Genomic DNA, 71,712 nt, shown 5'->3' with positions numbered 1-71,712 from the left:
AAACCGAATCCTTCCATTAGTTAATTAAAATCGTAGCCTTTAAGGCTAACGGAGTGTGGAAATTTTGTTGTTTCTCTCCATTGCCATTATTGCCGATGAAATGTCTAAACCCACTAATTTTATTGCCACATTTGCTACTTCTGCACTGCCTTCTACCTCCCAGAGGCAAACTGTTTTAAAAGTACTCTAAAAGCATCTTAATGGGACAAACTGCTACACTAACTATTGTGATATACTATGATGAACATGCTTATTACACTTTTTCCTACCACGATCTCATAATGCCATCTATAATCAGCACAGTTATTTCAGTTGTGCCAGAGTTAAGTGTGAAAAGCTTTGTGGGTAATTGCTTCCCACTCCTCCTCATTTTCTGTTGCCTTTTTGCTGACTTATTTGTACTGGGGAGAGGAACAGTGTCCATTTAACTTGATATAATCTGCATGTTGAGGTTATATTAGGAGAAAGTGGGTAAGTCAAACTGCAATGGCTTCCACTGAACCATAAAGTCCAAGTTGAAACCATAAACTGTACCTAAAAAACTCAAATAACTTTTGGGTTTTGGGAAATAATTTAAATCAACACAAGTGAGGAAATTATACAGATAGAAGTTCCTGCAACAATAGGCTGTATATAAGAAGTGGACATAGTCACTGTGGAGTCACCCAGTGGTTATTGAGCTCTTTGTCGTCAAGCTTTGAGTTTGGCATCTTGGTTTATAGACATGGCCATCTTGTTTTTATGAAACCAGGCGTGAAATGAGAGGGTGGAGCTACGTTCAACCTTTTTAGGCGACCAAAAATGTTGAAATTAACTTTCAGAAACTGAAAACACGCTGTGAAAGGGTTGAAGGTCTAAGACGAAAAAGCATACCATGCTTTATGGTTTATTTCACTCTGAATGTGACAATAATTAACCCATGAACATCATGCTGCATCGAAGAAGACTTTGAAACTAGCAATGGAGACCATAAACTAATGTTTACAAATGTTGTTGTCTCATAGACTTCCATACAATCTGACTTATTTTTGTCAACCCTGCTGGCCATTAGAGAGAATGTAAACTCATGACACTTCCTCACTGGTTTCACCCGAAGGTTTCCGCCTGCATCACAGCTCCAACATGCACCACAGATCTAGATACCTGTAGCGACTCACTGCTCCACCGACGCCACTCCAGCCTCCCCTTAATACACACTGGCCTCCCTCAAACAGTTCGCCTCTCACACCAGGCGCCACCAGTGACTGTTTGCTTTGCTCCGACTGGCCCTCCAGTGAAACCACAGCCTTCTCCTCCTCCTGAGTGTGAGTGTGAGTGTGTGTGTGTGTGTGTGTACGAGGCCTTGTCAAAATGCCTCTGTGGTCTAATTTTGTGTTTCAGTAATGGCTCCGCAGGGGGAAACAATTCTCCCTTCAAATGTCCCACAAACACTATGAAATGCCACAGCATTATTGTGTGAATGCATGCATGTGCATACAAGGGAAAAATGCCCACCGGTAAAAGACCTGGGAGTTTAAGGGAATTTTAGGGTTTATCTTTGGCTGCAGCAAGAGGAAATCAAAAAAAAAAAAAAAAAAAAAAAAAAAAGGCACTTTCTCCTGAGTCGCCTTTTCCACTTACGGCTTCACTCCTGTTTTCTTTTTTTTTCTCAGTTCATGTTACAATTTTCCAGGACCAGCTCCTGGTGTCTTGAGTGAATGTGCGTGTGTGTGTATGTATGTGTGTGCGTAGAAGGGCAGGGGTTGCAGTAAGCACTCTCCATCTGTGGGCCAGATTAAAGGCGGAGGAAGAAAAAAATCAAAAATCAAGGATGCATGTGTTTGGAGACCAAGGGAAAGAGCAAGAAGAGCGCGTGCATTTTTTTTCTTCAGTGTGTGTGTGAGTGTGTGTGTGTGTGTATGGGAGTGTTACCGTGAACGCAGGACTGGCCCACTCCGCCTGTCTCTCATGTGTAAAGCATGTGGCTCGTCTGCCAACATGGCAATCATGAGGCAGAAGCTCTGCTCTGATTGCTGGGTGCTCCCGGCCTCGATCTGATGCAGCACCGACGTTTGAAGTGTTTGTGTGTGGGTGTGAATTAGTGCCATTTAACTCGACCAAGTGTTTGTTAGTATGTGACTATGTTAATGCTCACCTGGCCGAGGATTACATTTCAGCTTTGTCATCAAACATTTGCAGCTTTTTTTTTGTTTACACAAACCACAGCAACAGCCCTCATGCCCTTAAGCATCCCACAGCTGTTATTACAACAGCAACGGCTTCTATTCTCAACAACTCTGCTTTCTGTAGAGAAATTTGAAGTAAACACACATGGCTGGAAATATATCTCTTGGGACTGCAGATTGGGTGTTAGAGTGATTCGCATTACCATGATGAGTCAGCCCGAAGTAGACCGTGGGCTGATTGTTGTTAATATAACAACTAAAAGCATTCAAACCAGAATCCTTGTTTCGTTAAATTGCAAATGTGCTCTGTTGTGTGCCCATTGTGTGATACTGACAACAGTCCTCCAGCAGAACAGGTGTGTTGACAGCAGACACGCTTTGACTCATAATAAGGTGTGGTCATCTCCCCTGCACCACAGGAAGGAAGGGCAGGACTGCTGGATGAATCAGTTTGTGGGTATTGTTATGGTCAGTGGATGCTCATTGCATGACTGGATGATTATGGGAAAACTATGAGCCTTTGTGTGTGTGTGTGTGTGTGTGTGTGTGTGTGTGTGTGTGTGTGTGTGTGTGTGTGTGTGTGTGTGTGTGTGTGTGTGTGTGTGTGTGTGTGTGTGTGTGTTTAAGGTCTAAATAGTATTTCTAGAGTAGCTACATCTGAGCTCTGCATGTGGCTGATCACTGCGCTCTAACACAACAAAAGGTACAGAGAACAACAAAAACACAATGATTGCTCTGTTTCTCCCCATAGTCCAAATCTTGACTCTCACATGATTACCTGTCATACATTTTTTTTAAATTATAATGCACAATTCTTCCTTGAAACAGTTTTAGTTCTTCTGTGATTTTTTCTTTCAGCTGGCACATCAGCGTCAAGGATCACGTTTTGGTGTTGGCCTGTAATAATCCAAGTGCTTGGACCTTTTTTTGAACAACAACTTACATTCACCTGAGAGAAATCCCCCCAGGAAGAGGAACAGATTATTAATTTTCCCATCAACAGAACCAGTGTAACACGCTGCTCTTTGTTTCCCAGACACACTATGTGTTATTGTTTTATCTAACTCCATTTGAATAGTTTAAGTGGACACCTATCCTGAGTTTCAGGCCGTTCTCATACACTGTTTGTAGCTATACCTATGAAAATCATATTTCATCATATGATAAACATTCCTATTTAAACCATGTAATGAATTTGTATATAATCTATGTAATCGTGAGCCAAGACAGGTGACGTAGTACAAAGAGGGGCAAAGTCCTCATGAGGTGTCCTTATTTGACACATAACCTCCCATAGCCACTTCAACCCAAACCACAATCATTTCCTGAACCTAATCAAGTACTTATTTATCATTCATTTACTTTTTTATAAAGTTTTAATCTTGTTTTTTACTACGTCTCTTGTTTGCACTATCCTCTCTGCTGCTGTAATCCTGCAAATGTATCTTATTTTAAGTCATTTCTTTTGACCTAAACACTTGAAGTACACTGGTCGCTCATGGCACTCAACATCTTTCTATCTATTTCAGTTACCTAGCAACAATATTCTCATGACTTAAACCACTTGAATGCATACCATTATATGTTTTCTTGACTTCCCTTGTTGAAAAAACAACTTCACTAGTTTCACTCGGAGGCAGCATAACCTGCGGCTGAATGGACCAAGGTCAGGCGTGTTCTCTGGGGCATTGTGGGAAATGGAGAACTGAAGAAAAAATACAAGATAAGTTGTGGGAACATTGGCTTCACCGAGCATCACTAATTGCTAGAAAAGACAGCCTCTGAGGCTGACTTTTAGGGAACATTTCAGCGAGCTGTCAGCATCACTCTCTACACTAAAAGCCACCAACAGCTCGAGGGCAAAGGAGAAGGCCACCTGAAACCAAATACCTCAATATTTACACATACATTATTTGCCAGAATTCATTGAACAGGTGCATAGATCAATCACGCATCCCTCATCTACGTATGCATTAATATGGGTCATGTTTGTGGACAGAAAAACTTTCAAAATACGCCTGTTTTCAAAATACATTTGATCAAGTTACGTTGGGACATTTGACCTTATAAAGTGAGCCATACCAGTCTTTTACAGTTAAACCGATGAGCAGAAACTGCTGCAGAACCACAAAGCACAATGCGTTTTGAGCACGAGTCAGTTTATCGCTTTCTCTCGACCGTGAAAAAATGTAATTGTGCTTTTGCTCCCATGTCACCTTTCTCTTTCAACATGTGTAACATTGCTTTAACGCCCAAAAAGACTGTTGGAGTTAAATCCTCCTGTAGTACAAAGACTCTGTCACTTTACATTGTGCTGTTTGACGTTTTAACCTTGAACGGTCTGCGTAAAATCAGCAGATGATACAGATATGCCATCACCTACTCTCTGGCTCCAATATTAAGGTTCCTCTCTCCTTGCAGACAGACAGACAGACAATGAGCCAGATGGACAGACAGATGGCCAGAGTTCAACGGAGCATCATCAACATACAAAGCTCCTCGTCGTCAAATAAAGACACAAACACTAACAGGGGCACCAGCATGCCCTAATAAATGATACCTCCATCAGTTGTAACCTAAAGTAGATCTGCCAATAGCACATATGTCATTTAAAGTCTCAATCTGAGTCATTAAAAGGACAATCTAAAAAAGCAAAAAGTATTTATGATTGTTCCTGCATGCTGCTTGGCATTATGAAAACCTCCTGGAGACACATTTGATTCAGGATCTTTAAACTCAAACTCGTCTCCAGAAGGCAGTTTCAATTTTCTGGCTTAAATTCTCTACAGGATCTCAGTTTTTAAAATAAATCACTTGGAATGCTGGGAAATTGGAGACACAAAACTTTAAAAATATAAATAAATCTTTGCCGTGCTTTCCTCAACTCTGACAGCATGAAACAACTTTCAGTGGACTGCTAATTAAACATATGTATTCTCCCTCCTGGCGATGAGATCCGGGGAGGCTGTGCTCGCTCTCTCTCTGTAGCCTGATGTGTTGATGAGCGGACTGGCTGCACGTGTCGGAGCTTGCCTGTTCCTGGTGGTGACTGAGCCGGCTTTCACCCGCACGCTCAACAAGGCATCAACGAGTCACCAGCATCACATCAGAGCAGACTTTTGAGAAGTTGAAAATTGTGTTAATTCTTGATTTTGGGGGTGCATTAAAGAAGTGGAAGTGTAGGCAAACTGCTGATCAGTGTAAGGATGGCTGCATTGTGAGAGATAGTACAGAGTTGAGCTCCAGGTGACAAAATGAGTGTATGTTGAGGGTCCAGCACCTGATAACATAGCTTAAGAACCAGCAGAAATAACTCCCTGACTCTCTGGATAAACTCATACACTACCATGTAAAAGTCTGGTTACCACAACATGTCATTCAACAGATGTTATAGCTGCAGTAAAGGTTTTTTTTAAAGGCTTACCTGGAGACAGGTCTCCGTCACTCTGCTCTCCGGAGTCTGAATCCATTTTCCCCTGCAGGACACTCGGAGGCTGCAGAAAGCTCTCTGATTCCTCTTTCTTCTTGTTCCCTTTCCTCTCAAGGGATTCTCCTAAATGACTTTACCCAGAGAGAAAAAAAAAAAGTATTTTAAAAAAATAAAATGCAATTTCTTGGTTTTTTTTCTGCTTTCTTCTCCTGGGGAGCTAAACTTCCCCTCCCAGCCTGGATCACTGCAGCTGTGAGAGGAATGCTTTTTGGCTGATTTGCTGATCTGTCCTCCTTTTTCCTCTTTGCTCTCCTCTCTCTTCTTCTGACTCACTCAGTTTCCCCCTCTTTCCTTCTCCTTCTCATCTACTTTCCCCGTGTCCGATGCTCCCTCCCCTCTCTCTCTCTCGGTCCATCCCCCTCTCTGTTTCTCCCTCCCTTGTCCCTGCAACTTAGTCCCTCCTCCTACTCCTCTTCCTCCTCCTCCTCCTCTCATTCGGTGCTGTCACACTCAGCCTCTTCACGCTTCCTCCACTCAAACTCTTTCTCTACCTCTTTCTGTATGCTGTAAGTGCCGTCTCTTCCTCTCTCTCTCTCTCTTTCTCCCCCCCTCCCTCTCTCTCTCTCTCTCTCTGTCTCTGGGTAAGAGTGCTGCCTGTGTTTGAGCAGAGCAATGGGAGAGACTCATTCATGGCAACTTGAAATTCATCTCCAGCAGGAAAAATCCCATGACCCCTTGTTACTGGCTGTTATAAAATCAGTCACTTACTATCTTTGGCGGTAACGTGAAGTCAGGCCAGGTTACTGCTTTACTTTCTACAGTGGATGGAGTTGACATGTTTGGGCTCATTTAAATGTGATAGGAAAGCATTTTTTGAATTTTTTTTGGTGATGATGCAAATTTAGAAGAAAATTCCAACCTGATTCAAATTTCCATCATTCGTCACTCCCATCTGTGTGTATATTTAGTGTATATTTAGATTGCTTTTCTTTCCCACGCAAATATATTTGCTTCCATTTGTTGCAGAGACTTGCGACTTGTTTTTAGTAGATGTTCAAGGATGCTCCATTATTTCATATTCAGTCCACAAACAGCATCGTTTTGTTTTTACTAAGCTTATGAACACCAACTCAGGGTCAGTGAGTCCTTGACTACAGAGAGTTTTCAGGAAACTTGCTGCCTTAAAAGGCATAACCCTTCAACAAATGAATAACCTGAACAACTATATGGGACTGTTAATTATCAGATTTAAGTCTTAGGAATGGAAGATAATGGTTTGAGGCCCAATCTAGAAACTTTGGTGAACTAAAATAAAACTTTTATATAACTTATAACGCCAACTTCTCTTCTTTCCATAGTCAATTATTCACAATAAGCTAAGAACTGAAATGAGAGGAAATATCTGACGGACATCCAGAGGGTGTCCAGAGATACGCCTCCAAAATAAAACAGCACAGGCGGTGTCTCTAGGTATTTTCAGCACATCTGCATTTGATTTTCAGCAATCGATGTCAAGATCTGGCATCTCAAACAACAACAGATTCTTTGTTGACTCACCATTTTACACATCGAACAACCACGCAGAGAGAAATTTATCGTAGGAGACGATATAACAGTTTCTCCACCCACTAAAAAGCAGCTTGTGTTCTGAGTGAATGTTTCACTGGAGAACTCACTAATCACAAAAATACTCTCTCACTCTCTCACAGCTGAAAACAAGAAACAAAACGAGGTATTCTGGGAAATACTGAGCGTGGGTTTTTCTTTTAATCAACTTGGAATCACCTTTTCCCTCCAGTCTGTTAGACAACATTAAGCTGTAGCGTGGGGGCAGGTGGGCGTGCGGTCGGTGGTCCGACAACAGTTCCAGGCGATACCATCCCAGGTGTGGAGCTGACTGTTGCTCAGCATGAACACCGGGCACCAGATGGCATTAGCCGGCCTGCCCACTGCCCAAGGCTCACTTATCTTTGACACAGTGCATATTCACATGTGTACTCTCCTCTGCAATATTGCAGTGACCAAATAGATTTGCACGCATTCACAGCAAGCTCAGCTACTTTCATCCAAGCAGTAAAGCTGTTTATTTCGCCTACCGTGCATGAAAGTGAATCAGAAGTTAGGAGAAGTCAAATATGATTTTAAAACAGATCATTATTCTTGAGTGCAGTTAAATGCATGTGACCCCTTGAATTTTTGAGCCTCAGTAATTACATAATCATCAGTGTCTCAATAAATGTGACCTTTATGATGTGGAGGCCATTTAGTTTGTGCGTCCTTTTGCTTGTATAACTACAAGCTACTGTCAAATCGACTGTGTACCGCTGTGTGATAGGACAAACCAACCGCACTACACTAATAGGAGACAATGACCTATGCTGAAAGTGGAAGTCACATCCAGTGGCAAAAATGTAAAAATACTCATGATATGATTTTTTTCATTTGCAAAAGCTGTCCTTCTCAATTTGTAATCACGATTGGGGAAGCTGGAAAGTTTAGATATGTGCAATTTTAGCTTATTACAGAAATCTTTGTCGTAAACATTGGAATCTTTCCCATCTCTACCATTCATCCAATTTGACGCGAACGCAACAAAAAACACTTTGATTATGGGAGCAAACATGACCTCAGGATGAACCTCAACCAGTTAAAGAACTTACTCAGTATGATTTGGACGGGAAACAGAAAATCAAAATAGTATTTTTAAATCACTTTTTGTCTTTCAGAAGACATAATGTAAGTGTTTTCTCTCTTGTCTCTCAGTTTGAACCATTAAAGTGCTACATCAGCGTCCAGACAGACAATTGACCTGGACATGAAAAGAAAAACACATAAGTAATATCAGCAAAATACTTCAAAATCAAAAGTAGTTTGATTTTGTGCAGAAAGTATTGATAATAACAATAATAATCTTTATTTTATTTTTACTACTGCGTCTCTATTTTTGGTGTCTTATAACTTTGTGTGGGCTGAGCACATAAAAACAACTCAACCATAAAGTTGAGTAAAAGTATAAAGAAGTATTAAGTGTAGAAGTAGAACCAAATGCAAATACAGTATCTTTAAATTGTCCTTAAGTAAAGTCATGACCCGTCTTCAGCGAGCTGGCAGAATGCTTTTTTAACGAACATTTGAAAACGTTTTTAATTCCAGTCAAGCACAAACTGTTGCTCTCAGACAAATTAATGGGCAGAAAAAAAAGAAGAGGAACAACAGCATAGATGTAAAGACTTACAGCTGTGCAAAACGTAGCGGCCTCAAAACCGAAACTTTTAGGCTGGCTTATGTTGAAAGCGGGCATAAAAAGGAGGACTGAAAGAAGAAGAAGAAGAGCTTCCTGTAATGATGAGTGCCGACGCTCTCCTCTGATGTTCAATGAGAAACAAATGAGCTGACTTTGCAAAGCGGGCAGCAGGATAAGACCGTGAAGAGAGAGTTTCCCTGTGATCCAGTGCCTTTACTGGCAGAGAGCCTGCCAGTCTGGGCCTCTTCAGATGGACCGGCCTGATGAGATAGATTCACTCCTGTTTCCATTACCATGATTTGATTATTAAAATCTCTTAAAAAAATGCAAATCATACGAGAACACAGGGGCATTACAACTAGCAAATGTCTCGCAGCATCATGCAAAACAGTGTCATCGCTGACTGCAAGAGGTATCGACAATGTACGGACAATGTTGGGATATGAGTGCATTGCCAGTTTACCCTTTCTGGTTGATGTTTCCATGGCAACCAAGGATCTTTTTTTAATGAAGCAGTAATCCAGCAGGGGACTGAAACAGAGAGACAATATGGCCACTGGCATTTGAGAATTTTAGCACAACATAATGTGTGTGCGCGTGTGTTAGTGTGTGTGTGTGTGTGTGTGTGTGTGTGTGTGTGTGTGTGTGTGTGTGTGTGTGTGTGTGTGTGTGTGTGTGGCGGTTGACAGCACGTAATCAATCAGATTGTCAATCAGAGCTCGAAGCAGGACGTTCTAAACTTTTTGCTGCGAGGCTCTTACGTCTCAGTTATTTTAAAAGCTGTCTGGCATCCTGGCTCAATAAATCTGTCATGGAGGAATAGAAATGAATGGAACGGAGAAGGAAAATGCACATCATGTGACGAACAAAAAGCCACAAATGAAGAACCGGGGAGTTCCTTAAGAGGAAGAACAGACTGAATATTTCAAAGAAGTTCATCAGATTCTGCGAGGCGATCTGTTATGATACCTTAAAACCGTACAGTGACGCCCCTTGCTGGTCCAATTCAAATGCAGTTCTGTGTTGTAGATTTGCAATCTTAATATTTCATGTGCGTCTTTGAGGTACCCTACCTTAAAGTTGTAAGTTTTTCAAACTTTCAAATACACTGGCATGATGAAACTGCACTCACTGTGACAGACACACAGGCGATCTTTCTGCCAGAAGCAGGCAAGTCTGACACAGTCTGAAACCACAAGTATTATTCAATTCCCTTTTTCAAATATTTCCTTAACAGACACACACATACATACACACACATACATACACACACACCACAGTCCCCAGTGGTAGACTTGAAGTGAAAGTTTCCACAGATCTATTTAGCAGATGCCCGACATCCCGCAACTTGGAGCCCAAGGAATCATATTAACACAGAATGTAGCCTAATCTGTATCCTGGAGCTCTGCACGTTTTGTCCACTACACAAAACTGCCTGACAATTTAATACATTTATTGTATTATAAATTTTGTTTTTTTAGTGTAATGTCTCAACCAGTATTAAATGTTTTGCCATGTCATTTGCCAAAGACATTGCTCCCCTTAAGATGAAATGTAATAACTTTGGTCATCATCTTTCCATCCAGCGGTTACATCATGTCAACGTTTTAATTTAATTTCCAGGACTTTCTATGACAAAATAACTGTAAAACAACTGTTATATATAAGTGCCAATTAGCATGTTAACATGCTAAACATTGTACCTAGATAGATAGATAGATAGATAGATAGATAGATAGATAGATAGACAGACAGACAGACAGACAGACAGACAGACAGACAGACAGACAGACAGACAGACAGACAGACAGACAGACAGATAGATAGATAGATAGATAGATAGATAGATAGATAGATAGATAGATAGATAGATAGATAGATAGACAGACAGACAGACAGACAGACAGACAGACAGACAGACAGACAGACAGACAGACAGACAGATAGATAGATAGATAGATAGATAGATAGATAGATAGATAGATAGATAGATAGATAGATAGATAGATAGATAGATAGATAGATAGATGAATTGATAGATAGATAGATAGATAGATAGATAGATAGATAGATAGATAGATAGATAGATAGATAGATAGATAGATAGATAGATAGATAGATAGATAGATAGATAGATAGATAGATAGATAGATAGATAGATAGATAGATAGATAGATAGATAGATAGATATTGATGGTGATTGAAATCGACAGTATCAGGCCGATACATGAGGAAGTGATAATTAAAGCATCTTTTCACCCTGAAGCTGCTGAACACTGTAGTGAGTGTTAACAAAGATGACAGATGTTGTTAGAAGTGGCACCTTAAAACTTAAACTGATACATGGGGCTTCATCGAATTTCCAACTCGAATCACCACTTGTTTGACCCTCAGTACATTGAGAGAGCTATCAAGGTTAACAGAGATGATGACGATCATTGTGAAGATGATTGTTGTTTCAGAAGAGCTACAGTAGTGTACATGAGATGATTTGCATCCTGATGGAAGGAGACCAAGGTTCGCTTTATTCCAGGACACCTGCAAGGAACAGCCTGTGACACACACACACACACACACACACACACACACACACACACACACACACACACACACACACACACACACACACACACACACACACACACACACACACACACACACACACACACAGTGCTATTTACATGCAAACACATACACACAGATGACATTTTAAAAAAATGACCACGCTTCTCAATACAGTCTGCACACACCCACACCCACACACACTCTTCCAGTTCAAGCAAACAGTAGGTCAACTTTGTTGAGCGGATGAAATATTCTGTTACTCTGCTGCAGATGTTGGTTAGCATACCAAGCACTTGTGTGTGTGTTTTTTTCTTGACATATTCTCCTCATCTCACTGTAAACCCTGATCTACATGTATACTTTCTCTACATTACATTACAGTCATTTAGCAGACACTTTTATCCAAAGCGACTTACAATCAGTAGTATATTACATATCATTCACCCATTCACACACTGATGACAGGCTACCATGCAAGGTGCCACCATCAGACTCTAACTAACATTCATGCAACATCCAGTCCACACCGATGGCAAATCCTTCAGGAGAAACTTGGGGTTAAGTGTCTTGCCCAAGGACACATCGACTGCTGAAGCCAGTGTGTGAATCGAACCACCGACCTTCTGATTGGAGAACTACCTTGCTCTCCACTACGCCACAGCCGCCTCTAAGATTCTTCCTGAAGGGTCTCCATCTCTGTTTCTCTTCACACAATCAAACCGACATGTGTGCATGTTGCTGATGTTTAGAGAGTGGAAGCAATACAAATTGAAACATCTGTCTGTGAAATGTATTGCCACGTTTGCCCAGAGGCAGAGCAATTGAATGTAATGAATAAATTGGTTGCTTTATTTCGGCTTGTAGATCGTTGTGTTGTGTCTTATAGCGCCCTCTCCTGATAAATATTTGCAAATACAAAAAGAAAAGAAAACGTGAGTGATGGATGGGGTTATGTAAGATTTATGTACTGTTAATGTACACAATCTTAGAAATTATCATTTAAGAATCAGAATCAGAATCAGATTTATTTGCCAAGTATGTGTGCCAGTACAGGGAATTTGGCTCAGTTTTTTTCATTTGTCTTAATGTACTTACAGAAATAGAATAACAGCCAAGAACAAGGACAACATAAGATACACAAATATAGACAAATAAAAGACAGGACTGTTATGTACACAAGTAGTGAAGAAAGAATAGGTGTTTAAATACATATATACATAGGCCTAGTGTTCTGTACAGTGCAATAAAATAAAATAAAACTTAACAGGTATACATGGACTGGGTGATTTTTTTGCAGTATGTGCATGTAAAGATGTCTGTATACTATAAATACAGCGTGTAGGATTTATGTTGTGTGTATAAATAAATATGCACTCTAAATATATCATCACATTCAAAAAAGAAGACAACATCACATAATATTGTCACAATAATTTACATTTACTTCAGTATAAGCATGTCTAAACGTACATATCATAACATATAAAAAAGTTCAAGTAGAAATACAATTTTGAATACATAATAAAATATAAAACAAAGCTCTGCACAGTCATGTGATAATATAAATGTTATGGAGATCATATTTTAATGTGTAGGTATAACTAAAGGTCAGAGTCTCAGAGTTTTTCCCAGCTTCCTCTCTGTCTGGGTAAGAATCTCATGCTGAGATGTTCGGCCTCCTGCTGATGCTCAACAGGCTGCTGGGAGAGGTTGTTGGTCTGTGGGAGGCAGTCCAGGGTCAAGCCCTCATGGGGGCAAATGGAGTACTGGGAGAGCAGCGTCACCAGGATGGATTTCATTATCACCATGGCAATGTGCTTGCCAACGCAGGCGCGAGGGCCCGAACCGAACGGCTGGAAGTAACGGCGAGGAGCCTGAAGGAGGACAGATGAGGGAGGTAATTAAAACACCTGAACACTTGGTTTCAAATCAAGTATTTGCCAATAATATAAATATTTATGACTTAAAAAAGAAAAGAACCTTCGGAAATATTCATAAAAAGTTTGACTCCCAAAACACATTGGGACTTTGGGTGTGAATGCAGTTTGATCAGATTTATCCGACAGCGGTAAAATAAAGAAACATCGCACAAAGTGTCATCAGATTCTGATTTAAAAGTTGATGAATCCTGATTGGTGCACAGAAGAACATGACATTATATTTTCCATCAAGCCCCCTCAAACCAGTGAGAAAAGCAAGAAAGGAAAAATAAATGCTTTAATCTCTCATGAAATATACAAAAAAAATTCAAAGTTTGGCAGATAATTGTCTGTACGCATAGGATCTGTCGCTCATAATAAGAAGCTGAATGGGAAAACAGGCTTTCAGGGTCTTTAAGAGTTGATTTATTCACTTAAAATGATCTTATCTGACTGGTGCAGATAAAAAATAATCATCTACTTACATTTTTCTTAAAGTTCTCCAGACTGAATTCATTGGGTTTGGGGAAAAACTCTGTCCGGTGCATGCGGCCAGTGTTCAGGATGATATTTGTGCCCTTCGGTACCCTGTAGCCATCTATGACGTCATCGGACAGAGCTCGACGCATGGTGAAGTCCACCACAGGGTGGAAGCGCAAGCATTCGTTGATGAAGCTCTCCAGCACATGTAACCTCCGAAGGTCCCCGTTCTGGAGCGGTCTCTCGCCTGTAACGACACAACAGAAGTGAGATATTATCACGCTTAAACACTTACTACATCTATCATTGGAAGACAATATTTACTCAGTCTCCTTACCTACAACAGTGTCTATCTCATGGAGCAGCTGCAGCTCCACATCTGGATTCTGTTTGAGGAGCAGTAGCATGAAGAAAAGGCTGACGGACAGAGTGTCTGGTGCTGCGATCACCATCTCCAACACACACTGTTTCACGTTCTCCGCAGACAGTTCACCGTGGTTCTGAAAACACACACACACACACAAGCATACTGTAATACTTTCCCTTTATGATTTAACAATAAGAGGATTTCTGACATATACACGTAGGTTAGAGGAAGTGCTGTAAGTTTGAAAAAGGACTAAAGGGGGGTTGACTTTTCTTTGAAATGGAAGAACATTAAATGGCCATAATCCAATTCTCAGACTGACCTGTGCAAATATGAGCTCTGCAGTGAAGTTGATGTCGTCCAGTTTATCCGCCTGCTCCACTTCTCTCCTCTTTTGCTCCACAAGGTTTTCTATGGCATCTTGCAGCTCCTGACTGTGAAACACACAGATATATAACATTTAGAAAATATAGTCAAACAAAGAAGCGTGCTTATATGAGGTAACAAGTGACGGAGTGACTCACGCTGCAGTCTTGTGCCTTTGGTGAATCCAGCCCAATTTAAAGTAAACGTCTGGTTTGATCAGCACAGTCTGCCATGTGTCAAAATACTTCTGAATCTTCAGCAACAGCTCTTTTTCTAGACACAAAGGAATCAAAAACACTCAATCTTAACTCACACAAGTCATGACTTATCTGAATTTTGTTAACTTGCATGAACACATTAAATAGGAGATGAATGAATGCCTACTGACCATTTAAAGGGACACCCAGGAAGAGTCTGTTGGAGATGTCGACCACGGTGCAGCGCAGCAAACTGAGAACATCCACATGACCCAGGTCGTCCAGGTCGTCCAGGTGCGTCTGGGTGGAGGAGACGCTAACCTCCACCGTCTGCTGCAAACCCGGACCTGTCAGGGCTGATACAGAAAATCAAAGTTTTGGCGTCTGAGGTTAAATCAAATATTTTGTATCTGGCATCACTGGACCAATCAGTCAGTCTGCAAGGACGATTAAAGGTCAGAATGTTACCTTTGGTGTAGTAGGTGCGTATCTTTTTCCACAGAGTCACGTTGTTGTTAAATATGATGCCTCTCTCATTCATGCCGATGCAGCTCAGACCCTGCTTGCTCCCAAAACGTGAAGTATAATGTCCATTCTTCAGTACATGGTGCACCGCTGATGCCCTTATGGTTACAAAAAAACATACAAATTATTAATTTACACTCGGATTGATTGTGTGGTAACTTTATATATCTTCATTAACGGACATAACCAACCTGCTGAGTATGAGGGTCTCCTCTCCATTGATCCAGACTCTGACAATGTCTCCATACTTGTTGTTGTAGTAGTTGCTGGCTGTGCCTATACCAGTCCAGATGAATCTCACATATGACAGAAGCGGGCCCAATCCAAGACAGAAACCAGGACCTATAAATGACAATAACTTTGTTTTCAGCTTATATGAAAATTTAAATAGTGACAGAATTTGCCCCAGCACAAAGAAAAAAAATGCAAAGTGTCAAACCTACCTGGTACAGTTTTCTTGTCTGTTTGACTCCATGCAGCAAGCAGCAGAAACACAAGCAGGATTAAAGTTCTGGTTGCCACGGAGATGCCCGGTGATCCCACCACGGTGGCGTTCTGGGACATGGAGACCAGGTCTGCCACTACGGCGTCCAAACCCACAGGAGTCATCGCCCGTTGACAGGCAGAGATCAGATCCATAAAAAGGCTGGTTTACATAAAACAATGGCGACTGCACAAACCAAGCATTTGGCCCAGAGTGATGAGAACTGCTTCACCAATGTGGGCTCCCTCTTTATATGCAGTCTGAGCTGGTTACAAGCCAGGTCAGGGTAATGCAAAAGCCACAACAGTGGAGGAAAAATGGTAAACAATACACTTGTAACCTTGAGGCGTTGGATTTGTGCCTGTGTCCTTGAGCGTGCAGGACGCGGTTTGGTGGGTACATGTTTTGGAGTCCAGTCCAGCGGGTTCATGGGTCGTATTTGACATTTTGGTGATGAGAAGCAAGTTTTGCACCCCCTTTGAACATCAAAAGAATATCTGACTGTAGATCCTACAAAAGAGCACCTGGCCTGTGAGATAAAGTGAAAATATGTTATTTTTGTTATGATTTTTACAGCTTTATCTGTTTTTGCAAAAATGTAATTCTCTGTTTTTTAGATTACCATACATACTTTCTTTCATTTTTTTTTATTAAAAGGAAGATATTTGTATACTCAGGGAATGTGTTAAAGCCTTTGTATTGGAGCTTTTTTCATTACAATCTCTTCAACTTACAGTATTTGTGATTACTGTCAGATTTCTCCATTAGACCACCAGTAGATGGAGAAGCAGAGCTGTGAGGCATCAAATCGGATCTTTAGATTTACTGCAACATGATGAAGTTATGAAAACAAAATCATATACACTGACTTTTATGATATGACTTTAATCAGATCACTAGTTCTGTAGCAGCTCTTGTGTCTCACAAGCGTGGGGGGACTTAAAATGCAGTTGATTTTTCTATAATTAAACTTAATGGCCGATACTATTTTTTTAAGACCCGAGACCATTAAATTAGAGGCTCAGATTTCTGACATTAGTATTTTTTAAATCTTGTCTACGGTGCTGACAGCACTACATACTTATTATCTTTATTTATGGCTATTTGATGGTTTCATCAGACTTATCTGATGTGCCAGATGAATATGTTTTTATATATTTTATATGTAGAGTATATTAAAAGTCTCATGTTTTACTGTTTGTTAAACATATTCATTTAATAATAATTTGTGATTGCTTTCTATGAACTCTGAACTCTGTGAACTATGTTTACAAACCTCTTTTTAATTGTGGATGTCTATTTTATTTTATTTTATTTCGCAATTTGTAACAAAGCCAAATTCTGTTTGGCTCCTGCCTTTGTTCCATTTTCTCATTCTGTATAAAGGACTCTGTGAATTCACTCACCGCCCACATCCGAGGTCCAAGAATGCGTATAGTTCAAATGGCCGACTGTGTGCTGAGGCCATGCCTCGATAACGATGCCCTGTATGATGGCTTGGCCCTAGATTGTTCTGCATGATTAAACAGAATTCACCCAATCCCCCCACTTCACTGTTTCTCCCGAAAAACAGAAGTTAACGTAACCCTGTCTCTGTGCTCTGTGTTGTGGTCAACCACATCTTTGTCTCCGCTACATGTGTAGGGAGTTGTTCAGAAGGGAACAAATCAAGCTTGATAGAAGGAAAGTGGTTAAATGTCACAACATGTATGAGTTTATGAATTCCTCTCTGAGGTACGACATGCAGCGAAAGTGAGTGGATGTGAACTCAGACTGTGAGCTTTATTTTATGTGACGTTGCAGAGTTGAAGATGAACTCCCCAACCACCTCTCCCACAAGACACTGGGAGTTACGTGTATCTTTACACTTTGTCCATAACTTTGTCCATAACTTCATTTACATAACATGCTTAACTTGGAAATGTCATTCATTCAAATTCAGGCTGTTTTTAGATGTTCAATATTTCACTTTGTAAATAATTGTATTCATTGGCTTTCTTTGATTTTCTTGAGTGTGCCATTTTACTGATTTTATGTAAAAGAATCTGCTCACAGCGATAAAAGTCTCTTGGACAGAGAAAAGAGGTTGGTGGGAGGATGAAGCTTGAAGGAAGACACGTGAGGTCGCCTGTCTGTCCTTGGCCTGCAGCAGCAGGACGGACATGGACGTCTCAGCCCGGTGGTAAGAGGAGAGATAAGGCTGCTCTCCCAGCAGCTGCACCTCTGGAAGGAGGAAACGGAACCACAAAAGATCAATTAAACTAAATCTGTGGGCAACGCCGACATATTTACACCTCAGGGTTCATTTTAATAGAACCTCGCTTTATCTGAATCATTTAATTACGGTTTTACAATATAAAATATTCATGAATCAGATATCCATGCAGGAAGTGGTTGTGTCCCTCTTCCTTTTTGTTCCCAGTCTCAACTAACTGGTCGAGCTCAGGACGCAGTGAACCAGAGACAACAAAGGAACGACCTCAGTGCTCTTAAGAATGTATGTGCGTGCGTACACATCTACACATATACACATCTGCTGGAGCAATACAAGCTGTCCAACAACTGTCTGTCAGTGACCTACAGCCTCGAGCAGGAGTTTACACACTACAGACCCGTTCAGCTCAGGAACTGAATCTAACAGTAATGCTGCATATCTACTCTCTCTCTTCCTGTGTGTGTGTGTGTGTGTGTGTGTGTGTGTGTGTGTGTGTGTGTGTGTGTGTGTGTGTGTGTGTGTGTGTGTGTGTGTGTGTGTGTGTGTGTGTGTGTGTGTGTGTGTCTGTGTAAAGGTTACATGGGGCATAACATGGCTGCAAGAGCATGTAGGTCAGCTATTAATCTGGCACTGCTCCATGTCAGCAGAGAGGCCAATCAACTGACTTATTGAAACAAACTGTATTTCTTCCGCAGTAATTACTGAGGTGATTACAGAAAATTGGTCAGCACCACCTACACTTATATCATAACAGGCGGGATACCGACTCTCGTTCAGAGTATAGAGTCCTTCAAATGCCTGGAGTGGATTTTTTCCCTGCTCAGCTGTCATTTTATGTAGTGAAATGTCACTTCTCTGGCCCAATTCAAAGCAATGGAAATGGGTCATTGTTGCAGTTGGTGGATGGAGGCAGTGAGGATGTGTCAAGGACCAGCGCCGGGAGAGAAATGAAGAGAGGATACAGGAGTCGGGGAAGGAAAGGACATGAACCAACTCAATGCAAACTATAATCATGTTAATGCATTTTGATGTCATGTCATTTTTTATCATTCAATTTGACCGGTTCTGGTGCAATAATAATAATAATAATAATAATAATGTGTAAATGTATGTAAACATCAATGACCAGCCAGTTTGTCTGGTGTAATGCATGCTTTCATGTGTTATGTATGTGAGTGCTTTTGTGCGTAAATACGTGCATGTGTGTGTGTGTGTGTGTGTGTGTGTGTGTGTGTGTGTGTGTGTGTGTGTGTGTGTGTGTGTGTGTGTGTGATGTCAGTCTGCCCACGGCGCTGCAGTAGAATGGGTTGTCCTGAATATAAATCAGGTGACTGAACAGGCGGGGGTTTCTTCCCAGACAAGCCCAGAAGATTGTGTAATGTCCCACTCCTACATTACTGGTTTGCATGTGCACACACACACACACACACACACACACACACACACACACATATACACAACCTCTTCTCCACTTGGCGAACAACACAACAAGCACTGTATTTACCAGTCTGCCTTCAGATAGAGCACCCGGTTGGAGCGCAGCCACTGAAGCTGACTGGACTCTATTTGGAGCTTTCAAACAATCTGGACAGGTTCTTGAATTTCAGCAAAGGACTTCCTTCCTGTTGGATTAGTTTGACTTCAGTTTGATTTGATTTTTGGTGGCAGGAACTTTTATTTCTGTCCTGTTTGACTCTTGTCCTTTTTGTTTTGTATTCACTGGTGTACTGGAGCTTCACCCCCCCCCCCCCTGTGAATGCTGAAGTCGGCCGGCGACCCTCAGAAGAGAGGAGGTGAAGTGGTGACCATGTGGATCCCGACCCCCAGCATGACTCTCCCTCAGCGTGCGGTGCTCTATGGGACCTGCGTTGTGGCGTTGATGAACTCCGTGGGCCTTCTGGTGCTCCTGGTCCAGCAGAATCAGCAACGCGTCTCGTTGGAGCAGACGGGGGCAAAGCTGACGGAGGTGGAGCAGAGCTCGGTCGTGGAGTTCCTCCAGGAGGTGCCGAGAGGAGCGGCGGGGCTGAGGGCGAGCGCCGGGGAACACCAGCAACACCAGCATCAATACCAGTACTCCAGGAATAAGAGAAGCGAGGAGCTGGAGAAGGAGCTGCAGCAGGAGATGCAGGAGCTTCACCAGGAGGAGGGGCAGGAGGTCCATCAGCAGGAGGCCAGCCAGGAGGTGGGAGAGGAGGCAGAGAAGAAGATGAAGAACGAGATGAAGCACAAACAGCGACACGGCCAGAGTTACCACAAGGCACACGCGCAGGATGACATGATGATGATGATGACCTACTCCATGGTCCCGGTGAGATGAGAGACCTGCTGGTTGATTTTTATATGACTGAGAGAGAGTGATTTATAAATACTTTATAATGAATTACATTATTATGACATTTCTGACTAAATGCTGCATCACCAGCTGGTTATAACTGGCACTTGTCCCGGGGCCTGTGACCATCAGGGGGTTGTTGGGGAAGTTGTTTGGAAATGCTGTATGCGCCACTGTGAAATAATAGGGGCCTTTAGGCAACACCTGCATTATTACACAATCACAAGGCCCTCAAGTACATTATTTTGTATTTCCATTTTGTGCCTCATGCCTTTAAGCCTTCATGCTACAACTCCAGAGGAAAATATTGTATGTTTTAAAAAAATATTGTATGTAACATTTGTTTGACAGCTATAGTTACTAGTAACTTTGCTCAAGATTCCACATGGACAACACGTTTATGTCAAAACATCAGTTTATGAAATATGACAGCATATAAATAATAATATAATGTAATGTAATCTAATATTATATGATATGATATGATATAATATAATATAATATAATATAATATAATATAATATAATATAATATAACACACTCATAGTGGGTGTTCTGCAGCTCTAAATTTTGATACTTTAATGATATTTCTCTGATTACACTTTTACTTAGGGACATCTTAGGTTTGACTTGTAATTAAGTTTTTGTTTAGCATTCTTCATCTTCATTAGACAGAGGATGTCTAGAGGCGGACTGGAAATGGTGGAGAGAGTAACCATTCGGTTACCAAGGCACTCAGTAATGCAGTATTTATATATAGTGTAGAGGTATATGCTGCTCCACTTTACTTTGTAGGGAAAGGATCTGAATATTGATGAGGCTTGGGATCAGTGGGGGCCCACAGCTCATTTTTGCTCCAGCGCCCCAAACTGTAGTTCGTTAATCTGTTGCTTACATTAATTGCTTTGCAAAATTTTAATCATATTATGATATTTTTTCTTTCTCTTTAGATCAAATTGTTGATTGACATTTGCAACAGCACCAAGGGAGTCTGCATCGCTGGTATGTCTTACTCATTTACTTTAAACTGCTTGTGCATGTCCAAATATCACTTTTCTCTCACAGTTAACAAAATGCATGATTGAAACCAAATTAACAACTCAGGAGACAAAGAAGTAGGTGCAAGAGTCTTAACTGAAAAAAAAAATTACAAAATCCAGGAAGGCAACAAAGGTACTGACATGGGCTAAATCAAAATAAATCAGGCAGGGTCAAAAAAACAGGATCAGGCTATCGGAAAGCTGGTATATATGCACTAGGGAGCTAATGAGGGAATGAGAAGCAGGTGAGTGGGTTTGAGCAGGTGAGGTGAATATAATGTCAGAAGAGGATGAAAAAATGACAAAACACAATGAATGACCACCCAAATCATGACAGTTTTTATTCTCTAACATCCTCAAATCTCCTGTTGCAGGACCACCAGGACCGCCTGGTAAGTGAATTCTTCATTCTGGATCCAAATATAAAATCTATCCTTACTGTACGTCTCCTTTGTGGTCTAGTGACCCGTATTCTAGGTGAATGTGTTTTCCATTCATGGTGAGGCCAGTTTGTTTGTGTTACTGTAGGTTTGCCCGGTGTGGACGGTACGCCCGGCTACAATGGGACTGATGGCATCCCTGGACTGAATGGACTGCCTGGGTCTGATGGGAAAAGAGGAAAAAAAGGTAGGGAATAATTAAGACTCTATTCTGTTTTTTTACTCACCATCCGTTTTTATCAATGCCTCGAGCAACGCTGGCCATTTTAGTGAAGAACTACGGTTACAATGCCACAGTCAAAGGGTTGAGTATGACCTGGGGTTAGAAATACCAAAAATACCAAGAAGCACACACACAGCCACTTAAAATCACGCACACACACACACACTTACACACACACACACACACACACAAAGACTCAAGTCAGACCAACACACTCAGTTTCCTGATCCATCCATGTCTCATAATGACCTCAGATCTGATTCACAGCTGTCTTTCTCTCACATTCTCAGCTAATATTATTCATCTCTGTGGTTTTGGGCCTCTGCTAATTGAATCGGAAAACTCCTACCTAGTATTCTCCCACTTGAACTTTCACTGTTCTCCTCCATAAGTCAATGGAATTATTCATGCTTTTAACAATAGGGCAAAGTGTGTTGAGTTTATGAATGTAATCTTGGAGCTATTCTGCATGATTTTCTTCCGTCAGGTGAGAAAGGAGAACTGGGTGAAAAAGGAGAGCGAGGAGAGGCTGGTCCGGCCGGAGAGAAGGGACAACCGTCCAATGACGTCATCATTGAGGGCAAGTCGAGCTTTACACTGAACCATTTTGCATCCCTAACTTTAAATCAAAAATGATGTACAGATCTGAGACACCACTCAGAATACGTCTACTTTATTTTACATCCAGAGGGTTTACATGTCGTCCTCTCTTCTTTGTACAGGTCCTCCTGGCCCTCCAGGTCCTCCCGGGCCCCCAGGACCTCCTGGACCTCAGGGGCCTCCCAGAACAAGGCACCACAGAGCCAACCTTCAGGCTGCTCATACCCTGGGTAGGAGGCCTCTGTTTGATTGTTATCAAACAGATACAAAGTTCATTCTTGACCTTGGAAAAAGTAGTTGGCAAAATGATCTCACCATGTGGTCTTTATTCTGGAGCTTCCAAACATATCACACAATCAGTTGGCCTATTTGTCATAGAAGTGTGTTCCTTTTTCTGAGCACTTTAAGGACTTCTCATCCAAGTCCTTAAAGTGCTCAAAAAGCTAGAATTTAAACTACAATTCCATAAGAAGTGGGCAGCTCCATCTGCTGAGGAAGATAGTGTGATATGATCAAACGCTCCAGAACAGCTAATTAATGGTCTTTGTGATTTGTGATCTGTCAGTGATGTAAAATGAATTTGTTTCCAACAGGGCTGTTACACGCAATTCCAAATGATGAAACCTCTTCTGTAAAGGAGGCTGTGAAGCTACACGCGAAGCCTTTTAAGAAGAACGGTGCGTGTTCAGAGAAGTGTGTCTGCACTTATATTACAATATGTGCCGTGTGTCACAGATGTTATCATCTAAGCCTGGTGTCATTTTGTTTCCCCCCTCAGAGTGCCTCATTAAGTCTCTGATCAACCCCAGGAATGTGACGAAGATGGAGAGCACATTCGGCACGTGGATGAAAGACACCGCCCGGCTGAACGATGAGAGAATTTGGGTGGCAGAGCACTTTTCTGGTAAGTTGAATGTTGGACGTATGTTGGACTACAAGAGCTTTAATAGTTAGAGCAATTTTTAGCATTAGCAGTGAACATTTTGCTCGTTCTTCTCCAGGTCGTGTGGTGAAGGAGTATCAAAGCATCACCTCGTTCCAGAACAGCAGCATCGACGTGGACGTTAGGAAGTTCTACCAAGGCTGCGGCCACACAGTTCACAACGGTTCCTTCTATTATCACATCGCCGGTACTTCCAGCATTGGCAGGTGAGCTGAAGAGACGGTATGAAGCAGATGTTTTGATATCGTTTCCATTCCCTCCGGTTAACAACTCCTGTTTGTTCACAGATTTGACTTCCTCACCAAGAGGCTTCACACTCTCACGATAGACAACGCTCTGCACCACAGCCTGGCCTACCTGCTCCACAACTCCAAGACCTACTTCAAACTGGCGGCGGACGAGAACGGCCTGTGGCTGATCTTCGCCTCCAGCGTGGACGACAGCATCACGGTGGCCCAGTTGGACCAGAAGACCTTCTCCGTCGTGTCCTACGTAAACACCACCTACCCCCGCACCAAGGCCGGCAACACCTTCATCGCCTGTGGGGTCCTGTACGTCACAGACACCAAGGACACCAGGGTCACTTTTGCGTTCGACCTGCTGAAGGGGAAGCCGGTAAATATGACCTTTGACCTGAGGTCTCCCGGCGGCGTGCTGGCGATGCTCTCCTACAGCCCGAAGGACAGACACCTGTATGTGTGGGACCAGGGCTACGTCAGGCTCTACGTGGTCCACTTCATCTCTGACGAGTGACGATATACAACATGCAGACATGACTGTTAAATAGAGAGAGCAAAATGCCATCTGACTATTCAATCCATATTTTGGAATTGGTCATATTTAGATTTTCTTGAAAAATATACACTTCAGTCTCAACTTTATTTTCCTGTAGAGCATTCCTGTCAGAAATCGGTTGTTAAAAATCTGTGTCCCTAAAGGAAATCAGTTTTTGGTCAATACTTATTGTCATATTCTTAAAAATAAATACTGCTGTATTTATATCTTATTGTACATGTGAGATTTTGAAGTAACTAAAAGGCGTGTAAACTTTTTTTTGTTAATCATTTTTTATCAAAGTTTATTATTTATACATATTGAACTTCTAACTTTACTTTTGTGGCCGTCCGTGTTGTGACATTATTTTGTGTATTTGCATGACATTATCTTTTATGTATTTTCATATTGATGCACATGTTATCCTCCGCTGACATTCTGTACATATAAACAGCCCACCTGTCTTTGTAATGAAGCAGCATTGTCCCCGCTGGTCGCTCATTCCTTCTCGACAGTAAAATAAAACCAAAAAAAACAAAAAACAACAGCGCCAAAATCAGCCTGATGAAATAAAAAGAATTTATTCACTTTACAAAGGTAAAACTCTGACCATGACCTGTTCTCTCACACACCTCCAGGCTCAAGTGCCCTAGTAAGCGTCTACCCATGATATTGGCTTCTTTTGCATTGTTTCATGCACACACACACACACACACACACACACACCAGACACCAGTAGGACCATTGTAAAACACTTAAGCTACATACAGTACACATAGTGGGCCGAAAGAGGGAGAGAAACACAAATCTCTTTAATAAATACCATACATACACTTAACAAAAGATACAACTAATCCAGCTGGTATGATACAAACCAAAAATAAAGAAATGCTTTCATGTTTGTACAAGCTGTTGTGGTATTCATATATATATATATTTATATAATTTATATATTAAAACTATTTCAAACGTTTTACTACTAGGCCAAATAAAGCCAGACATTCATTTGTATATAACAGTTTCTTCTTCAATATCCCATTTATTTGAAATAAACTTTTAGTGTCTCCAGAATTTTGAGTGCAAATATCTATTTCTTATGGATGAAACAGTAAAAACGACTAGCGAGGTAACACACACTTACATACAGTAGACTGTGTTGCACATCTCCCAGTCGGATACAGTAAAACCCCTCACACTCCTAAAATAAAAAGGCAATAAGTTAAATACGAATGGTCAACCAAACAAAAACACAAACATATCAATAATTTAAATAATACAGTTAAATTAATTTTAAAAACAAAATTCAAGAATATCATTGTGCAAAACCAGAAGTGGACCTTTGTGTTTCTGCTCTGGGTGGGTGGGGCATTCGGGTGTTTTGGACCAGACGGATGGACACATTGAAAAATCACAGTCACAGGAGTAAAACACATCATCTTCCAAACAGGAATGTTCTAGCAGGGAGTCGGCCACACAAACAGGCATTTGAGGGCAGGCGTACAGACACAGCAGAGTGAACACACACACATACACACGCACACCCTCAGGAGGACCAGCCAGATTGAGCCCAAACCAGGAGAGGGCCAGAGTGAGTGACGGGCAGCCAGTGGTAGGAGGGGTGAGGGGTGGGTGAGGGGGGAGCAATGCACCATCAACTCCTCCGTTAGATCTGAGAAAAAGCTGGGCATAAAAGGTGTGGGGGGGGCAAAAACCATTGAAACAAAAATGCAGATTCCAACAACTCGATTCACACCGGAAACCACTGACTTAATAACAAACCACAGTGCTGGTTACAGTAGATGCTAAGAGAGATTTCAGCTGTGGGCACAAAATGACGACAGTTACACACTTTTTTAAAAGTTTTGCTTGAGCACTTTTACAGAGCACTATCAATAGACCTGTGATTGCACCGCGGAACGAGAACAGGACATGCATAGCTTCCCTATGGACACACTCTAAGAGTAGAGATTCTTCAATAAAATTACAATAAATTTAGCTTTAAAATCAAGTATGATACCCTTTTTGCTTGTGACCTTGCCTTCAGCCTTTAGGGGGGAAAAAAACGTTTGTTTTTTCCCCATTTTGAATTTGATTTACATCAACAGTAAACCCATGAACACTGCACACTCTGAAAGATGCCAAAAAAGCTCTTCCCCCATCAATTTTACTATGAATGCCTTAGCAAGTGTAAGCTTTTTGTGTTTTTTCTTTCTGTCTCTTTCCTCTTTGGACGCCTCAGAAGTGAAAGAAGGCGTTACAGGATGTCGACCAAGCTGCTGGGGATGTTGTAGCGGTCGGGGAGGACCCTCATCTTCAGGGTGCCGTCCGCTCCGCAGGTGAAGATGCGGTTGCCGGGCCGCGTTTCCACCTGCATGACGCCGGCGCCGATGTTGCGGAAGATGGACTGCTTGGCATGCTCGGTGCTAAAAGAGTGCATGAGCCCGTGGCCGCTTAGCTTCCACACCTGGAGACACAGAAAGCAGAGAGGGAGAGGATGGAAAAAAGTGTTAAGTTTCCTTTTTTCAAACCAGCCTACTGTTCTTTAAAAAAAATGTATGATGCAGAGCCAATACGATTGTCAAGTGCTAAATTCAACGAGCATTAAGAGGCCAGGGGAAGACTAACCCGGTGTCTAGACGGCAAGTGTATCAGACACTTTTTTTTTTTATTGTGTGTAAATGCGATGTTGATGGCCAATAAAACACAACTACTTTCCTACATTACTGCAACTAGCTACATATTAAGGGTTATATCATTAATTCATCATTTTAATTATTAAACTTGAATCATATTAGCTTTATTTTTTTTTATTTTCTCAAACGGTTTTCTCATTTCCTGCTGTTTATTTATTGATCTATATTGTTTAATGTGTAAAGTGTCTTGAAAACTGGTATGGCCTACAAATATATATATATATATATATATTTTTTTTTTTTTTTTTTTTACAAGGAGTAAGCTTTCCCAAATTGTTTAAGGTATTATGGTGGAAAATATGCTGCCACTTGTTTTTATCAATAATGGCAAACAAAATACTATTCTAAACAAAATAGTATAATGCTTATAATATGAATTATATATTTGAATTTAACAGTCTTATACCAATAGCTTTGTTATTATCAGAAACACCATAAATAACATATAATTTGGTTGAAACAGAACCACTGGTGAATCATCTATCAGTCTGCATTTAACTAGAAATGAATGTGATAGATTATAAATAGGTATTAGAGAGGATTTTCAGATTTCATCATGTAGGCCTGTACCTAGAATAAGACATTAATCCTCAAAACACAATCAAAGTAAGACTGAAAGTGGTTTATGGCAGGTCAGTGAGCGATGGAGCAGTGCATCACCTTCATGTTGCCCTCTGCAGAGCCAGTGACAAAGAAGTCCTCGAAGGCATCCAGTGCGAGGGCCTTGATGGCTGAGTCATGGGCCTGGAAAGTGTGGAGCAGCTGCCTTTGGCGGATGTCAAACACGCACACAAAGCCCTTTCTGCCTCCGGTGATGAGCAGCTGCTGTTTGGAAGCATACTGCAGCACAGTGGCCCCGTTCTCATGGCAGGGGAACGCTGAAAGGGTGGGTGGGAAGATATGAGGAATTGGATCACAACTTGATAGGCAGGGAAAATCATTTAACTCCGCTTGTTAGATGGGGATTTCTTACCGTGGACCATGGTATTGCTTGGTGAAATCAGAGTGTCCCACAGGCAAACATTTCTGTCGACAAAGTATAAAGGATAGCATAAGTGAGTCGATACCAACAGAGAAAGATGAGTGTTGGTTTAGTAGTGGTGTACAGATGCTGACCTGTTATCATTTGACTGTCCAGCTGTGGCGATGAGGCTGGAGGAGGTGATGAAGGCAAAATCACCGCAGGTCTTAGTGTGGCACTGCCAACTCTGCAGGAAAACATACAGGACATTATCATTTTAATGATTCATAGTTCATGTTTTTCTTTTTTCTAAAGATGTGTGTGTGTGTGTGTGTGTGTGTGTGTGTGTGTGTGTGTGTGTGTGTGTGTGTGTGTGTGTGTGTGTGTGTGTGTGCTGGGGAGGTGATGAAGGAGGTGAGGAAGGTGGGAGGAGAGCTCACCAGGTAGGGTTTGGGATTGGAGGATGTCTGGTTGACCTGCCAGAGACTGAGGAAGCCCTCTCCGTCAGCAACTCCACACTGCAAGAGGAGCACAGAGCAATCAGACCGAATAGACAAAACACAGACGTGATGCTGTGTGTGTCTCCGTGTGTGTGTGTGTGTGTGTGTGTGTGTGTGTGTGTGTGTGTGTGTGTGTGTGTGTGTGTACCTTATTGCCTTGGGAGTTGAAATAGAGCCGGGTGACTCTAGCATTGCCTGCTTGTCTGAAGCAAATTAGCTGTTGAGGTCTGTTCCATTCAAACATTCTCACACTGCCGTCCTGAGCCCCGGTCATGTCTGATGCACACACACACACACACACAGACACACACACAGACACACACATACACACACACACACAGAGATAAAAAGAGACACATAGACAGGGAGAGAGATGGAGGTGGACAGAAGGGAAGAAAGATATAAAGTAGGGGAAGTGAGAAATTAATCACAATAAAAAATGTATACTGTTGATCATACTCCTAAGCACAAGATCTGTTGTGTAAACACTTACAATACTGATATATGGGATGTGATGTCATTCTCTTCACATTGTTTAGATTCCTCTTCATAATCTGAAAAAACAACAATAAAAACATTAATTAATATTATGTAATGCATGATGTCCAGAAGATGAATTGTAGTTTTTAGGTAAAATAAACGTAACTTTCATTGGGTTCCGTTCAGTTTATTGACAAATTACTGATAATTTTTGGTGAACTGACATGACAATAAGCCGGGTTTGTCTTGTTATTACACTTAGGTGTATTTATCAGGAGTGTTGGACAATGTCTTCGTGTGGTGAACAATAAAATGGCTACGGACTCAAAGGCCATTGAATGGCGGTGATCTTAATAAACCAAACCCCACCATACACTTAAGAAAGCCTCTTCGGTAATCCACTGAACCCGTATGACACACACTCTGTCCCGTCTTGCTCAGTGTATCACCAACTACAACCAACATTTATCAACATGGCTGGGACATGGAGAACCTGGCTGCGTTTAAGAGTGACGCAAGTCTGTACCTTGGAATAGCGGCTGTGAGAGCTGCTGCTATCTGTGTTTATGTACGTCCATCTCTGCCATACAAACACACAGCCCCTCTCTGTATCAGCCTCCATAGACTCAGCAGGCCAGCTGTTTAGTCGGCACGGCTCAGCTTTGCTCGACATTGATAAGAATTAAAAATACAAACTCTTGCTGAAAATCTGCAGGGGGGCCACAGACTGCAGAATTAAACCCAAATAGTAAAATGCCTTTTAAATTCTGAATCAGAAGTTTGTCTCATGTTTACATTTGTGGTTAATAAAGCTAAAACTTTACTTATGCATCGAATGCACGTTATGAAAAGAAAGACCGCAGAGTTCGTTGAGGTTTATAGGCTTCAAAACAGAGCTTAGTTTCCCCCTACTGGCTATCGGGGAGAACTGCACACCCATCACCGCCCAGTTCGGCTGTGTTTGTGTTTATCTGTGTTTCCAAATGCATGAACTCGTACCACACTGGCTCCCATGCTGGTCTGTCCACTGCCGAGCCATGGCATGGATGCAGAGACCTGCATCTGTGGAGGTGCAAAGGGGGCGGAGCTAGCCTGGGCAATGTTGGTATGAGAAGAACGATGGTCTATGTCGTCAGAGCTGCAAAACAAAACACAACCAAAACCCGTCACTGAGAATGTTTTGCAGAGATGTTTAAAACAGGGAAGGTGCACAAAGGCTCAGTCAGGTGTTCACATACAAAACTATTCAGTCAGCAAGTTACTGACAGGGTTTCTGCACAGTTCATTAAGTTAAATTCACAACTTTTACAGATTTTTCTTAATACCACATTTATGCAATTTAATACCTATTTTCCAATCATATTGGACAAATTATGAAAGTATGATAGAAAACCCTGTTGGGACAATGTGGCCTAGAATTAATCTTCACCTAATCACGTTTTTCCATTACTTCTTGGCAGTATATAAAGTAATTCCCTATGATATAATCATTTCAATCAAGGTGACTTTGATCCAAAAAAGCAGCAGAAAATGCATGGATGGATGAATCAATTCGAAATTATTAATTCATTTAAATTAATTTTAGTTTTTGCTAAACGTTTTTGCAGATACCCATTGATAAAAGGCATTTGCGGATACCCAGTGCTATACGATAATTATATTTATTTGATATGATTCCAATTTATTAATGAATGTACGGATCGGCCCTGCAACTGAGGAGCTAGGACATCCCTTGTTATGATTGTGATCTCTGTTTTTGAGTGTTTGGAACCAGAACATGCTACACTTTTATGTTTATTATAAAGCATCATGCCAAATATTGATCTGAAATTAGAGCTAACTAACTTGAAATTATGATTTAAATTGTTTCTCCGAGGTAAGACAAATGCCACCTATGATTCTGCCCTGAATCTCACCTGCGAGACTCCTTATCAAATTCATCCCCTATCCAGGTGTAGGGCTGGACAGCCACCAGAGTTGACACGTCCACTTCCTGGACATCATGAGTGGAGGCTAACACTATCTCGTTGGAGTTAGACTGGAAAAGGATGGAAGCAGGGAAGACAAGGAGGGAGGAAAGCAAAGATTAGAGGTGGACTTGGCAGTCAGTTTCCTTCAATTTCCTGAAAAAGAACTGATATGTAATTGAATATTCAGAGGAAGGTTCCTGGAAAGGATTATACGGTCTGGTACTGTCTCAGCATGATGTCTCTATGTACCCTTTACTTAGTGCCTAATTAAATAGTTCTTTCCAGGAAACGCAAAAATTAGGAAATTATAGACTCAGAAAATAAAGCCCTACACAATATTTTTATCACGCACACAACTTACCTTATTGATGGCAAATGCCATGATTATATCAGACTCCTTATGAATGATTTTAGCCTTTCCTCCAGGGTAGCCCAGATCTGCCTCCACCTGGAATAGAAAACCAATACGTCAAGGTTAAAAGGTGAAAGCTACATTCGGAGGGCTTCAGGGCCAATGATTGGACATTTTTTTGCCTTTTCGTCATAAATTCTGTTTATGTTAAGATGCAAAAACCCGCTCAAAAAATCCTACTGCACATTTAGGCTGTGCAAAGTACTACTACATTAATAAGTGGAGAGGAATAACAACATGAGAAGACAGACAATCAAATATTGACAATTCTGACTATTGATTTAAGGATTCCCTAGTGACAGCACCCTCCATGATTAGAAAGCCTTTAACAGCCCTGACAGTGAGCATGCAAGATAAGACAAGATAATCCTTTATTAGTCCCGCAGCGGGGAAATCTGCAAGTTAGTAAGTCTACTTTATGTGCCAACTCTCTTAAGAGGAGATTTTTTTGTTGCTTTTTGGGGCCAGCAGAATCATTCCAGCTAGAGAGGAGAAAGTAGTGAGAAACACAGGGAGACGTGTTATTGGTCGGGATCGGATGTGAGGTTATGTGAGCGGTGGTCATAGGTGTCCCAGTGAGACGGAAAGAGAAGTCGTTAGATCTCAGCCTGAAAGCCTGATTTTATGCCAGAAAGATTGTTGGAGCAGTCACTATCAGGCCAAGCTGAGGAGGAGACATAAAAGGGATATTTGGGATATTTCTTTGAAGTGGGGTTGTATGAGGTACTAATACATAGTCAGTGTATTTTCTGCATTAGACGGTGGTCAGCAAGAGCCCAGTTTGGACAAGCAGATAGGGGTACCGGCACGAGAGCAAAGCAACTTATTTCAGCCACCTAAAAGAAAGCCCCTTTTAAAAAAATCCACATCAGTTTACAGTATATTTAGAATACCATCGCCGCTTTACTTTTCCGTAGGGGAACTGAAGCCAGTAAGCGTCAATCAGTCAGTTTATTTGTGTTATTGTCTGACTTTTGTGAATACAAACTAACCCTTTAAACCTACTAAAAATTACCGTTTTTGTCAATAAAGTCTTGTGGCTTTGGAGAGAGCAAAGATGTATATTACTGCTTCCATTCTCCGTTGGAAAAAGGGCTGTATGATGGCAAAGTAAAACAGTGAAAATATTCTAAATAAAGCATACACTTGAGCTGATATTGATTTTTTAAAAAGGTGTCTTAAGTGTGCCGGTACATTGCGTAGTTTTATGTTGGTACTCCTATCTGTTTCTCCAAACTGGGGGAGTAGCCAACCGCCCTCTACTGTAGGTAGTAATACACTGAGTATGGATAAGTAGCTCATAAAACTCCACTATAAAACAATGCGATCAATCGCTTTGAGTGCTTCCCCCAGTTTTGTACCTCTAACCACAACATGCACACCTTGTGTATTTGGTGCACAATACTTCTTTTAAAGTTTAATGGACTTTCATGCTCCTTAATACTTGGCTTTACAGTGACTCTCCCAAACAGACAGACGGACAGACAGACAGAGCCGGGGCCTTGGCTGGTACAGTAAATAATACTACCTTATAGGGACTGCTAGCTCCTGCTATGCAGTTTGGGTTTTTACGGTCCATATGGTTCTCTACAGACTTCACAGCACACACAGAGGCCATATAGACACAGAACACACCAACACGGCACGACACACAAAACACATGCACAAACACAGAAAAATAAAAAAACATGAAATGAAAAGAAAAATGTAAAATGGTTGACAGGCTCTTTGATGTATACTTGGTGATAAAATGCAAACAACTCAAAACACAGTCCGCCTCATGAGCATGGAGCTCCAGTCATGTAGCAGGATGAATGAAGATATGAACTATGGATCCGAGCGCTACAGTGTAATTTGAAGTTTTCTGGGTACGTCAGTTAACAAATTTAAGTTGTAATAATAAGAAAATAAGCATCTAGGACCAAAATCCCTGGGACTTTTGTCTAATTTTGGACTGGCAGCTGCAGTGATTACATAAAAATGAATAGTTCAAGACATCGCAGACGGCAGTGAACCGTCCCGTACTTGGTTTAAGATGTCTGAGGAGTCAAAGCGATGATAATGACTACAACAAAAATATAAATTACAGAGATAAATGCTCAGTAAACAAAGTGATGGATTTAGATACATGGGTAGGACCTGGGTATCACAGCACAGTCAGACAATCATTTGTTGAGGCAAATGATCAAACATTGTTTTAATGCCTCTGATAAAGACCAAAAAAAAAGCAGTAGAACTCACAGATAAAAGGTCTTTTTTTGTTTTTTAAGCTTAAATGTGTTTTTTTTTACTGCCCACAATAACCATAAAAGACCCTTTATCAGTGAGTGTTGTTGCCTTGTTTCTTCCGTCCTTGGCTCTGCTGTGCACCCGATTCTGTTCATGATATGATTCTGTGCTCGCTGCCATTATTAGATATCTGATTAACGCCTCGATAAATCATCATCTCCAATCTTGGGTTTCTTGGAAATGGAAAAGGCTATGTGGGAAGTGTGTCTATTCCGTTTTCCATGCATATGGGTAACGTAATAAAAAGTGAAATTCAAATATATACTGAATTGGCCTCTTTGTCACCAGTTACATTTAAATTTAAACGGGAAATGTACATTATTGTTTAGGTATTTCAATAAATAACACCTTTAATAATACACAATACTTTGTTTTGTGTTTTATTAACATACTTTTCATAAAAGCATTCATATTTTTTCTGACTTCTGTTGTCTTCTAACTGTTTGACGACACAGTGTCTTTTAAATCTGCCGATCCTTGCACTTTAGAGTGAACTGACTCGAGCCCGACAAAACAAATTATATTTCGGCCAATACAGTAATTGTGTTGGGGGAAGTGAAAAGAAAATGAAATACCAAAGTAAAATTCCAACATTTTGGTGTGAATGCGAACTAACATAATTAAAATAAGCAATAATAACTTATGAAGTCAAATAAAACAATTGTGTGACTAATTATAACAGGTAATGAACAGTGAATTGAAGAAAAAAAAAAAAAGCATGTTGCATGTGGGCTGCTGACCTCACTCTGCTTCCTTTTCTTCGTGAAGATGAAACGAATCAAAGTATCCTGAAGAACTTCCTGTTTGACCAGGAAATGCCAAAGACGTCGGGCTGGAAAGGACTGATGGTTCTTTGTCCTGAGAAGAAATTTATGTACAAAAAAGAGTTGGTCACATATGAGTACATCCGCTAACAGGGTCTTATGTCCAATACCATGATATAAGATATGATCCGTTAGGACATGTGTGACTGAAATTTGTTCTGTGTTGTGTGACACACATACTAAGCATTATTGATTTAAAGCCAAAATGATTTTTAATAATATTGTTTCTCTTCCTCTTTATTATTAAGTATTTAATATAAACCATGTGGACTTTTGTGGGCTGTAGTGTACTTAAAAAACTTGTGACAGCAGGTCCATATACCATTATGAATTTGTGCATTTAAAAAAATAAAACACAAAATATATTTAAAACTATACTAAAAGTTGCCAGGACTTGCATTTCTTTTTTGAGAGTTTGCTGCTATTGGCGGAAAGGACACTTCTTGTTACAACTAAACAATGTAGTTCTATCAAGAGAAGACTCATATTTCACAAGAGCGAAATATTCTTTTAAGAGCAGTGCACTTCTGACTCATGACTTCCAATTGCCCGGCACTAGTGTGTGAGAGTGTCTCTACATTTCTGCATACGATTCAACACTCACTTGAAGGGTGTGTTGTCTGGCTCCAGCATGGCCTTGTGTCGCAGTATGGCTGGGCCACCTCCTGCGCTGAGGTCAGTGGGGTAAGTGTTGATGTAGTTGGGAGGCGGGCCGTCAAACCTGTTCATTCTCTCCAATAGAATCTGCTCCCAATTCTCTAAAGTCTTCAACACAGCGTTGGTGAGAGGGGAGACGACTGGCAGGTCTGTGACACAAACACACACATATATATATATACAGTAAATACTGTGTACAGGCAGCAGCAACACCATTGGAAAGTTTATTTTTTCTGCGAGGTGAGTGTGTACCTGCGAAGTCGAGGCCAGTTATAGGGAGGAAGTTCTTGACGTTGTGATGAGCCAGTTTCACCATCGCCAGGCGGATCAGAGCCCAGCTACGAACCACACAGATAAACAGGCAGCAAGTTCAAAATCTAAGGCAAAGAGTTGGAATTAGTTATCGGGAAAAAAAAAAACTGAGGGTGAGCCCTACCTGTAGGAGTTGGGGTCAGAGTGCTCCGTTATCTGTGTGTCAGAAAGGAAGGCGTCGTCATCGTCTTCATCATCCTCTGCTCCGCTCTCGTCTGAGTCACACAGAGCGTTGCTGTCCGACAGCGGCAGGAAGGGCTGAGAGGGTGGAAATAATGAAGGAAGATAAAAAGCAAATGAATAAGGCCAGATATGGAGAGATAACTTTTTAATAACCTGAAAACTATGAGTCACAGATCTCATTTGTCGATTCAACATTATGTGGAAATGAAGGCCTTACTTTGGCCACAAAGTAGTCCCACATGCTCAGCTCTGGGGGGATGAACTTCTCCCTGTATGCAGGTCTCTCTACGGGCACAGGAGGCGGGGTTGCTGGTGTCTCCTTCACGGGGCGTCCAGGAACCAGCATCCTCATGTTGAACCTACGTCTGTATCGGTCCACATCCTCCGCTGGGGGCTGAGGGGGAGCAACTGGGGGGAGGGGGGAGAACGAAGAGATGGTATCTTTCAAACACAATGAACGCTGATAAGGTCAATTTAGCAGCAGACTGCAGTGTGCAGCAGTTTTGTATAAATGACGAGGATGAGCTGGGACTCAGCACCATTTTAAAGCCAAAAGAAGGTCAAGGAACGGATAAAGAGAATTACACCCACACCCTACAAATATCCTACATCCTTTGATGGAGCTGTATTATAAACTTTGAACTTTAATCTTAATCCTGTCTAAAAATGTTGTTCCTGTCTACAAATATATCTTTGAGTTCTAAGACTTTGCTGACTCATAGTAACACAAAATAAAAATCAATACACTTGGAAAAGAGACACAAATGCACACATACAAACGTTTAGGTTTGGAAGCACAGGGCAAGACACACTAGGCTGTGCACAAACCTGCACCATTATCCTGGGTGACTATCTCTATTACCAGACAAAACAAGACAAGACACAGACCAGAGTAGACAGTGCAGTTAGAAAAACGGATACTACACAGACCATTACATAATTAAATCAGTGTATATTTGATGTAGTGCTTGGCACGGAGTACACACAGAAAACACATCAAACAACGATGGCAAATATTTAGTGGAGCAGTCATGTGCTAAGCGTTTTATTGTATCCACAGCACTTGAAGGAGGCAAACACAATGAGATCGGTGACTGCGACATGTTTGCTTTTTTTTTTTTTAAATGAGCACATGATCAATGTGTAACGTGTGCATGGTTGTGTGTTGAGACATGCCTGTCATTTTGCAGGGGCACTCAAAAGGGCAGAGTTTTAACATCCGGCGTGGTGATTCATATCAACACCAGGCTGGCATTTACGATCCCCCTAACCAGCTCTTCAAAAGGCTCTTGGCTTTGCTGAGAGCTATCTCAGACTCGACGGTGATATTGAGTCTAAATGCCAGCCCATATCTTGCTCCCCCGCGAATACAATGTGAGCACAGATTACTCTGGCCTAATGAATATGAATGAACAGTCAAGTTCAGTCGACAGACTCGGACTTTAAACAGTACTGCTACTCAGGAAGTGGCTCAATTTATACAAATCTAAAAAAATCAGATGCAGAAAAACAGAGTTATCTATGATGTAGGTATTACCTCTACTACAAACTACTGGTTTACAGTAACTCTGGTTCATTCACATTCTTTTTACAGCTACAAGAAGGACAAAAAACAGAACTAGATGTGAAGCTCGAGCTCTACAGTACTTTTTTCCCCCATTGTCTAACAACCTCTCAAGGTGTACCTGGTTTAGTCTCAGATTCAGATTTAGTCTGAGAGGGCTGCTCAGCCTTGGCCTCTGAACAGTCCTTGCTAGGCCCAGCTGTTGCTTCGGTGGCACAATAGGAATGACACAATGAGATGAGCTTAGAGGACGTGACAACATGTACATGCAATGCAGTACGCACACACACACACACACACACACACACAAAAACTCACACAAACACACACACACAGCTGTTGGCTTATCAAAACACTGAACACAGATGACAATGTCTTCATAGCACTAGTGAGCTTTGCTGTTTGTTATGGGCATTCAGTAGTAGCTGCACGAGAGAGAGAGGGGTAAGTCAAGCATCTGCAACAATGCAAACCTGTACGATTACCATGCACTGCAATCCTGCAAACCAGCACTGCAATCCACCAGCCCAGTTACTCACAGCTGGTCTTAGTTGCTGGTGCCACAGTGCCCAACCCCTCTCCCCTTGAAACGGGAGGAGGGGGTCGTTTGGGGCTCTGGGTTGCACGGGGGATGGGAGAGGGTTTTGGGGTGAGGCTGCTCTGCTCAGGTCTTCCTGCCTCTTGAGAGTCCTCTGGCCTGGCTGCCTCAAAATCAGCTGGCACTGGGACACAGGGCAGAGGGCACACTCACACAAGACACCACACAGCAGCAGCATCTTAGGAGCATCAACTGGACAGGACTAAGTGGATGTCTATGTCAATGTATAGACAGGCCTGAGGGATGGAAGCATTTGCCTCTGATCAGAGGTAAGTCAGGATGTAGAAAGTCAACATGTGAAGCAGAAGAGGACAACAAGGACGCAAGAAAAGAGTATATGGACAGGGACAGATTATGGAGACCAGGGAGGAAGACAAAAGACAACGATGGCGGTGGTGATGGAAATTAAAAGGTATTAGTAATTAAAAGAATAGTAACAAACTAATATTTCTACCTGGTGGGGCCTCGGGCCTCTTTGGCTTAATAACGAGTTTGGCCCCTCCCCCAAAGACAGCGGCCCACATGCGGTTGTTGAGGGGGTGTGCTGCCAGGCGGAAGAGTTCGTTGCTGCTGTGGGTGCCCAGGCCGTGAATGAGCAGCGCGAGATAAACAGCCATGACCCCTTCACACAGCAGCACGTTGAGCCTCGGCTGGTCCTCCTCTCTGGCAGACGTCAACAGAGAGATCAGGGAGGACACACCTGCAGAGAGAGACGACACACATGCACACATAACATGGCATTTGTGTGAAAAGATTAACCTGTTAAAAAAAAAAAAAAAAAAAAAAAAAAAAAAAAATGACCTTCCACAGCAGAATAAAACGGTATCTCTGCACAATACAAAAGCCATTTATGAAACATTTGCATGATGGCGTGATCAGTCTGTGTCTTTCTGTTTCCTTCCCAGAGGCCATGAAGCTCCTATTATAGAACACCATCTGTCTCTCTGCATAAACACAGACTGCCTGCTTTGCTCTGCTCTGCTCTTCCTCTCCCGCTGCTTTTCATATTCTCTCTGAATGATGCTCACACATATGCCGTCTTCCTTTTCTTTGCATTTTTGCGAGGATTCTGGAATATGATCTAACTTAGCTTCAACCTCATTTAAACAATTTTTGAGAGTATTAAGACCAAAACGTTAATGAAAAGCCATACCTTGATAGCAAAGTTGTTGTACTTTCCCTTTAGTTACGACTCTAACTTAATCTAACCCCAAACATGCAGATGGTTGATAAAGCAAGGACTTTGTTACCTGGCCATTGTGCGGGAGCCGAGTTGGGAGTTATATGTTCTTCAATGCTTTCTGTGCGAAGTCGCTTCCTCTCACTGAGCAGCAGGCCCTGGTACACCATCCCTGTAAACTGGTTGGCCTCTGTCTGGCTGCTGCAAAGCCAACAACAGAAAAGAAGACAGTTAGTCACAACCATACCAAGACGTTGGTTGTTCCTAGAATGAAATAAGAAGATACATTATAGTATAGTTTGTGTCTTCTGTCTGAGCTTGAGTCAGGGTGTGGTTAGATTAGCTTAGTATCAAGAGCAAATTACCAACATGTTTAACGACTAAATTAACTTACAAAATCTGCATATTTTGAGGGGAAAAACAAGCAATGGGAGTGAAACAAACACACAACAAAAAAAAACACCTATCGCTCTGTAAAGACATTTTTTGTTTTCAGGAAGGCAAATCAAATCTTGCAGAGACTTTTGGGCAGAGGCTCAGTTACCTGTAGCTGTGGCTGTCACACAGCGCCTGATAGACGCAAGCAGACAGAGATGCTGCTAGTGTGTGCAGAGCATTCACCTGAGGATAGAAGAAAGACACATTTAACTCATTAAACATCAAAATGAACGACTGCAGATGACTGAAAAAGGCTGCAGACTCTATACTAAGTCGATAGAAAGTATTTTTCTTATTTGAGTTCTGACCCGATCATCCATGATGTCAGGATGCGGCGTGGTCTCCATGAGCGTGATGGTGTGGAGGATGTCGTGAATGTGGTTGCTGAGGTGGAGGACAGGGTTGGCTATGACCGTCTTGGTGGGGGCGATGCAGGCTGACAGCAGAGGCAGCGTCGTGGGCAGAGGCAGAGGAGACTGCAGCTGCTTAACGGTGGTCTCCTACAGAGAGACAAAAGGAAGATGTAGCTTTGCTTTTGCTGAAGAGAAATTGTTTTGTATTAATCCAGTAGAACATACGTGTGTTTACGAGTGTTTATGTGTACCTGCTGGCTCTCCTGCAGAAGGAACAGAAGCTCCATGCGAACAGAGGTGACTCCTCCCCCCTTGGCTCCGTGAAGGCTGCAGTAGGACAGGAACACCCTCAGCAGGGCCTGGTTCTTCCTCAGCCACGCCTTGCGCCTCTCAGAGTGCTGCTGCTTGGCCTGAAGACGGCGTCGCTCCATCTGGTGGCGCTCGTAGGCCCCGGCCTCTGTGCGCTCCAGGGCGTCGTCCGATATGTCCACTGAGGCTGTGCGATCTCTCCAGCGTCCCACCTCTAAGTCCTCCTCTTTCCCCTCCACCTTTGTGTTTACAAAAATGTATGTGGAATAACAATGGTCAACCAGGAACAAACTAAACTTTTGCTAAAATCTAGTAATGAACACGTTAATATAAGTTTGCACAGACTACATAAAATACGATCAAAGTATACCTTGTAGTTGCAGATCGTATGCATGGCTGCTATCTCCTTCTCCAGCCAGCTGTAGAGCTGAAAGCGGAGCTTTCCTCCATCCACTTCAAAGCCTGTGGCCAGCGTACGCAGCTCTGTCATCAGGATCTTCAGACAGGCTCGGAACTTCAGCTGCTCCGCTATCACGTCCACCTCTGACTCACTCTGAAATATACGACAGCGAGTTATAGGACCGAACTTGTGAAGATTCGCTGACCTTACAGAAGCATTCCTGTGAAGCCTGGAGTGTTTTTGGGTTGTCCAAATTCACAATTTAAGTCTGCACTTTCTGCAGGCTTCCATGATTCAGATCTGGGTGCAGACTTCATCCAAAATATATCTATTTTTTAACAAAGTGAGGCTTTATTTTTTTAATTAGTCATGTTAATTCCATTTAGAAACTTTCAGAAAAAAACTCTAAGATGGATAATAGACCTCAGTATCGGTCATATCTATGGCAACGATTGAGGTCTTACAGCAAGTCTCGTCTCCTAACACATTTGAACCCATTTTAGCCAAGTGACATGCCAGTTCAGCTACTTTTGTCTGATATGTTGAATCCAAATGATTTCATTTAATTGTGAAAAACTTCTGGTTGTGAATCAGATAAAGCCCCTATTATTACATTTCTCATTTAAGTGAGCATAGAAACCTTTCTAGGCCAACAATTGTCTTTACATGACATCAAAATAAATGTTTGCTGTTCTGGTTAAGGAAAGACAGGTTTAAGTTTATAAATCAAAACAAAATAATAACTTTGCAATAACCTTGATACACCAAAATTAACTACTATTTAAAGTAGACAACTCTCAAGTATCTAAAATAATAAATTTACTACAAAAAGTCTAGCTGTATTATTCATACCTGTGAGTCGTCTCTGCGTAGTTTGGGGTCGCCGTTCTCCGAGCCTCCCTCTGCTTTGGTCTCAGCCTCTGGTTTCTTCATGGTCAGGCCGTCATCATCCTCATCCTCATCCTCATCATCCTTGTCCTGGTCCCAGTCCAGCTTCAGCTCGTCGTCCTCCACCTTGACCAGAGGCTGGCTCCAGTCCAACCCACCCACACTGTCGTTTCCTCCCCAGGCATGCACGGGGGCCGCGGGGGAGCCCCATTCCACGCCTCCCCGGGTGCCATTTTCCAGGGGTTGGGTAGAGTCAACGTTGGCTTTGGATGACGCTTTGCTGATCGGTGAGGAACCAGATTTCTTGGTAACTTTGGGAATCTTGGAGAGCACTTCCAGAGCCAGAACTGGGCAGCCCACCTACAGAAGATTTAAACACTTATATATAACATTTGCTTTTGTGATAAACATTTAATCATTCTGTATAACAACATAAAAGGAGAGGTAGATAGAGCAACAAAAAAAAGAACTAGAATGGAGTGAGTGTCTATATATTATTGAGCCCACCTTGAAGTGTGCATTGGCAGTGGTGAAGAACAGCTTGCGCTCTATGAGGTTGATCTCATCGGCGCTGCTCTTCTCAGCGGTGAGGCCCACAGTGGCTGCTGTGCCCTCTGGACTCTTAAAGTGGCGACGGATGATCAAAGGGTGTGTCCTCAGGTAGTTATAGAAACTGAACACTACAGGGTTGCAAGCTTTCACCGCCACATCTATTACAGAGAGATGACAAAAGAAAAGGAGAAAGGAAAAAGAGCCTGTAAGCAAAGGTTATAGGGGATCATGCTGTGTAATACTGACACGTCTGCAAATAACTGACCAGGGTTTTCATCATCCTCTTTGGGGATTCGTTCCAACAGTGTGTCCAGAGCTCGGGTGTAGTCCTTCATGATCCAGTAGGATATGCTGCGGAGGAACGGGTCCGGGTGAAGTCTGGAACAGTGGTAACCACTTCCGTCCCTGTTACAGCCCAGGACCTTCTCATGAAGGAGGCCTTGGCAGGTGGATGAATTCTCAAAGTCAGCCTCATACAGCCTTGCTACTATCATGGCCAACTGGAGATCCTCCATCTTTTCCAACAACACCTACACATAAGGAACAGCAGAGGAGAGGTGGGAGTCAGTCAAAACTGCAGTTTAGGAAGAAAATGTAAGTAAGCAGGCATAAAGTGCAGAAAATGAAGTATTTTTGAGGTTGTAATTTCCACTGCAATCAATACCAGTCGCTGAACAATACAAAGCTTGTGCTTCTATTTGCTTTTTTGGCTATCTGTATTTTGACTACGTGCTAGGAAAACCCTGGCCAAGGAAAACCATGCAGGCTTTTTCACGCATCTTATCAGCGTAATTTAGACTTCTCTCATGTGATTAAAAGGCTGCAGAATAAAAAAAACTCTCCAATAAACAAATATCTGCTTTTATAGTGATGTAGTGGTTTGACTCTCATACAAACGCACTTTCACACTATATTGTATTTCCATAAAACAAGGCTATGTCAAGTTTCCACTGTGAGGGAAATGACAATGGAGTGTTGGAGCAGACTCAACAGTAAAAAGCTGTGTCTGTGTATCGTGTGTGTGTGCTGTTGAGTGTAAGAGTGTGTGTGTATGTGTGTATGTGTGCGTGTGTGTGTGTGATGTTCAAACCTCTATGGCGTCTTTGAGTGATCCAGCTAGTAGGAAGAAGGCAGCGGACTGTTCAAAGCGCTGCTTCCCCAGCAGGGAGAAGGCATTTTTCAAAGCTGCCTTTCGCCAGCGGTCCTCAGTGAAGTTGTTCTTGAAGAACTGAGTCATCTTCTCATCGTGCTGAGACCTGAGAGAATAAAACCACACAGCTCAGTATCCCAAAAATGTTTTGTGAGAAACTCAACTGAAATTATAACTAACTCAATTTAAAATAGCTGTGTGCTCAGAAACAATATTTCACCTGAAGAGCCCCCACAGGACAGCTTTCTTCTTCATGGCCAAGTAGAACAGCGCAGCATCTAAAGGGTCATTGTGTCTCTGGAACGCAGCTTTACCTATCTGATTACACACAAACGTCACAGTTACTAAATCAATAATTCAAGTCCTTAGAGTCACTGTTTTTGCTGGAGCGATGTTGGGTACACTTGAAAGGCAACACAGGAATCCAAATTTCACACTCACTGTAGATAGTCACACATTGCAGTACAAATGTTCCCCTTATTTGGTTACTAGTAAAGTCCTATGTACATAAACTATTAGCTTTACAATAAGCCTAGATGCTTATCACTATAACTGTATACCTCCCATAGAAAATTAAATTAAATTGGTTAGTACAGAGAATAATGCATTTCTCCTGACACAATAACTGTCGCACTGCCTTTGAATTTTGCAATCGGGATAGGTTTGATGGCTGAACTACAGCGGGTATACAAATGATAGAAACAGCTGACCTGAATGATGTGTTTTTTAATCTAAATACATTTTTTAAAAAGTCTTTGTGTTGTTAAGACATGCTGGTTCAACCGTGTCTCAAATATCATAGTAAGCTATGATATCCTGTGGAGCCCATATTTCCTTTTTTAGATTAGTGTTTGCATCACTGTCCTAATGATAGACACTGTCAATTCTGTCTGAATATGTCCTAGTACCTTCTCCACCATCTTCCGCAGAGTGTTGATGTTGCGAATCCACCAGCCCACTCCGACAGCTCTGAGCTCGGACCACTGTGGGTCGCCTCTCTGCATGGCCGGGATCATGTTAAGCAGCTCCTCTTCGGCCTCTGAGTGGAAGGCCCATGCAAAGTGGCATGTTGATAGGCCTGTCACAGAGAGAGACAGATACATATGAAGTTCATTCCCAAGATCAAACGCACTGAGAAAACGACATCTCATTACCACAAAATCTGACAATATATTGGTATTATTGTTTTACAAAATAATGTTTTTTGTATGTTTCACAGCAGCAGCAGTATAATTACCCTGGTGGAGCAGCTGCATGCGGTAGAGTGGGGGCAGAGAGGTGAGCAGGCAGGTGTGAAGACGCATGGCCAGCAGGTACCTCAGTCCACACTCATCGAGAGCCTCACCACCTACACGAACACAGCACCAGGAAGCCGTCAGCTTAGTCAACATTATTCCAGCGACCACTCTACTAAAATGGCAGCCACATAGCAAAGCCCTCTAAAACCTCCAGTATCACCTGAGTTCATGCGACCCTGTCAGAGAGTGCGTCTCTTGTCCCTGAACGTTCTTACCCTCTCTGTGCTTACTTAGCCCTGGAACAACCTGCTTCCTCTCAAAAGACTAAATAAAAAGGATGGAAAATTGGTGCGGTGTCTGTATACATACAGCTAAATAAGGAACAGTATAAGCACTGTTGTTTATGTTAATAAAGATTCTATGGCTGGAGATTAACTATACCCTTGAACACACAATCAAGAGAAATGTTGCTTAGCGTTTATGTCTAGAACCTTTAGTCAACTTTAATACAATCTCTTGCCAAGGGTAACGGTTAATGGACTGGTAGACATTAAGGCCAACGCACCAAATTACTTTCATTCTGCAGGCGGGAGTGAATCCTGTATCTTATATATAAAGTAATAATTAAGGCAATACTTTAATCATCCGCAAAGGAAATATTATTTTGTCACTTGTCCTCCCGCTGACAGCTACAAAATCAAGACCCTGGAGGTGGTCCGTCTCTTGAAGTGAAGGACTAAAGGACACTTCAATGGGGAGAATTCTTGGACATGAAAGAACTCGTAAACATTAGAGCTGGGATTGCCCCCGGTGACTTTCACATGGACGGGAGAATGAAAGTCAACACTTGAAAAACGACAAAATAGCTTAAAAAATGAAATAATTTAAAAGCAACCAGTTGTGTGCACACTAGAGACAAAGAGACGAGGTCAGATAACTGTCAGATCACTACATAAAATACTGAAAGTAGGAAGTAACCAATAGATGCTGTGGATGGTTAAACCTATTCATTGTTATAATATAAGGAAGGAGTGTTTATTGTGGTTTGAAACACAATGACTCCTGTTCAAGGAATACAGACACACCCCTAACCCCAGTAAACCTTGATGCAGCAGGTTATATTTACTCTATGTTTTCAAATCTACTGCATCACAAAAGTGATTGTAACCTATATGCTCAAACATGTATGCTGACCTGTGCACTTCTGATCAGTGGAGCTGGTGACCTCAGCACTGGTGGTTGCGACAGTATCGGCCAAGGCCACCAGGAACATCTGCTCTAGTCTGGTCAGTCCTGGTAGGCTCGAGTGCATGAGGTGACTGGACAAAACCTGGACACATAAGGAAGACAGAGAGCAAAGAGAAACTCAGAACGACAGATAAAAAGGTATTCAAATATGATGTTGTAATGATGGAATTTACAATATGAGCCATATTATTATTTTTATTTTTCCTCCCTTTTATTTCCTCTCTTTCTTAACGACCAAATTGCAATGCAACTGAGGATTTAAAACATTATTCACCCTTCTAAAAAATAAAAAGCATTACCTGAGCATGCTCCGGGCCAAAGTAGGTCGGTCCATATTGAGAGAGGTTGATAACTCGAGACTTCTTCTCTGGTTTGTCGGAGGCAAAGTTCAGAAAATCATCTGTGGTAACGGTTTGGACCTGTCAACACAGGAGGAGAGCAGCCAAATGTATTAATGGACTACACTTTCAACATTAAAATCAGAGCTCTCTTAACTCTTCTTACCTGGAAGAGGTCAGAATACTGGTCCTCTCCTGACTTCTGGGATCCATCACCATCGGTCCCCTTAGCTCCCTTGGCGGCCTCTTCCGCTCCCTTGTACGAGGTGTCTAGGTCAGCCAACATGAGGGAGTAGAGGGGCAACGGCGGGATGGAGTTGATCTCTGTGTAGTCCCTGCCCCCGTCTCGGCCGGCCACGATGGTGTCTTTTGCTGTGCTGCCAGTCACACTGATAGTACGGGACAGATGCCTCCTGGCTCCGCCCTCACCTGCCTCCACATCCCTCACCACGGCGACTTCCCCGGCAATGCACTTCACCAGGTGAGCGAGTATGGCCTAAAAGACAGAAGAGCAGTGGGTTAAAACGGATTAAATGTGCCAGATTACCACAAATCCCTGTTTATCTAGAGTGAACAGTGTCTCCTTGCATCTGTCTTTTGGTTAGTCAAATCCAAAAAGGTTGGGCCTCACTGTCCTTTAGCCTACTAGAGATTTTAATGATGTTTTTAAATAAACAAATGAAAGCTTTAAATAGTCATTTAGCATATTTTGGAGTCACTGAAAGAGGCAGAAACCAACTCACCTTGGCACGGCGAACCTTGCCCAGGTCCATGAGTTCCAGCAGCTGGGTGGGATGGTACTGGGGTAGAGTCGGAGACAGAGAGTGAGCTGCTTCAAACAGTCCCCCTTCCTGGAGTCCCGCAGGGGCACGAAGGGCCTCATCCACTGCAGCACTTCCTTCAAACACACTCTTAGATCTGGCTCTGCCTTCAAAAACCGAGGAGGAACCTGCGGTTTGACCTCCGGCAATGTCTGCAGATGAAAGGTTGCCCTCCTCTCCCTCCCCGGGCTTCTTGTCCTGATGCCACTGGGCGTACACGTGCATTTCACAGTCCATGCCCACCACCAGGATGCCATCCCTCACCCAGGACAGGGAGACCGGCAGAGACGGCGTGCCGTCCACGGAGGACAGGAGGTCCACGGACCGGAGCAGGATCCAGCGTGAGCGGATGCCCTGTTTGATACTGCCCCCTAGAGGAAGGGTGATGACAGCCACCCCGTCCTTGCTGCTAGTCGGCTCGTTGACAACGCCAGAGATACGACCGTACATGAGAATGTTGGATCCCACTCCCACCGTGAGGATGTGAGATCCGTCCTCCTTTGACAGCCAGTCCAAGTGGACGTAGTGCTTAATGTTGGGGGAGCTGTGGTCTCTGGTCATGTACAGGTCAGACCTGGCATGGAGAAAATGATTAACTTATGAGAAACCCATACTGGCAAACATAAAGCGGCCGATAGAATATGATACAAACACATAAAACAGTGCCCTCCTGACCTGCTGTACACAAAGAGGTTGGAGTCCACACTGACTCTTGGATCCAGGGTTGACGTGGGTCTGGTGAAGTCGTCCAGGTGGAGAGTTTGCTCTAAAACCCACTCTGAGCCACCAGTAGACTCACACTCATAGATGGACACATGCATGGAGAAGTCCTGTCCAGATCCCTGCAACTGAGGACAAGACAAGGTCTGATTTCTTAGAATACGTCAAATCTGAAGACCCTGTAAACCAGGCATTCTGTAAATAGAATACACGACAAGGTGATGTGGGCTCATAAAAAAACCTCATACCACAGACTTCTATCCTGTATCACATCCTGAAGTACACTGAAAACCCACACACATAAGCCAGACTGCTGTTCAGAAAACCTCAACTCAGTTTCAGTTCAATGACAGCCAGCTCCACATACTTCAAATATAGCAAAGCAACAGGATATGGAATTAGATCCTCAGATAATCTGTTTTTAAAAAAAAAATCACTTTGTTGTCACTATGGCTAATGACGTTTATCACAAACTGTAGCGTATAATGTGCATAATGTATGTTTACCGTATCTACTATTCTCCATTTTACATAAATACGTTTTCACATGCTAATATATGGACTTTTTATGTAATTTTGCAGGATCCAAGCTTTGCTGCCAAATTACGTTTGTTTGCTGCATTTACATTTTTATTGCAATTTTCAACCTCAAGGAGATTGCTTCAGTTAAATGAAATAGCTTTTATTGCACAATACACCGCAAACAAAACAAAGCCAAATTCTAATTTCCTACCTGTCCGTGTCGAGGCTTTTTAAAGGCTATGGCCAGCCTGCCGATGTAGGAGCAGGACACCGCGACGGGCCGCCCAGACACACACACGGCACTGTTGTTGTCTTCCTCCTCATTCATCAGGGCCCAGGGCTCCCAGCGGTAAGAGCGGTTGTCCCGGTCGTCCTCGCCGTACCCGTCATCACCCTCCACAGCGCAGCGCCAGAACCGCACGCGAGAGTCGGAGCAGGTAGTGACGATCAGGTACGGGGCCAGGCACACGGGGTAGATGGAAGAGGAACTCAGATGACCTGGCAGAAAAAGGAGACAGTATTAAAACAGAGAAAAATGTCAAGCATGTTTTTCATTTTCAGTCGTTAACCTGATTATTTGGTTTCTACACGACACAGAGTATATTGATTTTCCAGGCAATCCTTTGAATTTGCCTGACCTTTTTTTCTAAACCAAATTCCAACGTGCTCTAAAACAAATATGGGACAATGTCACTTAGTCAACATAGAGTAAAAAAAAGGGTTTCACACATTCCTTTTAATTTGGCGACAACAACATGGTGTGAGTCATATGTGTGATAACTGTGTGCCCATTCCTACCTGCAGAGGGGGTTGCCCTGGTAACCTCCACCCCGTGGGGCAGGTCCAGCCGCTTGCTGTACACCAGCTTGGAGCTGAGGATGAGTTTGCTCGCTGATTGCAAGTTGGCTGTAGAGGCCGACCGAGGCAGGGGCCTGATGGGAGAGGTCTCTGGGGATGAGTCAGCGTTCATGGCTTGATTGGGAACCATCAGCTGGCTCTGGAAGCTGAAATCAGGGCTCTGCTCATCTGGAGACAGAGACGCAGGAATATTAAAGCTCAGTAAAAGGAAGTCTAATGGAGATAAAAAAAAAAGGTAGGCTTCAAATTTAGATGTGTGTACCCTACACTCACCAACACATGCTTGCACAGATTTTAGGTGCAGGTGCCACATCTGCAGGACAGAGTTCCTGTTGAGATCCTTTTCAATCACCACCAGGAAGAACTTCTCAGAGAACGGGGCAGGTTGGTAATCTGGATATAGTAAAATTACATTATTCTCTTCCAATGACAAAGCATCAGAAAGCAGATGTACACAAAATGTGACAGTAGCAATACCTTCGCCACATTGAAAGGCCGGTGTGTACGCTTCTTGTTCTGTCTGAGGCTTGTAACCTAGAATGAAATCCTCTTGGAAGACATGCAGCAGCTGGGTGTTGGCGCCACACTGGATGCACATGAAAGAAAAGCATCAAGCAACAGGTTAGTTTCTCAATTGATTAGGAGGTTTCAGGATTCCAGGAGCCGGATTTCTGTACACCATTGATCTGAGGTGGGCGTGAAAAAACACAGAGCAGCTGCTAACCTGATTTGTAATGACGTCCAACTCTATGATACATCCAGGTCTGGCAGTGGATTGCTGGCTGACAATGTTGAACACCTCGCCCACCAGTTTCTAAACGGAGACACACACATGGAAATTGGTAAACTATCCATAAGGATTTGAAGTAGAGGGTTATGAAGCAAGAGATAGAAAAATCTGATTTATGAAGAACATAGATCTGTGCTCCTAATGTAGACAGTATGGTTGTTTTGCGTGCCTTTTTGTAATAGAAAAATAAAGTCAGCATCAAGAGGAAATGAAAAGCTCACAGATTTTTGAAAAACTGGCCTAAAAGAAGAACTTAATATCTGTGAATGATGTGCTTATATCAGATTTGTGATGTAACAGCGACCCACAGGCCTGCTGTGGACCTGACTCTCTGTCCTTTGTGACAAAAAACTCACTGTCACTGTGTGAGACATGAAGACCTAGAAAACATAAAATTCACTGAACAGAGACTCTAAACAGAGACAATCACATCCCAATGAGCAATAACATTGTGCAAAACGAGTGAGCGTGTCCACTCACAGACGTTTCAGGGTCTGACAGCTCATCCAGTAGTTTTCTGGCATCCACCACAGCCTGATAGAGACGCAGGTTTTTACCATCTGATGCCACGAAGCAGGCGCTGGCGCTGTTACAGTAAGTTCCTGAGGGACGCAACACAAAGTCAGTTGGAAAGTCCGGCGCTGAGACTGGAAAAGGCTTATTGTTGCTCATAAAGCATAAATATATGTTTATATCTTGGCCGGCAATGAGAAGATACAGAAGAAATAGTTAATTTTATAGTGCAAATCTGGCTTAGCTTGACTAATTTATATCATTTGAGGTATGCATTTTAATAACCTGAATTGCATTATATAATGTGTTTACATTTGGTGCAATTTTGTCCTGACAAATAGTGAACCGAATACTAAAAGCAGAAGTTCAGATGATTCAGCAACAGTGAAACTTCCACTTTTACATTCACAATCGTATTAATTATTTACTTATAACGACAAAAACTGGGGTTAAAGTTGACATCAATATAAAAAATAAAAAACGGCATGGTGTGTTTACCAAGAACAGAGCTGGGTACTAGAGTAGGTAGCCAGGCAACATTGCTGAAGGCTGAGGTGTGCAGAGAGTTGATACGGGCCAGCTCGGAGACCCCTCCAGTGCAGGACAGGGGTCCAATGTGGTCCACCCTCCACAAGATCAGCTCACTGTAGATGGCGTTGGGGTCATGGAAGGTCCTTGTAGCTGCATTACGAAGCTGCTTCCTGTTACTGATAAAGAACTTCTCATTCAGAGGACAACAAGACCATCATTTATGAAAGCGTGTCATTTTCTCTGCCTTCCCTATAGTGCTTTACCTGGGAGGTCCCTTTGGTATGGGAAAGGCGGGAGGCTGCTCTCCTTCCAGGCTGCCAGGGGCCGAGGGAGGGGTGAGCAGGGCGTTATGGTGAGAGGAGGTCAGCAGCAGTGGCAGCACTGTGTGGCAGGCCTGGTCGTTCAGATGGAAGCGGTGGCCGCAGTACCGGAACTTGTGTGATACGTTCAGTACGTTGGAGAAGGCGGAGCGCTCCGCAAATGTCACCGCCCACTGCAGACAGAGGGAACCCCAAAAAATTAGAGAGTGCTGGAATCAGTTTGAAAGGTTTTAAGAAAACAATGGCGCATCCTAAGCTCTAAATTTTTGTCAGTAACAGTCTTTTACCTGGTTGAGAGATCCATCAACATGCTTGGAGACCATCATGACGGCAGGACTGATGCCGGGGCGAGGGTTTAGAGAGGCGGCCAGTGCGGGTGAGCCAAGGCCGGTCGAGGCTGAAGCAGATTGGGAGACACGTTGTACCATCCTCCCCTGGTCCGCTGCACCGGCGCCCTCCCCCTCAGTCAGAGTGCAGGCGTACATCAGGATGTTTTTACTCAGGGAGTTGGCATCTCCTGTAGGAAATGCAACTGGAATACGGGAGGAGAAGGACACCTAATGGGAGAGAGAGAGGGAAATAAATGAACCATTAGGACCTGACAGACATATTCTTTACAGTCCTTCGGCCCTTTGGAGACCTAATTAGCAATTAATACCAAAATGACGTCAGCTCCCTCTTTCAGCAATATCATCAACATTAACAATGCAAAATATGGCTTACTAGTTTACACATATACACTACAACGTTCTACAGTATGGACTTCATATGTGAACATAGCATTATAAAGCTCTTATGCTAAGGTGTGTTCTCTTATTACATAAAACGATTAACTACGCGTCCGCATATGGTATCATTGCAGCCCATGCAAAGTAATCACAATAAGTAAGGGCCTGTTAAGTGCCATGTGAACTTATTTAAAGCAGTAAAGATAAAGCTGATCAGCTTCCTATCCTTTCTTCAGAATTCACTGATTCACTTAACTCCAACGCTAAAGAATCTGTTATACTCCTTTTCTATTTAGCAAAGAGCAGAACATGTAGAGAACATTCAGGTAGTAAATTGGATTATTGTAGATTCATGATGCTAATTGTTAATTTTACACATTATACTTTCAAATACAAAATAAATATTACTCAGGAAAGTTTTATGAATCATGACAAAGTTGTACTAGCCCACACGAAGAGGGGGGAACAAAATCAATATCTGGAGGCTTACATAAGGATGGAGGAGTGCTGAGTCACCTTACATTTGAGATAAAGTTTGAGTACAGCTTCACTGCTGCCACCATGTGTGAATTAATGAGTGAATGAATAAGCAAGTGATTTTTTTATTGAATTTGAAGCCGTAGAGTTACTAATATGTAAAAATGTTCTGCTCACCTGAACCTGCCTGAAGATTCCCTGGTTGAATTCATCCAAATACTTCACATGCCAAACCAGGAAAGATCCATCAGTAGGATGGATGGTGAACAACATGTCTGGGCTCTTGTTCCACTCTATGATCAGAGTCTCCATCTTCCTCTCCAGCAGCATGGAGGGCAAAGGCATGCTGGAGCTGGATCCTGGGGAGGACGCCTTAGTGCTTCCCTGCTCCCCCGGCTCCCCCTCTTCACCTTGCTCTGAGGACGCTTTGTCAGACATCTCGTCCAGGTCTAGAACCCAGAAAACAATAAGCTTTTATAAAATGATGTGGTTTTAAAGCTAATGAGTTTGAAGGGATGCGTAATGGCCTGGTTGTGGGTCATACCAAAGTCAAACTTCATAGGGGATCCTTCGGGGTCCAGGGGGTCCTCAGTGGTCTGTTCCAGCTGCTGTTCAGAGAACTTACGGAGCTGCAGCATGAAGAGGTCCATGGAGTTAGTGAAGCTGAGGTCCTTATTGTTGAGCCAGTGAACGACGAAGCCTCCACCCCCGGAGCCATCGTCTGGGTTAAACACTGCAGAGTCAGCCAGCACTGGTGGGATGTCTAGCGGAGGAAGAGGGAGGTAGGAGTAGGCAGAGATACATGGATAAAAGTAGTACAAATGGTAACGGCTAAATCAAATATTACGCAAGTTGTGACTAAAGGTTCACAGCTGCATTTAATGTGTTTGCATTTTAAGTCACAGAAGCCATTTATGCTCTATCACTCACTGTTGCACAACATATGAAAAACTAATTTAATTTTACTTTGTTTTGCAATAAAGTCATTTATTTAATTTATAAGTAAAAAAAAATGATAATTGGAGGACAAGAATAAGCTATAATCAAAGGAAGTACAGGATCTTTTCAATAAAGTAATGCAGCAACTTATATATAAAGTGCTATTTAAATGGAGCCACCATTATAGATGTAGGAGACCTGAACATTAAAGAACATGGTCAATAGTGCAATATGTTTGGATCTACTGTAAGGTAAAGACACCCTACCTGTGTTGGGGTTAATACTGGCCGAGATATGGAAGTGACACAGGGCATTGGCGTGATGAGCGATGTGGCGGTGGGTGTGGGCGTCCTGCGTGCCGAGCTGAGAGGGCAGCAGCTCACTGTGCGCCACCAGAGCAGAGGATCGTCGCCGGCCTCGGCGCAGATGCTTCAGGTGATGGATTGACTGATCGAGCAAAGCACAGGAATAAAACACAGAGAACAGGTGCATGCTAATCAGGAAATGTACGCATTTTATATTTTCTTTTAGCAATGAATTCTGATCAGAACTGACTGAGTAAGTAAGTGTACCTCCAGAGCATGCTGGATCTTGTCCTTATTTCCTGCCAGGCCTGGCAGGCTGGAGCTGAAGGAGTGTGTGTTCTCAGAGATCTGTCCTCCGAGCAGGCTGTCTTCCGGTAGCAGGGTCTCTGACCACAACCTACACACACCATCCTCGCAGGACGTCAGCAACACATTGCACACCGAACCCCTTGAAAAACAGCGAGATACTGCATCAGTTACACAATCAGTAATGACTTCCGAAGGAAACACTCAAGTGAAATGTAAGGAGAGAACGCATTAAATTGATGAAATCATTGATTCACTCAGTGAAACAGCAAAACAGAGAGCTCCCTCCTGACCACCATTTCCTGTTTTTTTAATATGCAAACACCGAACACGTGGACACTTGGCAACTTGTGGTGATGGTCTGGAAGAGTATAACTAGGTATTTCAGTACTGGGAAAAAGGGTTATCTTTTTTTTTATCCATCTATGTTGCAACTTTGAACCATTCAAATTTACAACAAATATAGAAATGTATAAAAAACAATGTAGTTATTATTAGCAACGTACACAATAAAGAATTTTACTCCCCTGTCATTAGCAATGAATCAAAAGATGCTAATTCTCTAATTTGAGCCAAGCACTCATATCATGCTTTAGAGGACAAAAAGCATGAACTAAAAGATGTAAACAATAACCATTTCACTGGCCACCCTGACGATGTGATTGTGTGTGTGCTTTCTTACTTGGGCATGTACTTGCTGGTCCTTCTCCAGGACATACCGGTGACAGAGCGAGGATGGGCCAGGTAAACAAAGGAGAAGTTAACAGCGAGAGGCCTTTTATCGGAGAGGTCGTGGACCACCACTGCAGAGCGCCAGCCCGTGGTGGGATACCACACCTTAAGTAAACAGTCATCCTGCGTATGCAAACACATGCAAGAATTCAATTAAAAACATCAGCACGGACAATACGAGCACAAAAACGGTTCAACAATGTGTTGTTCTCCAACGTGTTTTACGTGAATCATATACCTTCCCAACTGTTGCAAAGTACTCCCCATCAGGAGACCACTTGGCAATGTGAACAGATGCCGCAGTCCTAGATAGAAACCCAAGCACAAACAACTGTATCAGCTATATTCACTTCTCCATGGGAAACTCACCACAGAAATAACACACACACAAGCGCTTCTCCTGTCAGCTGTCGATGACTATGTGTGGTGACTTTGTGCATGAGCTCCATTGCTGATAATTTCAAAGCGTGCACTTCCTTGTTTCAGTGGCTTTACTGACCACGCATATGTGTCAACAGATAACAATTACTTGCATGGCATAATTTATGTCTGTTTACACCGCTTAAAACCGAGTCACTGACTCAAAAAAATTGACTCACCCATATATATTGCGATTTTATCATCATTTTAAGATGTGTATTTTTTAAGTTAATAAAATAGTAATAATTTGTTTTAATTATAATAAATTATAATACCTAATTATAATTAAAGACTTCTAATGTTAGTGAAATAATTTATTAAGATTTTTTGATATAATTTTGACAGTATTTGAGTAACTACCTTAGCCATAAATCCAATTTTAGGAACAGTTTGTGCTTCTTTTTATATCTATTGCAGTGATCAGAACCTGCTGTGTTATGGTCGCAGGATCTGCCCATAGGAAGTGTAACGTATATAAATAAAGGTTGACCACTAAATTGACCAACCTAAATTTGATTTGTGACCGTTTACTAGCAGGCCCCAGGTGATGTCAATAATATCATCCAATAAGCGCAGGCAAAAAAACATTGATATCGTGTCTGATTTTAAGAAGTTTTTAAGATAAAATTATTGGAAAACTGAACGTAATGGACTTATTTATATGTGGAATTGTTGATGTAGCTAGCATATTGTTATATACTGCCATTTTTGTTAGATTTATTCAAACGGCCCAGTGCATGGATGTATAAAGGGAACTGAGCTGACGGAGAACTTGGCGAAGTTATCGGAAAGATACACCTGTGACTACATCCGGTTTTCAAAATAAGATGTTAACAATATACAAAATACATTTGTGGAAATACAATTAATTGGATGGTATTTACCAGAAGTATAAAACATGGTCCTGTTTTACATTCAACTAGCAAAAGTGACACGCATGTCATTTTCGATTGTTCCCTCAGTGCTCCAGTAAAAAAAAAAATCCAGCTATTCAATCTTTAAACGGACAGTAAAATGAAGTATTTTCAATGATGAGCAAAGTATTTTTTCACTTAAAATTACTTGACACAAATTGTTTTAAGACATTTTTTACTGACTTCATATAAGTGAACACGAGTTGAGAGAGGAGAAAAATAAAATAATCAAGACAAACAGGTCGGCTTGACACGAATCAAATTACTAGTCAGTTAGCTATCAGGATATTAATTTCATCAAAACAGGAACATTTACGTGTAAAGCAACTCTGTATGACTGTACTATGCCCTATGAAGAATAATCTTTGGATTGTGATTCTGCTGTTGACCTAATGCACATAACCTGGAAGCAGATCGTTTCTCTCCATGCCAATCATCTCAGATGCTTTTACAGTACATGCACAAGTGAAAACCTACTTGCACTGCCAGACGCAGTTCCAGTCATTTAGGACAGGGTGCGGCTTGTCGTCATTCAACTTTTCCTCCTCCTCCTCTATCAGGGCGTCTGCCAGCGGAGGAGCCCACAGTTGGAGCCGCTCAGTTGCTGCTAGGATACGGTTCCCTGTGGCCACAAAAGCACTATGTTACACACCTCATCCCACGCTGACTACTACAGTACACAGAGCCACATGCACACTGTCACTCTTATATAACACACGTCGCCCCAGACAAACCAAAGGGGGGCTGTAATAGGAGCTCTGAGTAGTTTGGATTAATTTAGTCAGACAGTCAGTGAATCCGTTAAACACAGCAAGCATGGGCGTACCTTGCGGGTCCCAGGCCAGGTTGTAGGTGATGGCATCGAGGAAGAACTGTCCTGTCTTTTGCCACTGATAGTTAAGCTGCTGTTAGTGATAGGAGAGCGATGCACACCATGCAAAGGTTTGATTAAGCTCAGTTGATATTGATTTAAACCACTATATATGTCTAAAGAATCCAGACAGTCATGCTCACCTTGTGGCGTTTGTTTGGGTTGGTAGAAAGAGGTTCGAAGATGCAGACTGTGTTTCCGTAGGATGCAGCGATCTAAAAATAAAGAGCTGCGTTCATCATCAAAACATTACTCAGCCCATCAGTGCTTCTGCACAGCCTTTCCCACAGGAGAGGGGTAAGGGAGGATAGCGAGGAGAGGAGAGCATGGGCAGTACAAGACAGCAGCACAGCCGAATGCACTTCTTTTTGCTGAGCATAATTGATGCACCGAAAAAAATAAAACTGCATGTGGGAGTGTGTCTGAGTGTGCAGTCAACACTTACCCTGCCAAGCTGGTGGGAGCACTCCACACAGCCCACCTGTATGTTTCCATTCTGAGCTCCCGGGATGATCTGCACACAGTCGAAGTCGCTGGCCAAGATCACAACATCACAACCTGAGCCATAGGCCTGAAAAAATGAAAATGTGCACAGGAAGACGAACCAAATCAGATCGCGCAACAATAAACAAATGGAAAATATTACTTAAAAATGCATTAATGCTTTGAATAATATGTCTGGAAAACAGTGAGTCACATGTATTAAATATTTCTTATAGTTTAATGCTTTGCAGCTCCATCCTGTATCTTTCTTATTGCTTTGAATTTCCATATTAATACATTTAAATCAAATATACAACAAATGCCAGATAAATTCGATAAAAAAGGACCATCATAGCACTCAATGGCACTATCATGAATTTTGCATTAGCAGGGAGATTTTACAGAAGGATCAGCACGGAATGGGAGTTACCTTTAACAACCACCCTAGCATTGTCAGGATAAAACTAGCACAGAAACCACAGAACAGAACAGTAAAAACAACATAAGAGGCTGGTTAACATGAAAGAAATAACAAGTAGACAAACACAGCTAACACTAACACAATTACCCACGCTCAATGGGTAACACCTGTGCTAAGATTTGGGTTATGGGCAGCAAGGTAAACTGATACAGAGGTGTTCGCTGGCGTTTGGCAACCATGTGCAGAATGGCAGCGATAGCAGCAGCACCTGGGAGACAGGCAAGCTGGCCTCGAAGCAGCAGCGGTACAGTCACGATGACGGCCTGCGTCTTCCATTATTCAGGAGAACAGGAGGAGAGGCTGGGAACCACTGGGTCACACAGCGGGACAACATTACAGCCAGTTGTATACTATAATGTGACAGCCGAGGACGAAGTTATAGTGAGGATTGTAACATCTGATCGTCCTTTACATGATATGTGAAAACACGTACGGAGTGAGGGAGGCCTGTTCTGCGCTTTACTCTTACTGCAGCATTTGCTCCTGCACATTACAGCTGGAATAAAAGCGGTCACCGTCACGCACTGTCTAGGACTGCTCGACCTTTTCTCTCTCTCTCTCTCTCTCTCTCTCACACACGCACACACAGACACGTAAGATAATATGTGAGTCCATTCTACACTATTTGTCAGCGAGGTAATTTGGAGCTGGTAGGTAGGACCTTGAGCCAGGTTGGCAGTGTAAGCGTGAGTGTGTCTGGCTTCAACAGGATGACCTGTCATCACTGTTTTGTTTCTTTTGGTTCTGGGCTTTTGTGTGTCCTGTATTTCTTTCAACATCCACAAAACCATATGCACAAACACACACACACACAGACACACACACACACACAGACACACACACACACACAGGACAACAAATACTGAGGGATGGCAGTACCAAGAAGGATGATTCCCCTTAAAGTAGCAGCATAATACATCATGGCATCGTGGTAAACATTGACACGACTTATTACGAATAGAACATTTAACGGCATAAGCAGTTCGGACTAAAATGTTGTTGGTGTCTTCATCAACTAAGAAATCTGTTTTTAGGTTTGTCCTGGGCTCTATTAACAGAATGAGATACTCAACAGTCATTTCTAGAAAATTAAATCTCCCATTTCAATAATAATGGTATGATTCGGTCTTTTAATAACCACTACATTTTAACAGACCTGCCTGCATGACTGCGTTTATTTACTGAGGGGTGATCATATTTGAGAGCCATTCTGACTTATGACTATTAGTCAACAAAGAATTTATTCCAAGAAAAGGCAAATAAAATGAAGACACGAAAGCCTGTTGGATGCCCATCTAATAAATGTAATGTTTAGCAGGCTGTCAGGATATTTATTTGATTCAGCAACAGATGGCATTAAGAGCCCACTGATTCTGTCTATGAATGTACTTGGATCAACTACACCCAAGAATCTGTAGCTCATACATCTGCTGACTTAATGAGTTCAAGCCTAAAACGGCACGGCTTCTTTCCTGTCAGTCATGTTAGCTACATACATCAAGAATGTGCTGCCTTTGGGTAAATATTACCTCTCTGTAACACATTGACAAAGCAGTTACAAATAAGGTGTGCAGGGAAAAAACTACAACGTAATTGCATTGTTTTGTGAGTGAACTGTACTAATTTAACTTCTGTCAAGTGGAGTCATGTGACAGTTTGCTTGAATTGCTTTAATCTTTGTTGGGAGCATGCTACTTTAAAGCTCTTCATGGGCTTAGAGATTCCCGAATACTGCATTTTCAAGTTAGCCAGAGATGGGTGTACAGTATGTGAGAAAAAGGACTTTACTGTTTGATGTAAAAAAAAAAAAAAAAAAAAAACAATCACCGATCTGGGCTGTTTTCTTCAGCACGACTCTGGGAAACCCCTGCATTATTCTTAAAACAGATCAGCAAACTCTATTTCTTCTTTTGTCTCTCGTAATACAGCATTGTCATCCACATGCCATGTTGATTTCACTGATGAGATCTACAGAGATGGATTCACATCTTGCTAGAGCATCTTTAAATTATATTTGAATAATGGCAACCAGCATGAGGCAGGCATTTAGATGCTTTTTGGGGCAAAAGTAATTCAGAAGAAAAGAGTGAATGCAGTCATGTGCTGTGATAATGAAAGTAGATAAGCAGAAGAGAGTGAGAGATCACTTCTGCCTTTCCACCTAATGTCACTCATTAGGTGGCATGACGGATCTCTGTCACATTGTCTTATGCAATCATGGGAGCATGTTCCACAGACGCAGCAGCGACCACGTGTACCATTTTCATGTTTGTGCTTGCTATAGTCAAAAGCCTTATCTGCAAATATTTAAAAACATGAATTGATCCATTCTGGCCTGTAGTAACCTGCTCTCTCTGTCAGTCTGTACTGTATATCCAAGGCAAAGCCCAGACCTGTACTTTGATCCCACTGTCTATAGTCATATCATAGAGTATGGGCCTTGTTATTCTCTGCAGCGTGACTGAAGCAGTGGGCACTAAAGGCCAAACAACACCAAGTCCAGCTACGATCCGTCCCCATTGTGCCTGTTGGTCATAACATGTCCAACTTAATCAATGTATCCAGCTGGACTGAAGGCAATCGCAGCATCTTAATGGATTTCTAAAAACAGGCGAGGGTGAGAATGTTACATTTGTTTAAATATGGTCAGCAGGAAAAAAACTACAGACAGATTTCTATGAAATTTTGTGGAAGAAATACGCTAGAGCTAAGGATGAGCTTTTGGCTTGGAAACATAGAAACAACTCTATCATGTCATCATCTATAATGTACATTACTTTTTGACTTATAATTCTTGAACTGTAAGACAGAAGTCTTTGTTATTATGCCTTGGTTTGGTGGCCACTCCCTTTTCAACCAGATGTTTTGCTATTTTGAATTCTGGTACATTACATAGTTCATGAAAAGGTTATTCATGATTTTTTACAAGACGTATGTAATGTCTACCTGTAGCGATCCAACAAAATGTAGCGTTCGCATATAGGTCATGAGTCTGAAACACTTGACACCTTATCAGAATTCATACCATCTGGCACAATACACAAAAACAAGAAAACTCCCAGACAGGAAGTGGGTAATCTCAGAAAATCCCATCCGCCTTCAGCCTGTCGGCATCACTATCTTACATTATGTGACAATGTCGGTATTCTGATGTAGAAGATGTAGATGCAGACTAAACATTTTCTATCAATAAAATATAAAAATTCAGAGGAATATGGAGCCTCGGTGGGAGTATGTACTCTTTCTTTCTCTCCCTCCTCCCCCCTCTCTCTCTTTGCTTTGTAGATTACACATGCATTCTATTTTTAGTGGATCACACATCTTCAGCTCTGCATATCAAAATCCCACTAGGCTGTTTGAACATTTTAATCAACCACAGGTAGAACAGCACTGTAATACACACAAAAATAGTCCCTCTAACCACAATTTTTACCACCATTCAAGATCATATTATCATCTAGTCTCGAGTATTCAAGCTCCAAAATGTAGTCAACAGACAGGAATCATACTAAATACAGAAAAATGATTTGTTTAACTAGTGAAAAAATGACAGTTTGGTCATATTTGTCATTCAACAGAATAACCAGTGTTGAACAATCAAACATTTTAAAAAGTAATTTATGTGATGGCTCATGCTGAAAATAAAACCAACATTTCATTGTATATTTTTTTTCTTTTGACTAAATAATGAACAGATCTCTTCTTCTTGCCATCTTGTTCCTTCATATTCCTACTCTTTGGTCTATCTATTATAACTGTGGGTTTTCGACACAAAACTATATCCACCATCCACAGGCCCTCTGTCCTTGCAGCGGCAGGGCACATGTGTTTTACTGTCATTCAAACTGCATATCAACATGTCTATCAATTTCTGTCAATATGCAACAAAGTTGAGCATTCAACATTGTAAAAGCCATGCTGGAGGACAAAAACAAACAGCATGTATGAAAGGAAGCTCTATCTTCATGCTTTCTCATTTGAACTGGTGCATGCATGGCTGCTGTACGTTAGGTGTGTGTGTGTGTGTGTGTGTGTGTGTGTGTGTGTGTGTGTGTCTGTGTGTGTGTCTGTGTATGTTTGTGTGTCAGGGTCTGGCCTATGAGCCCTGGGGGTCAATGAGAGTGTAACTGCATTGGACGTGATGTGTAGTGTTCTTCAAATACCCTCTCAGACACAGAAAGAAAACACCAGGCATAGAAACTGGCGCCCTGTGGCAAGGCTTCAGCTTCACAACCGATTCTGTCTTTTGTTGTTGAGCGGATACAGTAGGACCCTCGGAACAAAAGCTGCTTGTTTACATTCATACAGTCTTGATCTGGGGTCGGTGTACGGAGAGATGGGCACTACTTCTCTCTATACTTTATAGTTTTACAGAATTTAACATGAATGAATTGCTGCACTATAGTGTAGGGAACTGAGGGATTCAGAAAGGAGTGAGGAGAGGGTGTCTGTATTACAGAAAAATTGTATAAATGATTAAAACCACCTCAAAACACCACTTGACTACTCGGAAGCAGGAACAGCCCAAGCCAAGAGTTGGCAGCCATTAGGCAGGATCACAATGATCTCAGCTTGAGGGAATGGTGGCACGCAACATAGCTGCTCAAGAATTTAGCCAATGCATTCACATTACTTTCAGTATGAACTTGGGTTATGAGGAATACATGAATCTGGTCCTTGTGATTGATATGACAGCTAACACATATGTAGTCATAAACAAGGCAAAGATAATGTCATAACAGTTTCTATCTTTAACCATTCTTAGACTAATCCTGTCTGATTTCAATCATGAGCGATCATCCAGCCATCAGCGTTCATCTTCTGCTCTCAATACAAGAGCTGACTCAGGATGCGACATTTTTGTTTTCTACTACACTCCACTCTGGCCTTTTTTTTAAATTCAACTGAAAAAATGTAAGAAAAAAAGAGCAACAACATGTGTTTGGGATGTGAACTATTGCTGCACTTTTTCCTATTTGCCATCTTCAAAAAAAAAAAAAAAAAAGGATGTCATTTTATAAGTCTTTCTGCTTCACGGTCATTTCAACTTGACGCACAATGAATGCAATGTTAGTAAGTTGCCAGAAAAAGAATATGTACAAACCAAACAAATCAATAAATAACAATCACAGGATTTGATTTAGGAGTTTGATCAGCACACATGACTGATGACATAAGCTGATAAACTTCCAACACACATCAAGTCATAAAAAATATAGTCAGTGTATTCTATTTCACTGAAGTCAGAATGATGACAGATGGCACCACCATGTTATTTTCAAACCCCCCACTCTGGCCTTTTTTAAATTTAACTGAAAAAATGTAAGAAAAAAAGAGCAACAACATGTGTTTGGGATGTGAACTATTGCTGCACTTTTTCCTATTTGCCATCTTCAAAAAAAAAAAAAAAAAAAAAAAGGATGCCATTTTATAAGTCTTTCCCATGTCTTTCTGCTTCACGGTCATTTCAACTTGACGCACAATGAATGCAATGTTAGTAAGTTGCCAGAAAAAGAATATATACAAACCAAACAAATCAATAAATAACAATCACAGGATTTGATTTAAAAAAAGGTATAGGAGTTTGATCAGCACACACATGACTGAAAAGAAAAAAAGAGCAACAACATGTGTTTGGGATGTGAACTATTGCTGCACCTTTTCCTATTTGCCATCTTCAAAAAAAAAAAAAAAAAAAAAGGATGTCATTTTATAAGTCTTTCTGCTTCACGGTCATTTCAACTTGACGCACAATGCAATGTTAGGAAAAGAATATATACAAACCAAACAAATCAATAAATAACAATCACATGATTTGATTTTAAAAAAGGTATAGGAGTTTGATCAGCACACACATGACTGATGACATAAGCTGATAAACTTCCAACACAAAAATATAGTCAGTGTATTCTATTTCACTGAAGTCAGAATGATGACAGATGGACACCACCATGTTATTTTCAAACCCCCCCAAAAAAACCCTCATTCATCCCCTCTAGCTCATGTGTCCATATATGGCTCTCTACGTCACGGCTGGCGCAGCTGATGCTGGGATGTCAGCGAGCTAATGATCCGTGAGGAGGATTTAACGCCAAATGGTAGCGAGCTTCAGCTTAGTTCCGCAACCACACACACACATTAAAAAAAATAAATGTGTGCAAATGTTCTCCAGCCATACTCACCCTAAAAAAAAAAAAATGTGCAGTGCGAAATATCGTCCCATTGCGTGTATTTTGTATGTTATGGCTGCGCTAAAAAAAAAGGGATTCCCTTGTCAGTAAATGTAATGCAACAACACATTTGCCTCAACAACATGCAGATAAAGCTCATTTGCCTCGACTGCACTATTTGTGCTATCTGCTATCTGTCTGTGCGCCAGCTTGGCTAGCATACAGCAATGTAGCTCGCATGCTAGCCCAGCCCATGCAACGCAAGCCAATCCCAGCTAGCATGTTAGCCTGTTAGCATCGCTGGGTGTCACATCAAAGTAAAGCCTCACCGTGAAAGGGACGTCATTCACGCTCCCCACCGAATAGCAGCAATCTCCAGGGTTCACGGCTCCCGTCAGCACCTGATGCAGATGCATTTTCCCTTTTTTTATATATATATTCAAGCAGCAAATTGGTTTTTTCTTTTAATTATTAACACCGAGTCCACCCCTGGTTGGGAATTCCATCAGTAGCGTGAACGTCGTCCCTGTGCGTGACCGCGGCGTTTGTCGTCCTCCTTCTTCCGCAAACTGTAAGGTTGCGGTGAAATGTGCACGCATGTAATGTGGCCTGGTCTCTCCTCTCCCCCCCCCTACACCTGTCATGTATGTTAAGCATGTAAAACCAGCCGCCCGTCGCCTCTCGCTGTCAACACCATCCCTGCGATTAATCGTGAGAGCCGAGGCAGCGGGATCTCTGCAGCGAGCCTGACATGCGCGTTCCCGACGCTGCCCAGGCACGACTGACTGATCATAGAAATACGCGATCTAGAATGGGAATGCAAACTCCTGTTCTTTAATTAGCGCTTCATTGCATTGTTTTTTTTATTTAAAAATAAATAAATAAACCGTTTATAACGTTCTCGTATGTATATTCCTCAAAATGACTTGACTGCTCACCGGGTTTCTTTCTGTGCCGCTGTGTGGCCGCTCTAGAATTGAGGTTCTATGTTTTTTACGGCGCACCAGTTTTTGTGGAGCACCCCTCTGTTGGCGATTTGAGTTCATTGATCATAAATGTAGGGGTCTGGGGCTAGAAAATAATTTTGCCAGTGACTGAAAAATGAGTTATAGTCTGAGAGAGAAGTGTTAGATATAAAACAGTGTTAAAATACAGCAGAGAGCAGCCATACTCTTAACAGAAACAACAAATGTATGGAGCTGTAGTGCTTTCTTGTGTGGGATAGTGGCCCTCTTGTCTTCTGTTTCAAGTCTAATAAACTCACCTATAACTTGTTGTTTTTATGATGCAATTTTAAAAACAGTGCATGAGCAGAAATATATTTGTTCTAACCTACACAGAGTTTAAATTATTTTATTTTGAAACAATAAACATAATGTATTTTTGCCTAAATGCCATGGTTCCAGCTTCTCTGATGTAATGCTTTGATGCTTTTCATTCTTACATTACAGTAAATTAAATATCTTTTGAGTTGACTGTTGTATGTATCATGTGGGCTCTGGGAGATTATGAAGCAGCTAGTGTCCCAACTACACCATGCAATATAAAATGCTGTAGCAATGAGGTCCACAACGGAGACCAGAGCATGAATGAACCAGACCAGGGCCGAGGTTCATTGTAGCCACAACTGTCCCTGGACTCCTTATCTACCCTCATTCATCTCACTGATGGGATTTAATGCTGCATATTACCATTTTACTGTTAACCCCCTTTCCCTTTGGAAACCCCTTTTACATATTCATTGTCACTCTCTCCCTCATTGTCTCTAGATAAATGATGAGAGGACTGACAGGGATCCATGGTGGTGACACACAACCGGCCATCATGGCAATGGCCTAGTTATGTAAACCACACTGACACCATCAGGCCGGGTCTACCTGACAGCCACCATGACACAGAACAGAAAATTGGGAGGCAGAAGCCCGGAGAGAATGTGACACATGCGCATAAAGAGTGTCGACAACAATGACGGGGCACACTCATCCCGTAGCGTGTGTTATACTGTGTCTGTCCATTTAGCATTTGGCGACTACCGTATTTTTTAAACTGCGAGTGTCTGAGAGTACTAGCTGTGCTAAATTGAGGGGGTGAAATGGATAAGCTTGAGATACTCCAGATATTGTTTCTAATATTTTAGTAATTAAGATCACATGATAACTTAAAGACCAGTGTAATGTTGAGACTCTACAAGCAGCTCTTTGTTATCCATTATCATACGGCTTAATCAGCAGAAAGCTCCCAGGATGACTAGCATCATGTAACCCAGATAACCAGTAAATTGAAAGTCAGTAAAAATCTTGCTATAAATCTGCCTCTTTCAGCTCCTTTTGGCTTTGAATATTTTGAAAGGCCAGACTGCTGTCGGGTGATGTGACTAAAATACTGTGAGTGCATCTCTCCCAACTGAAGTCTTAACCTTTTAAAGCAAAAAATAATCTGGCTAAGATATCGCAAATGATTTTAAGGCAGTTTCTACTCCTCATCCTTTTCCTCAACCTGAACATAAATAGATAGCAAGCTTATTTATGTGTGCCTGTGATTGTTCTTACGATGATGGAGGGTATCCACTTTAGATTATTAAGAAACAGGGGGTTCATATCTTAAGTACCAGAGGTATTGTGCAGTTGGCCGAGACTGCTGTGATCATTGCAGAGGAAACAGAGCCAACAAAGACGTCTCACGGCTCATGCAAGTGTGTGAACTGTAAGTGTGTACGTGTTAGAGAGAGAGAGAGAGAGAGAGAGAGAGAGAGAGAGAGACAGTGGCGGTGGACACTGTGAGTAACAGCCACTGTATGTCTGGATATTGCAGTAGGGCTGGAGGAAGGTTGATGCAGTGTTTGTAGTCTCCGCGGTGCCATTGGGAGACAGAGCCTTGATCTACAGAGAGCAGAATTAAATGCATTATAGATTTTCTCATTTCATGGATGGCTGCTTGCTGAAGGGGTTTCTGGTCCGGCCCTGGGGTGCAAGACATTCGGCTCCCCGGGACAAAAAAAATGTAATAGAGCATCTGCGCAATCTTAAATAATTAAATATTAAATATATCATATTGTTTAAATGTAACTGTCATGAAGTTCAATATTACCAGTGCCAGTGTCTTAGTGTGCCTAAGCACCACAAATATACAGAGATCAACAACAGCTTGAACACAGTAATAACGTGTGTATTCATAGGAGGAAAAGTGAATCTGACATTTTCACATTTTGTACTTTCATTAAAATGCCATAATCAGATTCAATTTATGAGGATCTTTTTTAAAATCTAATTTAACGGCCACTAGAAAATACCATTTATCGTTTCGGCTTTTTGTGATTACTGACGTGTGTGTTTTACAACAGTTTCAAAAGAAATGGGCCATATCCAGCAGGGAGCAAATAACAACCAACATAATTATTCACTGTGAAGATAAGGCAGTTTTGAATTTTATATTTTGTTAGAAATTATGAAATAAACGCATTGGGAAAAAAGTGCCCAGGAGAGCAACACAGGACATCTATTATGTTGATTGTTGCTTTGAAATGTTAAAGTAATATGAAAAGAGCATGGGGAAATAGAAGACTGAAAGTAGCTTTCAATACTGCTACTAAATGACCCTATTAGCTCTACAAAGAGACACACTGATGGCTGAAATGAGTTAGAATAACGACATCTAAATAATAAGTGTCTTCTCATGAAATCTGATCAGGTTACATTTATTCATTAAATGGGTTTTAACTCTTCCAGTTTCTTAGCAAATTCAGAAATTTGAAGCTCAAGAACCACTACCATGAGTGACCTGTACACTGTATGTAATATGACGCCTGAGCAAAACACATGACGGTCTACACCTAATCTTCTACATATTATGCATTATAAGTGTCTTCATTCATTTCCTAATTATCTGCTTTGAAATGTGTTATGCTCATGGGCGGAAAAAGCAATGTTGTATTCTAAAGAACACAGCTCTTGTACACGATTGGGCACAAATCTCCATCCGCTCATGAGGAGGTTATCAAGGGCTCTGAATGAGACGGAACAAAGGAGGGATTTGGAAGCCGGCTTAAAACAGGCCACTGAAGTGCTCTTCCCTCTAACCTATTCATGAACAGATGTGTAGTACATGCCTGCAGTCTCAGACCAGACTGCATGCAGTCTCTGTGTCTCTAGCTTTATCTTCTTCTTCGCCCTAACATTTCACAAAGCTGAATTGTAACAAAGGATGCCAGTGAAATACCAGTCGTGAATAATTCAATAAGGCACAATCCACAAATCTGCAAAGAGGCACCAAAGAAGATTTAAAAGGCAGGATTGGAAGCAGCTGGCACTAACAAAACTGAGCGTGATGTCTTCCTGTTATATGGGCAAACCCTATAACTAGTAAGTTATTACATTTAATGATGATGTATGAGAAAAACAGGTCAGGTTTTCCAACTATAAGCAGTTGAATAATAAACACAATTACAATTATACACCTTTTTTCAATCTTTAAATCCAACTGTGTTTTGCATTTAAAACAACATGCTTCAGTAAGAGTACAGGGAAGTTAAACATTTCATAACATTGTCATTAAAACTAAAGAACACTTTTATTGAGGCGCATGATTAACCTTTGAACTTTGATGTGAGGTCCGACTTTTTCCTAAAGCCTTTAATGACACTTTACCACTTTGCACAGTTTTGTGGTAAGCAGACTGAAAGCTGTGTTCAGGGGCAAGGTCTACTACGCCTGATGGGCTTTTTTTTTTTTTTTTTACCTCGTTAGTCTTTGCGTCCGTGTGAAAGAATACGAAAGTTGCAATGTCACTGCAATCGGTCAGTAGACGGCATACTTAGATGAGCACATTTTGAGTCACATGGTTAGAGAAACGCACATTGGTCCTTCTGCATTAAATGTCAAACCATACTGACAAACCACAGAACATTGATTACACCTTCAGTATGATGATGATGATGATGATGATGATGATGATGATGATGATGATGATGATGATAGTGTATTTCCGGAATAACTGATGCTTGAACTGTTAAAAGTAGTCAAATTAGGTTGTTGTAACTAAAGCTGGCCCAAATTGCATCACTTTTTTCTTCTACTACTATAATGTTTATTATACTTACCTGCATTTGCATTTTCTCCTACTGCAGAAGGCTGCTGTGATGATTTAATCTCTAGTATGTTATATGAGTCGCATTGCTCCAGTGCTTTCCACCCTACATTGCCTCCCCACTGAGAGCAGAATTGGGTTTAATGCCCTCCTTATCCTAGACCACCATCTCTGGTCCCTGCTTGAAAATATGCCCAAAACAAATGGACTATATCTCTGTACATATACTGCAGAGGTTTGAACATCAGTATGTTACTGGGTATGTGTAGATAAATATAGAACACAGCATACTTGGATGTTTTATTTCCTTCTAAGAAAATGGTACACTTTTAGAGTGAATATCCTTTTGGAATGAAGCAGTTGCAGAACAAAACCTCTCACAAACTACATCACAACATCTCACAAACATTACCAGTGCACAGACTGAAGCTTATGAAGTGAAGCAAAGCAAAGAGGTTTTAGTAGAGGCATGTTTAAAGCAGAATCTTCAAATTATGGAACATCTGTGCCATTTCAAACAGTCTCAGGTAACTTTGAACACATTTCATTTACATGTCACTATAGGTATTAATCCCATCTAATTACAACTGCTTTGGCCTTGCTTTGAAAAATAAATAAATCAGACCTCTATGCATGTTTCCATTCAAAGAAAACCATAACCCATTGGTGTATTTAACCAGCTCAGGCCTGTGTTTAAGGAAATGTGTCTAGGTTACCATGAGCTTTTGGCTGAGCTCCTTCCTGTTATGTGGTTGAACAGGGTGAATCTGTTGGTGCATGTTTCAAATGTCTTCCATGGTGTTTGATGCATGCGTGCAGCTGCCTCTGTACTAGGGGCACTCAGGTTCGAGATTGAACATTATTTTGTTCAAATCTAAAGCACCGTTGATAGGAGCATGTATCTTAGAGCAGAAATTTCCCATTTCTTCAGCTAGTTCCACAGCCTCCTGTTACTGCTTTTTAGGACCAAAGGAGGTCGTCATGTTTTTCTTGTCGTGTTCCCCAACTCTGGAAACATTTGTCATTACAATTTCAACTAGAAGCATAATGTCCATAGTTCAACTCTCAGCTGGGGGCCTTTGTTGCATGCCATACCACTCTCTATCCCTATGTTTCATCTTTATCACTACACAGACTAAATTAAGGCAAAAAAAAAGTGCTGCTATTTTTCTGCTGAAAGCAGGTACATTAATATGTTTTATTAATACCTGTCTGCACCTGTTTATTAGAGGTGTCCTTTAGTGTAACCACATCTGCTTTAATATCTATATTTAATTTCTGTTTTGTATTGCACATCGTTAATGTTGTCTTGAAAGTTAACATCATTAACAAATTAGGCTTTTTTAAAATCGTTTATGCTGCTAGTGAACTGGTTTATGAGAGTTTTAAGTAGAGGGCCGATGAATAATTAATATAATAATTTATTTATTTTCCGGAAATATTAAAAATCCTGTCTGTATCCTCTTCAGTCTCAGGTCTAGAAGGCAGTCAGGGCCTCTGCATGGAAGAATACTACTGTTTGTTTATATTATGGAGGAAATATTGCAACTGCTCACAGGTTGTGATTCTCATAGCAGGTTCATTTATTCTTTTATCAGTAGGCGTTTTTCTTACAGTGCTTGAGTGTAATGACCTCCTCATCCCTGCGGCCTCAGTAATTTCTTCCTCCACATCACAGTATTTGACTTTGGTGTGAATGCGTTTAAACCTCGTAAAGCTGCTTCACTATTATACAGTCGGTCTCAACTGTAGTCGCTTTCTCTCCTCTATCTCTGTCCGGCACACACAGGACTCCCGCTCAGACTCTCACATATTTCTGTGTCTGCAGAGATACAGAAGATTGATGACAGCTATTCCACAGCATCGTCTCCGTCTTTGACACCGCCCCTTCTTTTTCAATCTCTCTCTCTCTCTCTCTCTCTCTCTCTCTTACACTCTTGTCGCTTTTCCTCCTCCTCTTCCCGCTCTGAGGAAGGTCAGCCTCTCTTACTGTGGTTAAACTAGTCCATCTGTCTCTCCTGCTTTCCTGTCCAGCCAGCCTTGGGCTAACTGATGAATCTCTCACACCTGCAGTTGTTTCAGGGATGATTCACTGCCACGGCTGATGTGTGTGTGTGTGTGTGTATGTGTGTGTGTGTGTGTGTGTGTGTGTGTGTGAATTATATCCTGTCCTATTCACAGGTTCAGAATCCTATTCAGGTCTGTCCCTTTGCTCCATAATGCAATCTAATTGTGTGTGTGTGTGGGGGGGGGGGTTCGCACACATGAGTGCGTTTGTGTTGCAAAGTTTCCTTTGCCCCTTTTGTGCTGTAACGAGATTACCTGTTTTTTCATCTCCACATTATTGAGCTTTATTGTGAACCACATCCAACCCATTCTATTTTTGTCCTTAGGTGCCGGTGTTCACAGTGTGTGTGTGTGTGTGTGTGTGTGTGTGTGTGTGTGTGTGTGTGTGTGTGTGTGTGCGTGCATGTTTCTATTTTCAAAGCACCGTTGCATATGAGCGATACACTGTAGTGTATAATTTGTCAGACACAAATATGAGTTATTCTATGCAGAGTACAGTATATGATAGAGGAGCAGATGGTGGGCGTGAGCAGATTTCCGAGGTGGCTCGGAAGTGTGAAGAGAAGATCAAGGGCTTGGCACACACGCACACACACACACACACACACACACACACACACACACACACACACACACACACACACACACACACACACACACACACACACACCACACACCCTACCAAAGCCTATAATCCCAGCTGAGTTGCAACAGGTTTCGGAATCACTGTGAAAGAAAGCGAAGAACTCCTGAAAGAAAAGAGAACTCACGTTAGCAAGAACCAAACAGCTGTCTGATTATTTGGTTTATATCTATA

At 41.9% G+C, this 71,712-nt stretch overlaps 4 protein-coding genes across 5 annotated transcripts in view; 1 reads left to right on the top strand and 3 right to left on the bottom strand.

Annotated features, from left to right (window-relative positions):
* The window catches only part of tnfaip8l3 (tumor necrosis factor, alpha-induced protein 8-like 3), a 21,611-nt gene extending 15,547 nt beyond the window's left edge, over positions 1-6,064 (bottom strand). The window contains exon 1 of the mRNA XM_054617143.1: positions 5,590-6,064. Coding sequence (XP_054473118.1) covers positions 5,590-5,635 — 46 coding nt within the window. The 5' untranslated portion in view covers positions 5,636-6,064. The remainder of the gene's footprint in view (positions 1-5,589) is intronic.
* A 6,762-nt stretch (positions 6,065-12,826) lies between these two features.
* LOC129105323 (aromatase) lies at positions 12,827-15,967 on the bottom strand. Its single transcript, XM_054616276.1, has 9 exons — positions 15,702-15,967; positions 15,450-15,600; positions 15,202-15,356; positions 14,925-15,089; positions 14,695-14,809; positions 14,493-14,604; positions 14,141-14,303; positions 13,809-14,050; positions 12,827-13,278 (listed from the first exon to the last, which is right to left on the bottom strand). Exons 1-9 carry the CDS (start codon positions 15,895-15,897, stop codon positions 13,021-13,023), a joined length of 1,557 nt encoding a protein of 518 aa, XP_054472251.1. The 5' UTR covers positions 15,898-15,967; the 3' UTR covers positions 12,827-13,020.
* Positions 15,968-19,660: 3,693 nt separating this feature from the next.
* Positions 19,661-24,288, top strand: gldn (gliomedin). The gene is made up of 10 exons (XM_054616263.1): positions 19,661-20,265; positions 21,240-21,291; positions 21,704-21,721; positions 21,858-21,956; positions 22,480-22,581; positions 22,715-22,822; positions 23,186-23,269; positions 23,371-23,496; positions 23,594-23,741; positions 23,823-24,288. Exons 1-10 carry the CDS (start codon positions 19,714-19,716, stop codon positions 24,286-24,288), a joined length of 1,755 nt encoding a protein of 584 aa, XP_054472238.1. The 5' UTR covers positions 19,661-19,713.
* A 581-nt stretch (positions 24,289-24,869) lies between these two features.
* On the bottom strand, positions 24,870-64,485 carry dmxl2 (Dmx-like 2). 2 transcript variants are annotated; one of them, XM_054607925.1, is made up of 54 exons: positions 64,076-64,485; positions 57,058-57,183; positions 56,756-56,827; positions 56,568-56,646; positions 56,219-56,363; positions 54,646-54,712; positions 54,358-54,530; positions 53,637-53,817; positions 53,331-53,511; positions 52,670-52,888; positions 52,303-52,574; positions 51,208-51,477; positions 50,864-51,093; positions 50,568-50,776; positions 50,037-50,158; positions 49,491-49,580; positions 49,244-49,352; positions 49,040-49,159; positions 48,707-48,934; positions 48,120-48,406; positions 47,343-47,515; positions 46,590-47,241; positions 46,013-46,342; positions 45,808-45,927; positions 45,455-45,590; positions 44,260-44,370; positions 43,931-44,100; positions 43,243-43,340; positions 42,963-43,128; positions 42,138-42,402; positions 41,828-42,030; positions 41,285-41,680; positions 40,403-40,585; positions 39,975-40,271; positions 39,679-39,870; positions 39,477-39,553; positions 39,003-39,133; positions 38,207-38,452; positions 35,808-35,998; positions 35,532-35,665; positions 35,348-35,433; positions 35,043-35,244; positions 34,355-34,472; positions 32,854-32,919; positions 31,275-31,361; positions 30,860-30,981; positions 29,943-30,081; positions 28,957-29,017; positions 28,612-28,739; positions 28,404-28,481; positions 28,119-28,210; positions 27,976-28,028; positions 27,663-27,880; positions 24,870-26,773 (listed from the first exon to the last, which is right to left on the bottom strand). In XM_054607925.1, the coding sequence occupies exons 1-54, from the start codon at positions 64,160-64,162 to the stop codon at positions 26,564-26,566; spliced, it is 9,198 nt and encodes a 3,065-aa protein (XP_054463900.1). In that variant the 5' UTR covers positions 64,163-64,485; the 3' UTR covers positions 24,870-26,563. The 2 variants fall into 2 exon arrangements, with proteins under 2 accessions (XP_054463900.1, XP_054463909.1); XM_054607934.1 differs by having other exon boundaries at positions 56,568-56,643.
* Positions 64,486-71,712: the final 7,227 nt, after the last annotated feature.

This window comes from Anoplopoma fimbria, chromosome 2 (assembly GCF_027596085.1).
Source record: "Anoplopoma fimbria isolate UVic2021 breed Golden Eagle Sablefish chromosome 2, Afim_UVic_2022, whole genome shotgun sequence".
NCBI lineage: Eukaryota > Metazoa > Chordata > Actinopteri > Perciformes > Anoplopomatidae > Anoplopoma > Anoplopoma fimbria.
This window is presented reverse-complemented; position numbering and strand designations above follow the sequence as displayed.

Coding starts and splice junctions, on each gene's coding strand:
- dmxl2 (XM_054607925.1), bottom strand. CDS start 64,162: ATGCATCTGCATCAGGTGCTGACGGGAGCCGTGAACCCTGGAGATTGC. Junction 49,581..50,036: donor TGTCAGACCCTGAAACGTCT/GTGAGTGGACAC, acceptor GTCTCCGTTTAG/AAACTGGTGGGCGAGGTGTT. Junction 35,999..38,206: donor GAGGCCCGAGGCCCCACCAG/GTAGAAATATTA, acceptor CCCTCCCCCCAG/TTGCTCCCCCTCAGCCCCCA.
- LOC129105323 (XM_054616276.1), bottom strand. CDS start 15,897: ATGGATCTGATCTCTGCCTGTCAACGGGCGATGACTCCTGTGGGTTTG. Junction 14,304..14,492: donor CAGAGCTCATATTTGCACAG/GTCAGTCTGAGA, acceptor GTGTGTTTTCAG/AACCACGGTGAACTGTCTGC. Junction 13,279..13,808: donor TGGAGAACTTTAAGAAAAAT/GTAAGTAGATGA, acceptor GTCCTCCTTCAG/GCTCCTCGCCGTTACTTCCA.
- gldn (XM_054616263.1), top strand. CDS start 19,714: ATGCTGAAGTCGGCCGGCGACCCTCAGAAGAGAGGAGGTGAAGTGGTG. Junction 21,957..22,479: donor TGGGAAAAGAGGAAAAAAAG/GTAGGGAATAAT, acceptor TTCTTCCGTCAG/GTGAGAAAGGAGAACTGGGT. Junction 23,497..23,593: donor GGTGGCAGAGCACTTTTCTG/GTAAGTTGAATG, acceptor GTTCTTCTCCAG/GTCGTGTGGTGAAGGAGTAT.